Below are 72089 nucleotides of genomic sequence, written 5' to 3' on the forward strand. Positions count from 1 at the left end.
TTTTTAATTTTTTGAGGACATTGACAGAATACAAACTGTTCAGAATAGTGCATACTGTCATCAATAACAACTGGAAGCTTCAGGTCGAACAACTTTTGAATAACAATTTAGGATCAGATAACCTATGAGTTATTTGTAGTTTCTTCATAGCCTGCAATGTATAGTGAATCAACATTTTGGTGAAATTCCAAAATCAAATTTCTTGCACAACCATTGACTTGAAACCACTCTAGTCTAATCATGAATATTAATACTAATAATTAGGTGTACATAAATGCACAGGTTACCAAGTTTTGTATTGGAAAAAAATTATTCATAGTTTCATCATAGACTGCCATGTATACCGGTAGTGAATGGACATTTCAGTGAAATTCCAAAATCAAATTTCTTGCACACCCATTGACTTGAAACTACTCTAGTCTAATCATGAACATTAATACCAATAATCAAGTGTACATAAATGCACAGATTTTCCTATTTTTTATTGGAAAAAATTATTCATAGTTTCATCATAGACTGCCATGTATAGTGAATCGACATTTAAGTGATATGCAAAAATCAAATTTCTTGCACAACCATTGACTTGAAACCACTCTAGTCTATCATGAACATTAGTACCAATAATTCAGTGTACATAAATGCACAGATTTACCTATTTTTGTATTGGAAAAAAATTATTCATAGGGTTTCACCATAGACTGCCTGTATAGTGAATCAACATTTCGGTGAAATTCCAAAATCAAATTTCTTACACACACATGGACTTGTAACCACTCTAGTCTAATCAAGAACATAAATATCAATAATCAAGCATACATAAATACACAGATTTGCCAAGTTTTGTATTTAAAAAAAATTATTCATAGTTTCTTCATAGACTACAATGTATAATGGATCCACATTTATGCGAAATTCCAAAAACAAAGTTATTGTACACAGATGCACGTGTTACCACCCTCTTCTAATCAAGCACAATTATGTCAATTATTCAGGGTCATATATACACAAATAGTGCATATTTTTAATTCTGAACATTTTTTTTTACAGTTTTGTCATAGACTCCATGTATAGTGGATCAACATTTTATGCAAATTCCAAAAACAAAGTTATTGTACACAGATGCACATTTTACCACCCTCTTCTAATCAAGCACAATTATGTCAATTATTGAGGGTCCATATATGCACAAATAGTGCAAATTTTTAATTCTGAAAATTTTTTGACAGTGTTGTCATAGACTCCCATGTATAGTTTTGTCATAGACTCCCATGTATAGTGGATCAACATTTTGACAGAAATTCCAAAATCAAATATCTTGTTCACATGTGCACTTGTAAACAACCCATGCTAATCAAGTATATCTATATCAGTTATTAAACATCTGTATATGAACAGATATAGCTAGTTTTATACTGGAAAATACACGTTCGTAGTTTTCTTATAGTCGACTACATGTATAGTGAATCAACATTATCGATAAAATCTAAAAATTACATTTTTTGTACAGGCATGCACTTTTTACCTGCCACTTCAAGCAAAGTACATTTACATGAATTATCACACACATGTGATTTGATATTTCTTGGACAACGCGTTATATCGGCCACATTTTGCCTTCCTTTCGGGAGGGCGATAGACTTGGTTCAAGTCTGTGATTTGTGAATGTTTGAGTGGAGTGAACGCAATGATTTGTATTCTGCTTTCATGTGAAACGCGCGCGTGAGTGGACGCGATGAGTAGGGTGAACGCGATGAGTGGAGTGAACGCTATACAGCGAAGTTTCACCCGGAATCACAGACTTGGCTTTCTTGCACGATCTGCGTTGCTATAAATTATTCATGAGATGACGTTTTCTTTACTCATATATTATTCATAAGATGACATCACTAAATTTTACACATTGGGAGGAGTTACCAATTGACCCAAACGAGATGTGCATAAAACTCACATGGCGTTGTTGACAAAATGTCGAGTGCATTCACTCCCACAAAAGTCAGCACGACCTCTGTTGTATCACCGAAAACGCGTGAAAATATCTGTGTTGTTTGTGGGGCCCATGTTGCAAATTGCGAAAATCGTCGCCGGTTATTCAAGGATGGAAAAAGACACCTTCCTTACAGTTGTAGCCTGTTCTCTTACATGCCCAAAGCGATGGAAATCATTTTCCGTTCTTCTTATTTGCCAGAACAACGGCGGGGGCTGTCAATCACTTTGTATTTGCTACACGTCACTGTGTACACAGTCCGTCTCACCGCCTGTACTTTGCAAGAAGTCCAAGTCGGTGAATCCGGCAGAAACTAAACTCACTACTGCGCAGACTCAAACGTGACGCATTCAATCGCTGGGAAAACCTGGCGTGAGTTGCCAAATTCCGGATAGATTTGTACGAAATAGGAGAGACACAAGGGAAACTATTATAAATGATTTTATTTTTTTTAAAATTCACAGACTTGAACCAAGTCTAGGAGGGCGACTTAAAAAGTATAGCAAGTCAGAAGGGGGTCTTTAACACATTGTGGTTTTTTTTGGGGGGTATTGAGTAACAGGGAGGGTCACTTATTTTCATGCACGGATAAGGGGGAGGGTCACTAATTTTTGTGCATGAACTTTTGAAGGGTCACTATTTTTTACGCAGCGGTTTTTCGAAAAACACCGGCCCACCATCCCCCCCTGTAATTTATGTCCAGTCCCTTATAGCCGGTAAAAATGCCATCGCATTGTACTGCGTGCGGGAAAGAGTAACGTACGCGTACGTCGCCAAATCACGAGAGTAAAATGTAAATTTACACGAAACTAACGGAATATCCAAACATCGAAAATAACACCCTTGTAGTACAGTATCTCAAGATTATAGATTTAGATTTTTACATTCAAAGCGGGTGAAATAAATATTTCGAAACAAGCGATCGGCACGATAGCGGCGAAGAATTTAGCCTACAGCTGGGATCATCAGCGCCCATTGTTTTCTATGGGGCGCGAGTATGTGTGTTGCCGAACAACAGAAGGCGGTAAAAATGTAAAAATACAATAATTTAAGCCAATATTTAAAAATCGAAAACGATACGATTGTAGAACGACATCTAAAGATTACGGATTTAGATTTTTACATTCGTAGCTGATGAAATAAATATATTGAAGCAAGTGATCGGCACGATAGTGGCCATGAATTTGCAGATAGTAGATGCCATTGTTTTCCTATGGGGCGCGGGCAATGTGTTTGTTGTCGAACTACATACGGCAGTTCAAGTGTAAAATCACAAGAATTTAAGCATATATTTAAAAATCGAAAACGATACGATTGTAGTACGGCATCTCAAGGTCTCAGGTGTGAATTTTTGTATTTATGAATGAAACATTAAAAAAATTGAAGCAAGCGATCCACAAGGTACCGGCGACGGCGCAAAAACCATTGTTTACTATGGGAATTTTTCACATCATTCATTCGCACTTGCAATACCTAAAACTTGCCGTTCAATTTTTTCATTTTTCGCACGAAATGGAAGAAAAGACACAGTCGTTCGGATGTCCATCGTAACAAAAATCGTATCGTTTTCGAATTTAAAATTACGCTCTACTTTTCTGGTACGAATTGGTTTCAGGGCTTAATTAGCAGCGGTGCTGTACGCGATTCGGACATAACCGCTTGTCTGTGTCAGCATAATTTTGGCAGAATTTTCGTAATTCATTTCATGTGTAAGTAAAATACTTACATATACTTTTTATGTATATGTATACTATATATTTAGAGAATCTTTAATACAATGCTAGCGTGAAACGGCGGCAATAGCGTTATATATTTCTGTCGGGCGTCAATGTCCATGAGACAGCGTGTCGCTGCCGTACTTATGAATAATTCATTAGGACGACTACGCGTGGAACAAATGGGCTGGCAAAAAACCCGTAGTGTACTTGTTGTTAACGGCTATTTAAGAAATAGAAATGTTTCACTGATTTCATATGTTTTTTGCACTGAGATCAGTTGCCCAAATTTTTGGTTTTGATAGTTATCTTCATTTGCTTTCCTTTAAAAAATTAAAAGGCACAAAATCAGGTAAAGAAGTGGTGTTTTTTTATTTTTTCGATTAAATTTACTTGGCCCCTATACTGAGCGAGGGTAAAAAAATCTGCTCTATATTTGGATTTGACTGGAGGATCGGACCAGTTGATTTTCTTTAGGGCCGGTGATTTTCTAAAGTTGCTGGCCCGCTTGGCCAGTAGAGATTTTGTGTGAGCTTCACACACTGTGCATGTACATTACCACATTGGTGACACGGTCGCCGAGATAGTGCATCAACATTAGGGGAAGGCTCCATTAACTTTGATGGTACCTGAAACCCGAGTTGCTGCCTGCCAACTCGGGTGACAAACAGAAGACTTTTAATCCCCAAAGGTGTTAATTTTCCATTGTTGCGATTATCTTATCGAGCTGGTGCTATGATAGGAACGTCAGGGCTGTAACGACTCACTCAATACCACGGGCACACACATATGCTTGCACGTGGAACTATGTTGACAGGAAAAAGTGAACTGCCCTCTTTTCATTGCAAGTAATCTAGTTTCTTGTTTAATTTAGGCTCTAAACTATGTTTCAGAAATATGGTGAAACAAAATATCGTTCTTCATTCATTTTCATTCAAGTTTCCTATTTTCGGACGCTTCACTTCAGTAACGCGCATTGATCATGTATGCAAATATGATCAGAACAGCATGGAACGTTCTTTCCAAGTGGCGAGATTTTTCTTGCACTTGCAAACAACGTAACGAGTGAGTAAGGACTCCACTGAAGAGCTGCGCGTATCCTGTGACATTACATCTCCTATAGAGCGAATTTAAGTCAATTAATTGCTAGCCGGATCCGTCTGTAGGCCTAAACAGTATGGCCATTCGTACATATGATAAGAAAGGAGAAATAGTAGAGACAGTTGACGAGGCCGGTCGGTGGACGGCACAATTTTCAGTGATTTAATTCACGATATTAATTTCACAATAAAATGAATTCGCCAGCTTACTTTTTTACTTTTTTTACTTTTTACTTTTTACTTGATTTTTGGTGATTTTGAATATTATTGAAAAAGAGAGCTAAATTCCAGTATTGATGTTTGATAAAATTCCAAATTGACGACACCCAACGTCAACCTGTACGACACCGTATGTGTACAACACACCTGCAGTCGACTAGTCGATTGTGATACAGTAAGCTTACACACTATGCAATATCGGTCGACCCACAGTCCCTCTATCCATGCATTTCTGCAGTTGTCTTGCCTATTCTGCTCAGTTAACAGATAGGATTTCACAGAATATTACACAGAAAACATATTTAGATCATATTTGGAGGCACTGAATACTAGCATTGCAAGAGAAAGGGACGAAAAATATTTTCCGGTGTGATTCCAGCCATTGCTTGTGCTACGTCAACACACTCGCAGCGATCAACCCCAGGAATTATCGCACACTATCATCATTTACGATGGGAGAAGGATAACGAAAAACAAACACCGGTTTCAGGATATGATAATTTCTGTCTTCCTGTCGTAGATAGACGCAGAGAACACTTAATAGAGCCAAAAACAGCGAAAATTCGAGAAAAGCGTACACACAATCGGGGACTGTGGCATGCAGGACAAACCCAAGCTATGCATTATCACGTGACTGCCCCTCGTATCGCGGTTTGGCTGTGCGGTCTAGGCACCTTTTACAATAGGCGTTTCCAGACCGGTGGATGGAGGGACTGTGGTCGACCTGAAATTTGACACTGTGATCGACGTAGCGTTTCAAAAGTACGAAAAATGAGACCAAGTAATTGTTTGTTTATTTAGATTTGATCTAAAATCTCTGGCAACCAACAGACAAAGTCCTACTCTTACGCAGAAAATCAAAGTTTTCAAGCGTAGACTCCCACGTAGACTTTCCCTTCCGCTTAACCACGGCCCCTCCACAAAACGCGATGTCGATCTATGATAGACTATGGATGGATTGACGTGGCGTTTCAAAAGTATGAAAAATGAGACTCAGTAACTTTCGGTCGCTTTACATTTGATCAAAAACCTACCAAACCCATCAGACGAGGCCCTACTCCCAGCAGAAAACAAAAGCTGTGAAGCGTCGACTTTCTCTTCCACGTTTGAGACTTTCTTCTCTTTCGCGTTTGAGAGAAACAAACGTCGGCTTTATTCGGAAATGGCCGGCTATTGGTGGGCGTAACGCCAGTCCACTGGTAAGCTGCACCTGATGTGAACGTCGGAATAATTTGGGCTGTAGTCGGGAAAGCAAGGATGACCTCGAGAGCGATTCCCAGTACAGTACACGTTCGCAGATCGCGGTACTACAGGCTGATACTAGATAGCAACAAGTTCACCGCGTAAATTGCTAGACTACATATAGCCACATAGGCTATCTCCGGCTTGCAAGACAACATATATCAAAATATTATTATCAAAACCAGAATTTCGGGGCTAGAGAGCGAAACATTGCTGAAAAGTAGCCGGCCAAAATACGGAAGTAGCTGGTCAATTTGGCCGGCATCCGGCTAAAAATGAACACGCGGATTCAAACAGAGAGGCTTGTTGCGATGGACAAGTAGCCTTTGGCTTTTGACCAGAAAAATAAGTGAGTGTTCATTGATAATTCAAAGACTGGATCCGTTGACACCAAAGTTTGCTCGTTACTTTCATTGCATTGCATGCACCTTTCCGCAATGTGAGTCTGAACTGAAATTGAAAGAGTACGTTTTAGTAAAAGTCCTATTTTGTTGTGCTGATTTTCGCTACCATACCTTCTTTTATAGGGGTAAAAACATTCATACAAAAATAGCTTTTCGTATGCAAAATCATCGTACGTTAATTAACTGCTAGTATTGTTTAAACAGCATTTTATTTGAAAGGGATTCTATAGTACCATAGTTTTTGTAAACTCTTCATGCAATTTTATGAACTAAATGATGACCTCAAAGTAACAGCAAGTGCTGGACGGCACTTTTAACGCTGGTCAGAAATCATGCGTGCCGGACAAGAGCCGTCACGGCGTGGGCAGTGCTAAAAGTAGTTCCGGCAGTGCTAATGTTTTGTTTACACTAAAAGATTATCTGTTCGCATATGTTGACATAGAGATTAATCCTCTGATAACCAACTCGGGTTACTCGGGTACGTCCAAGTTAATGGAGCGTTCCCCTCATGACATTTGTGTGCTTTTTACCAGGGCGGTGCACTATGTCAAAATCATACTCTCCTAACACTTGCATCCATCCAGCTGTCCCTAAGGTTCCTTGAAGTTAGGCAACCAATGAAGGGCACTGTGGTCAGTGCATAGGATAAGCGTTGTCCATGCAAGTCTGAAATGCCCTATAAAGAGCACCATCGCAAGTAGTTCTTTACGAGTAACACAGTAGTTTCTTCCTTGTTTAGTCAAACTTCAGCAGGCATCAGTAATAACCCCATCTTTACCATCTCCGATTTGTGACAAAACAGCTGCGATCCCGTGCTGACTTGCATCTGTGTCAAGGATAATGAGGCTGCAGAAAGAGGGTAGGCCAGAATTGGGGCATTTAACAGGTTATCCTTGGGAGTTTCAAATGCAGCGTCACATTTGTCATCCTAGTTGAAGTGCCCATTTTTCTCTGTAAGCTGGGTTAATGGTTATGGAACTGTGGCAAACCCTGGAACAAAACGTTGGTAATAAGATGCCAGGCCAAGGAAGCTGCAGACCTCACGGATAGTCCTTGGTGTTCGCCAGTCCTTCACTGCTTTGGTTTTATCTGGGCTGGTTTTGACATATTCACTGGAAATTATGTGTCCAAGAAACTAAACCTGGCAATGGAGGAGTCTGCACTTTGAGGGTCTAAGTTTTAGTCCTGTGGCTTGAAGGTGGCCGAACACCAGTTCAAGCCTTATCAGCATCTGCTCAACTGAGTCGGCATATACCACTATGTCATCCAAGTACAGCAACAGTATGTCCCATTGAAGACAAGACAGGACACACTCAATCAGTCATTGAAAAGTAGTTGGTGAGTTACACAACCCGAAGGGCATAACATTCCACTGGTATAGACCATTCCAAGTAGTAAATGCTGACTTAGCTTTCGGGTCCTCATCAAGTTCAAGTGAGAGCTAGGCTGCCGAACCACTTGGTGCTGGCCAGGGAATTTATGCTGTCATTGACCCGTGGAATGGCATATGTGTCTTTGCATGTGACATCGTTAAATTTCTGATAGTCAACACAAAGTCGTCTTGTCGCATCCTTTTTTGAACAAAGACTACCAGGCTGTCCATCGGCTCGTTGACCGTTCAGTTATGTCTCCTGCCAGCATGTCTTTTACAAGATGAGCCATCTCCTTACGTGACCAGGTAGACTGCCTTCAGGTTGTTCAAAGATCGAGGATGGTCTCCAATGTTAAGCTGTGTTTTGTTACTGGTGTATGTTCTATGCCACCCTTCTGTTGGGAGCAAACATCCTCCCATTTGGTCAAGAAGGTGGCTATCTTTTTACCGCATTATTGGCCAACTTCTGCCACGCTTTCCTGCCAGATAGATTGAAGGTGATGTGGTACTGGATCAGCTGGATCATCACCATTTGTGTTGTTGCTGAAAATCTTTTCTGCCAGTATGGGCTCATTCAAGGTAATGGTACTTGCAATTGCAATGGTTGTACCCCTTTGAACTATATGCGCTAAGTCAGCTATGTTCATTACATGGATGGGGATTGGATGGGTGATGGCATGTACTAGTACATGTCATACCATTATACTATTCGACATTAATCTATGGAACTTTGTCAGTTTGACTAAACCTGTTATGCTGGTACTGATTGGTTGTGTGAGGAATCCAGGGACAATGACCTCATGACCTACTGAAATGGTGGTGTCTATAGTTACTGTTACACAGGCACTTAAGTGTCCACCTCTCTGATCCAGCAGTGGTACTTCCTCCTCATAGAATCCAAGTGTCAGTGAGTGTGTCCAAAACTCAGCTGGAGCTGACAAATATGGCCGTTGCCCAGCAAGATGTCTTCAGCAATTTCTGCAACAAGTGCTCATACTACTGTCGTGTTTGGACCAATTTTTATAGTGAAGCTTGCCTCTCCTTATATTGGTAGCAGTGTGACTCCATCTGCTTGAACAGCTGTTATCAATGGGGAATGTGTGCAGGTCGTTCAGTTTCTTGCATAGATTGATATGCTCTCAATGAAATGATTGTGATTTCTGAACCACAATCAAGAAAGGAATCACTTCTTTCCATATATTTGAGCAAGAACATAGAAGCAGGTTGGGCTCTGTTAACATACGCTAGCTTAACAGAATTATTATTTACAACAGTTTTGAAGGGCCTAATGGATGCACGTGACATTCCCTCGTCATGTTGCATTATGCTTGTTGATTGCCATGGTAATGGGGTCAGTGTTGGTTGGTTGACTGAACATCGACCCTTCCACCTAGTCTGTTGTCTATTCCAAGTTATGGTCTACATGGGCAGTTTCGGCGAATGTGCCCAGCTCTACCACAATTAAAACATTCTCGTCGTCTTCTCTACTCATTAATGCTGTTCCTTTATCTGGTCTCTATATATGGCTTGTACCAGGTTATAAATATCTGTTAAATTGGGGGTGTTTATTGTTTTTTTTAGGGAAGGAAGTGCTGCACTCATCGTCAGATTTATCAACACGTATGTGTTTCCTCCATTACCCTGAACGATCATCCTCTGTGTATAGATATACTTTAATTGCGATTACAGCACAGATAGCCTCCTCTAAACATCGCGGTTGCTCATGGTGTAAATCCATGCAAATATTCTGATAAGGTATTGCTTTCACAAAGTATTGACGAGCTAGTTTGACAATAGCTTTGCAGTTTTATTCAGGATATGCAAGCTCTGTGAGTTCCGACTGTCCCAGGTCAGTCAGGGATTCATCACGCTGGCATCTATGGCTTTTCAATTGCCACAGATATTTTTCTGATTGGCCAATGGTCCAATATTTCTGTTCTAAGTGGTCAACCAGCTCAGTAAAACTGATGTAACCCACATTGGAAATTTGTTTAGGACTTTTTGAGCTGGCCCAAGAAGGGATGTAGCTAAAATCTGTCCTTTCTGTAGGGAGGACCAATCATTTATTGCTGAGCAAGACTGAAAATGTTTCAGGTACTCTCGCCACGGTGATCTACCATCAAATCGATATGGTATGACTTGAGGTTTATGAGGGATAGGGATCCCTCTCTTTTCGAATTTGTCACGCACTATGAGGCGATGACACATCAGAGTATTGGCGTAGACTGATAAATGTTGTCTCCTGAGTCAGGGCGCCCTCTGTCAGAAAAATAAGGACTGCCCTTGTTTAAAAAATAGTCCTGGATATAGCTATTGTGCGCAGGTTCAAGTCTGTGATTCGCATCAAAGGGTGTGACAACACTAGGGTGAGATTCTTTTGTTGAATGATCAGTTGCTGCTTTTTGATTGATGATCGCACAATGTGCATCATTGCGTTGTGTAGGGCGGCGTAAGGTGATGTTTAGTTGTGCACTCTTGGGTCCTTTGCTGATGTCCAATATTTGCTGGGAAATAAGGGGTGCGGGCTTGGTGTACGTCACCTGGGGCTTGTGTGTTCAAAGCCAGTGAGTGGATACCGGAAGCCTTTTATGGACATGTACCGTTGTCCTCTCTTAAGGGCATATCTAGTGGGGATGGTCACTTTTCATCTAGTTCTGACTACGTTGATAATGCGGTACCATGGGTCTCTTTATTATTTAGCTCGGGCTTTATTTCTCCTTCAAAGAATTCTTGTTTGGCTTTTGTGTCTCTATATTCGCTGCTACTACAAGCGCTAGCGCAAGTCGCGGTGTATGATTTATGTTGATCCTGAAGCATTGGCGTGCTGACACCAGTTGGTGTTTGACAAAAACTACGTCCAATGGTGTTGCTTACTTCATTGAATACGTGTGAGAGACGACCCGGTGTTTGGCCTACTGAGCGCTCAGGTTCGGTGGAATCATAGCCGCCTTCTGCATTTGGTTCAAATTTATTTTCATTCTGGGTATGAATGGCAGGTCTATCTGCCACAGCCTGCTCTGCGCCCATTGTAGTCTCATTGCATTGCTGTTCTCTCTTACATGGAATATTACATTGTTGTTGACATCGCCGGTGGGTTCGATTAAACTGTCGCTAAAAATTGCTGTCGTCATTTAAGTTAACATTGTGCAGGACTTTACACAATGCTATCGCTGGGCTGTCGTAGTTGTAATTGAAGAGATTCTAAACAATGTAAATCATGCACATGGAACGAGAGTTCGTTTTCCGTATTCGTCAACCTGCCGCTGCTCACTAGTGTACAGCTTCCTTATTTGGATTTGCCATCTGCGTTGCGAATACGTTGGAAAACATAATTATTAATGTAATGAACAACCCACAAATTAACATGTACACAAAGCATGTCCTTTCGCTGAACAACTTGGACTCATTTAATGCTAATAAAGTTAAGTTAACAAAGAGAAAATCTTCTATTTACCTGAAAAGGGGACTGGGCTGACCTGTGTGAACCTCGGAGTCAAAGGTCTTGAGTGCACACCTAGTTCATAATTTTGCCCCTATTTATAGATTTTTGGAGGATCATGTCCAAGTTTGCCAAAAGTCAACCCTAAACGAAAACACTCTTTGTTACAATGTACCTACTAGATTTTAGAACTTTGGCAGTGAAAGACAAAATCTGCTGGCTCAGACTGATCTACCATCACACACACACAGACACACACATTCATATATATATATATATATATATATATATATATATATATATATATATATATATATATATATATATATATATATATATATATATATATATAATAATATATATGTGTGTGTATGTGTGTCGGTATCTATCTGTGTATGTTTGTGTGTGTGTGTCTTTTAGAGAAAGTACGTATTTTGACTATTATCGATTCCTACTGTCAAACGTTATTTTGGTACACTGCAAAGTTAAATATCTGCTATTTTATACAAACATTTTGCAGTTACTGTCAACTACGAAGAACAACCATGAATATAAAACTGTATAATCTAAGGTTTGCTCTTGAATCATTGAAATTGGTGGAAGTTCTCAGCAAAAGAAGGCACGGTAAGATTATTCTCCTCCTCTAGCAACTTATTCTTGCTGCAAACCGCTCGTCTCTTCTTCGGGTAGCTCTGCATATTTCTCAAGGTATCTGACGAGAAGCAGTTCCAGCAACTGAAAATATCAGAACAAAATGTTATGATTGTTAAAGTCAGAAAGATAGGTGAAAGAAGTGTTTTGTTTTTCGAAATTACCCTTTGAAGGTTTTGCATTGTTAGTTTTCTCAGGTACAATCAGTTTGTGTGTGTTTCCTCTTTCTTAACAGAGTAAAAATATGTTAACGCGATCTTTACTATTTGTTTCTCATGACGCCACAGGCTTCCTTACAAGTTATACTTTTAATATCGTGAAAAGACACCTTGGATTACAAATATGAAAAATAACGGGACTACGTGTCAAGCATTGGTAAGAAAGGGTAAGGGAACGGTACCAGATATACATCAAAATTGCTATTCAAGGGGCAGAGCCATCTATAGAGATCCCCTGAGACAGCATCACTATATTTACTACAAAAATATTCCATGCCTAGTTATCCAAGTGAGATAGGACAATATGTTCCGTATTACAAGTATCCTGTGGCATAAGCATCACAGGCAACATTTCTGAAGCAGCTTTCTTTGATTTTCTGACTTTTAATGCTAGGGAACCGTATCATAGTCAAATGATCATCATGTAGAGTTAACACTTTATATTATTGGACGAGTTTGGAATGAATCTATTGCAGAACAGGGTTAAAGGGACAAAGTTGGCCATTTTTCATGATTTTTTTTTATTCGAGATACCGTTTATATTGTTTGGCATGTCGAAAATATACTGAATGCATTGGTGACCACGCTTATATTCAACCCCGGTTTTAGACACGATAAACAAAACCATCGAGAAAATGAATTAATGGTCATGACCATTAATTCATTTTCAAGATGATTTCATTGATCGTGCCTAAAACCGGGGTCGAATATATGCATGGTCACTCATTCATTATCTTTCAACATGTCAAACGACATAAGTAGTAATTTGTATCAAACAAAATTCATGGAAAATGGCCGACTTTGTCCCTTTAAAGAAGTACTACTGGACGAGAGAACAAAACATATGTTCTTTGAATGTGGAAATTATGATTTGTTATCCCACCAATTGGAAGTTTGTGGAACATATTTTCAAAATCATGGAGAAATAATCAACATTGCTTTCTCGACATCTCTGTAAACGGTTTTACTAGTATTGCAAATTCTATTGCAGTCTTTGCTACAAATTTAAAGTAACCCTTCATTACGATAAAGATTCAGATTGTAAGACATCTCTTTTTCACTTACCTCAGTGAAGGGGAATGGACATAATATTCCTTCCTCCTAGATGAAAAAGAGGCCAACAATAAGAAAAAGGTCAATACAAGTGTGAAACAATTTTATCAGTTGAGTCGCTATTCCAATGGTAGTTATATCGATTTATTCTTTACCCGGATTCTCCGCCACATATTATTACCGGATTCTCGCAAACTGAATAAGATCGCTTACTGCTAAGAGAGTACAGTTATAACAGCCAGACATCACCTTATATACCTTGAAAAAGTAGAACTGCTTGCACCAATACACTGCATCTGACAAATATATGTTTATCCACCTGCATTAATTAGTTTTTATATCATAGGACAATCTATAAAGCCATATGGATTAACATAGATTGAGGATTTAATGCGGGAACTAGAGTCTGGAGCACGCCCATACAAATGAATATTCAAACAAAATACTACCAGCGTACAAACCTGTATGCCGGACAGTTCCTCAAATCCTTGTATCATTACTTCTGTTGCCTAAACAGAGAACGAGATTTCATGGTTATTTCACGCCAAAATCGCCTTGTACAGGCAAAATCAATCACGAAATTTGTAGTGTTTGAATGTGTTCTGTATGTGATGAAAGATGAAAGAGCTAATATCCTAGAAATTAGTATCTGTGGAGCACAATGTCTCACATAACTTAGATAGAGAGCATATTCAGTGATCAAATGGGTAGTTGCAACTTGTGTCCTTAAACTTTTTAAGGAGTATCTGTTAGTGCAGTCCCGCGCAAAACAGTGCGACTCATTGGTGAAGAAGCCAACTCATTATAATACCAACTGATAAAAAAGAACTGGAGAAAATATTAAATTTAGAGGGCAAGAAGCTTATACCAATGTTATAGGTAAGTTTAATGAACGTGCAATTTAAACTAGAACTACAATAGTTGCCAATGAACAGGCATAAGATTGTATCGTTGATCACTGGGTAGTGAGTTGCGTCCTACATGGTTGTTTCTGGTTTATGAACGACTTGGAGAGCAACTACGGTTTAACTAGGATGCGATTGATTTTATTGCAAGCCAGATATTAAGTGCAAGTTTTGGTACACAAAACGGATACACATAGTCTCGTCAATAATGATGAACAACTTATAAATAATTAAAGATATAGCACTATGTCACATCATCACGTTTTTCTTAAATTGTGCATGTACATCGGCAAAAGGTAAAACGGTCACTCTCATTTATGCAACACTGTGACCAGTGCATTTGCATTTCCTGTCTGGTCTCAACAGTATGGATTCGGTTGACAACTGTATGACCCTTATATTTGTCCAAATACAAATTGTAGGATACCTTATTTCAAAAACTTCTAATTGGGCGCAGGGTAGTAACAAAACCTATTGGTGGTAACGCACGTGTTGAATGGGTGACTGTCCTTCAGACATCTTGCCGGCCTAAGATTAGCAGTTTTATCTTACTCTGTTATGAGAAACGACGCTCTGAGCATCGGTTTAAAAGACTTTGAGAAATGTATTTTTTACTATAACCCAAACGGGATTCGAACCCCCCCCCCCCACACACACACACACACTCACACAAATTATCCGTCTTCTACATCACACTACCTTGAACCCTAATAATACAAATTATATACAAAGTAAAAAAAAAGATGTTTTTATGGGTAAAATGATACATACTTCATTTTCATTCCCTGCATTAGCCACAGTTTCAGATGTTTTAACATCCCTCAGTTCTGTCTGTTTGAACACAAAATCACATATTAGAATATATAACAATAGCCAAACAATTTATGTTACCTGATAATGTTTATCAATTACATCGTAAACTTATGTGATTAAAGGATCGTGATTTTTTAATTGAAGGTGGCAAATCACAGTGTGCATTACTTCAACAGTGCTGCCAAAGAAATCAAAAAGACCACGGACTGAGTTCTCCATGGACAAAATATAATGGCATCAAAAAGTAGCAAATCTGTACGTGAAGGTCCATGAATGGCTTACCTCGTGTGTCTCATTTTTCTTGAAGTTATCTACGCAACACTTTATCAAGACAAACAGGAAGGGAATGCAGCAGCAAAAACAGCCATACAATAGAAATACTATGAACGAGAAAATATTGGCATTTGATCCTCGGTCTCCGATGTACTCCATCCATATTCTAGACCTTTGAAATTTCCACTCCAAGTCTATCTCACCCTGTCAATAAATAGTGACATTAACTGTGATAGCGCTATACTGATGAACATTGTTCTCCCATACGTCAACCTTGCAATATTCGCAAGTTGTGCGTACACGTCAATTTTTTTCTGGCAGCTTCTCATATTGACAGGTTCATTTAATGTTTTTTGTCTTGTGTTTCCGTCAATGTGTCTATCGATGCGATGTTTATAGTTATGGTTTCACGATATTGTGACAAAAAATTTCACATTGAGATACTTATTGCTTACTGGATCGCCATACAGTATTTTAAACTGATTGGGATATGGCTGTCCATTTGGAATATCTTTTCGCTCTGTGTATATTGCAGGGAAATTACACTTAGAATCTAAATATCATTTAACGACCGTATGGTTATATAACCATTAATAATTTATATGATATTATGGAGAAGCAACTATAGGAAACACCAGCTAAAAGTAGGATAATTCGGAAGTCCAATCGCAAGATCATGCAAATCAGTGTTTAAATAGGGACATCTGGGCAGTTAGCGGGCCGTATGAACTATGTACGGACCGGTTTCCATAGTTACCGGTCCGATGAAGTCCTTAGACGTCAAGGTAGACGCTTAACGCTCGATGTAAATATCCATGTGCGCACTGCTATTTTGACTTCCATTAAAATCTGTTTGATGCCGGTCTATAAGTGTAAAATTCTTTGAAAATGGCCTGCATATAACTAATTTTCACATAGAGTTAACTGTGAAGAGGCATGTAATAAAAATATTATTGCCCAAATACATGAGTATGCCCTCGCAGCAGGAGACCATTTGTCCTTCTGGCGGGGGGCAAATTGTCACCTGCTCTCAGACACATAAAACTATGTATTCAGGTAATAATATATAATGATATGTAAGGCTATCTACTCACGTGCAGCCTCGAGTACCGGTCAGACATCATGGCGATACAAAGGTTCAACAACATAATCAATACAATTATACCAAACAGAATGTAAAGTATGTAACCAACAGCTATGAAATAAGACGTCAATGTCCTTGGTGAACTCAAGGCGGCTGTTCCGTTGGACATCGTTGACAAGGTTCGTTCCTCGATCGTCAGTGATTCCGTCGCGTCTCCTCCGAATATGGTGAAAACCAGCGACGACAGAGACGATGGAAAGCTTAAAAAAATGGGTATTAAACATTGAGTGGGGTACCATCAGAATCCGGATTACATACAGAATTTACTAATGCTTTCAACCCATCTTTGCATTATCTGCAGGATTCTTTGCATTATCTGCAGGATTCTTATTTATCCAGAGTGGGACAAGGCTTTTAAGACGGATGAAAAATATCCACCTCAAGATTCATACTTTTTTCCATAAATCATGACATCATGCGTTCCTTTCAAAATGTTGCACCATGTGCCAATGCGTTTAGTGCGCAGTGGCCATATGTTTGGCCGTGCTGCGGTTTATTTTCAACTGCCAATCATAAGTGACTTTCTTGAAAGTAGAGGTACGCCATTATGACAACGATTGTAGTGGAATGTAGGGCATAAGCGTCGGGAGTTTGACAAATCTTGCAGCCAATCTCACTGCTGGAATATATTTTGTTAGATTACAAGGATTGCACGTTCCCTTTACTTACCTAGCAAATTTAGACTGATTTTCTCCGACATCGACGTAGAAGTAGTACATAGCCAGGGCGTATGATACGAGAATATAGGCAAACACGACGAGAAAGCGGAAAATGTCTTGCCACATCTCAGTGAAGATCAACAATATTGGACCGACGAAGTATGAAAGGTAAAAGGGTTCCATGAAGCGCAACAGGGCACAGACAAAAGTCAGGGACGTGAATTTACTCAGATAGATAAAAGTGTAGGGGTCATCATATAAGTCCCCAACAATGTCGGGGTTACCGATGATCACACCAAGGAAGAAGGACACTAAAATAGTTACATCAAGAATATTCCAGTGGTTTTTGAAATAACGAGATGGACCCTGGAACATTAATTGTTCAATGTCTGCAATGCATAGAGCTGCAAAACATACTGTACACAAGAAGAGTAAATATATATAGTTCTTGTCTGCCTCAATGATAGCCCTGGACCCTTCGACTTTGTAGGTAACAAATATTTGGTACCAGAAGATAAAGAATAGAAAAAACGCGTAGTGGAAATAATGACTCAAGAATGCCGATTTTGGACTGTAGAAGAGACGATGTAGTCGTGTGGTTCTGCAGGAACAAATATGAACAGGAAGAAACTGGTGGAAAATGCCGTAAACGAAGAAAGCGAAGATGGAGTACAGCACTCGCCATAAAATGCCTTCGTTTCTTGACCACTTAGGTTGACCCCGTAACCATTCTTCTTTCAGGAAACGTTGAACTTGATCCTCAGAAATGAACTAGAAAAGAAAGGAAACGTCAATGCAACTTAGACTTCGAAAGCTGTGTCTGCTGGAAGCACGACGTTGCAAGATTTAGCAATTTTTGTAACTCAAAATCCGACTAAATTTATCTCAATATTATTGCAATAAACGCAACGGACATTCGGCTTGCGGACGAACGATCTTCAAAAAACGTCAGTGCTTTACAACTTGTATTTCTGTGCTTGCATTAGCTCGGCTGAATCAACTAGTGTTACGCTATTGATGTGTGCAATGTAGCAAATGGGCTCTGGCACGTTTGCAGACGCTTAAAGGTTTTTCAGGTAATGTAATTACAATTTTAGTTCCTTATGCTCTCCTGAACTGTTTTGAATACACCTCATTGGTGAATCTTGATTTGTACCTGAACTGATGTAACCTTGCAATATAACCACGTTCAACATGTCAGTACTTTCTTGCAACAGTAATCACAGTGGATCAAGAAGTTTAACAGACAGAGAGACACGTGCTCACTTGCGCATGTGCCGCACCATAAAAAGGATTCGGAAAAACAAAGCGGGAAAGTGTCCATGCTCTGCAGAGATTACATCTTGTAAATGTAAACAAAGATAGTTACCCTCTTTTGCTTTGTATCAATTGCCTTCTCCATGGTCATTAAGTGTTTAGGATCCCTGTCACAAATGCACGACATCAAATTCCTACATGTTTCGATATTTATGCAGTTGCAACATTTGTGGTGGCAACCACCTTCGAGGAACCATCGTACTTCGTTTGGTGTACGGCAGCCATTCAATATTTCAAGCGGAAAATCCTCCAATCGCTGTATGTAACCATTGAGCGTTTCGTACATGTCCTGTGGCGGATTCAAAATGTAACGAACCATTGAAAGGCGGTGGTCGTCGGAACGGCGCATGTGCAACTTTCTTGTTTACAAACATTGTATTTCATGCACTATATATCGATGCATCAATGCATCGTGTCAAAATAGCTCCAACATTTAAGTTTCACAATGTACATTAAGACAAACATGTTTTCACTTTCATCAATCGCCAACGTAGCTTGGATACAGTGTTTACATCGGTTGTAGGGGTCCCTAGCGACCTTTGAGCGCCGTTCCGACGACCACCGCCCTTTAAACCAGATTTATACTTGTAACCTATGGTACCAATTTACCAGCAGCACGATATTACAAGGAAAGTCACTCATCAAAAGTTTCAAAAAAATGATTATAATTTCCAAGTACAGAAGGTATATAGACGTTGCAAGGAAGGATAATCTTTGAAATTAATGATTAAAAGTAATCAATTTATCAGTTATTATATACAATTCCATGGAATTTTTCTGGTTAACGTCATCGTATACTAGTGTTTTTCGTGGAGCCGTAAAACTTCGAGCAGAAGGCGAGAAGTTGTGCGGCTCCACGAAAAAACCTCGTATACGATGACGTCAAACAGAAAACTTCCATGGGATTATATATTTATCACATGAACAGTCTTATTTTTCGTTTGATGTGAATATATCAGATAGTTGTTGAAGATTCAAAATGTATTGTCGCGATTAGGCTTTTATTTCAAGGGATTACTTTTATTTAATGAACAAGCCTGCCGATCACTCTGGAGATATATGCAAATTATGTTTATCGGGTACTTTCATTCATAAATCCGATCAAGTTGAAATTTTGATTTATGGACAGCAATCTTTACAAATCAGACTTACGTATTCAGTCACGTGAACTTTTCAATCATTGTCTCGCGCTGTCCCAACGCTAGAGCTATTAGAATATTTTCAAATATCAAGAACAAGATAGAAACAGTAGTTTTTATTCTAAGAGATGTCGTGGCTTTTAAAATACCTCCAAAATACCTCCATCTTAGCAAGCCAAGTAAGTTCCGTCCGATGGCATCGGTGCCGACTTTGACCCAGACTACTATCAGGCCACAATGGGCTGTCACCGGTCTCCGCCAATGTCAACTCGCCGATCCCGATCTCGGTTGCCAATGTTTACATATTACGGACTTTAATGCATGCAGTGACAGATATCTCGCCCGTATAGATACCTCCAAATTTTGTCCCTTGACGGAAAGTCTGTTCTTTTGACCCGCATTATTTAGGTTGCAGTGCCGGGCAGATTGAGTATGGGATCAAGAGATAGAGCCGAAAATAGATCAATCTAGAAAACTACGCAACCCACGGGCGCCAGTGTGTTATCCGTGTCAATTTTGCCGCAGAGTTCGCCACCGACGGGTACCAGTTAACTCGCACCTTTTCGAACCCGCCAGGAACCAAGTCGCTCGAAACTAAGTCACCCGATTCCAACTCGCCTGACACCAACTAGCCGATTTGTGATTTTTATGACTACCCTGTCCTGACAAATTATCGACTCCAAATAACGTCCGACCACAGTTTCCATGTGCATGTTCGGTCTGTCAGACTCGATATTCACGACGCAAGATACTTGAAAACTTAAAGGTTGAAATCGACAACGACAATCGGCCAAAATACACGTGCAGAAAATGTACAGGAGGTGGCTGATGAAATGCCGCTGCTCTGGTGATACGGTACCGCGTACGCCCTTCGGCTGTCGCTTCTGCATACAAAATGTTGAATATATGATTTATTTGAACTTATTTTGTAATTTTTACATGGAAAAACAATGTGTTCTTCATTTAAGTGGAAGAAGAGCGGAGCAGCGAAAAACGTCCCGCGTGTCAATAGCCAATTTTGACAGGTGCCTGTCAACCCCGCAAAAATTTACAATACAAAGGAGTGTGGAATCTATAACACAAAATATTACTAGCATGAGCATCTCAAACAAAGGGGGAGTTGGTTTAGGGCGAGTTAGTATCGGAGGAGTTAGAATCGGGGAAGTTGTATCGGGCAAATTGGTTCAGGGTGGGTTTGAAAAGGTGCGAGTTAAAGGTATACTGTCACCTGTTTCAATTTTGCCACAGTTACCATTGAAAGAGAAAATCTAACAAATCACAGATTTTAAGCTGGTGGCCGCTTTCAAAAACAGCGCCCTCACAAGGGCATTTTGAATACCAAGGAACTTCCCGTTGACCATATATGGGCATATTTAGATTACAGGTGACTTTATAACTTTAAGTCTCGTCCCTTTGCCGTCACAGCCTACCCTCCAGGTTTGATTCTGATCGATGGAAAATTTACGGCATGTTTTATGTGTGATGAAGGAAATATATCGTTGTTTGTCGAATGAATTGATGTTTTGCACCTGCTATGCTGCTTTCCCGAAGATTTTACTGTTCTTATTTTTTTAGCTGAACTTACGTTGAGGTGTCGCTTTCGTGTTTATCGCCAGGAGTGACGTCCTCATCGACCCGTATAACCGGAGCCGTGACGTTACCGAGCTATAAATCGAATGACGCGTCGACGGCACCCCCATTCTATTCTTAGGAATAACTACAGCTTTCGCGACCCGATATTTTGTTGGTCATGCCTTCCATGTTTGCATGTCTGAAAATATCGCGTCATGTTTTCGTAAAAGTGTCACGAGAACACGGCATCGATCGCGAAATATCGGTCTGTGCACGCAAACGTCGCGGCGTGCGTCTTGTGCAGGAAAAAAAATCAAGTTCATAGAGTAGAACAGGGGTAATTCAGATTTCTTATCCGTCCTGTTCTACGTCACACAGCTGGTGATTCGGACCAGATCTCATATATATATATATATATATATATATATATATATATATATATATATATATATATATATATATATATATATATATATATATATATATATATATATATGAAATATATATATATATATATCATAATATATATATATATATATATATATATATATATATATATATATATATATATATATATATATATATATATATATATATATATATATATATATATATATGTATTTTCCCCTACGTGGTACCCTTCATATGCATGTCGCTCCACAGATCGATTTGTCGTCATCGACGCCGTTCTCTCATGACATTTTTACAAAAAAATGACCCAATAAATCAAGACATGGAAACATAGAAGGCATGCCAAATGAATTTTCGAGTCGCTAATACTATATAGCTTTTCCCGAGAATCAAATGGAGATACTGTCGATCGTTTTAACATATGGCTCAGTAACGTCGCGGCTCCAGTCGAGTCGTAAGGCTCAATGTGAACGTTGTACTTGGCGATCCCGGTTTACGATAAACCCGAAGTACACCTCAACGTAAGTTCAACTGAGTCTTCGGGAAAGCGACATAGGAGGCACAAGCATAAAGTCATTCGACGAACAACGATAAATTTCCTTCATCACACAAAAGTTAAGTAAATTGTCGCTCGGAATCAAACCTGCAGCGTAATGCTGTAGGCAAAGACATAGCTGTCGAGCTGTAGTCCTAACTCTGCAGTGCAGGGCTGTAGAATTCGATGTAACTCACACACAACAGAACAGTTTCCGTCAAGTAACAAAATTAAGATGTATCTACGGCCAAGATATGTGTCACTGCAATCATCAAAGTCCGTAAGACGAAAACATTGACGACCGAGATCGGGATTGACGAGTTGATACCGGCGGAGACCGGTGACGGCTGCGTTTTGGACACAAACATGTCATGAAGTACTATATGCCTCATCGAATGGAATCTTTTGCGATCGGCAGGGTCGTAAACTTATGTGATATGTACAACTACGACATCTCTAAAAATGAAAACTACTGTTTCGATCGTGTCGTTGCATTTACTTCATAAATTTATTTGTAAATATTCTAGCTCTGAATATTATGGCTATCCGGATCCGTCGCCAGTACGGTAAAAGCTATGTCCGCCGATGGCCGACTTGCCTTGGCATCAACACAGCGCGAGACAATGATTGACACGTTCACATGACCGATTCCGTATGTCTGATTGGTGGAGATACCATTCGATGCATCAATATTGCAACTTGATGGGATTTATGAATGAAAGTATCTCCTTGGTAACGGGCCGCTTTACTCAATAAATGAAAGCAATCGCCGTAAATAAAACAAAAAACGCGACGAAATTCATGCAATTTGTTACAATAATTTTGATCCATCTACGTCAAAAGAAAAATACGAAGGCTGTTCATGTGATAAATATATAACCCCATAGAAATTTTCTCTACTTGACGTCATCGTATACTTGTGTTTTTCGCGGAGCCGCACGACTCCTCGCCTTATTAATTAGTTACCCTTTGCAAGATGCAAGATAACGTTACCTTCAATACGGTCAACTTTTCTTGACGAACGAATTCTTTCATGCTCTTTACCAATTCAAAAGCTTCCTGAACACAATCCTTCACATCCCCAGATCTACAGCATCTAGGCCTACTTGACAAATCTTCATTCTCCCTATGTTGTAGGTAGTGCATGATAAGATACGCCGGGCTTGATATTGCGCCGTATGCATATATCTTCTCTTTTATGCTCGAATCTGTAAGAGAAGACAATCAGGGATGCTATGACGCTGAACTTTCATGTGAAGACGAAGGAACGTGTATGCATACTAAATTTTCACCATGATAAATAAGAGGACGGTCTGATGATTTTTCCGACAAATAAAAAGCAAGCAGACGGTATATAAAATAAGAAAAGAGCAAAAACAGTTTACGGGTTTATTGGTGTGCGCTTTGCATTCAGTGTGTCGGGACTGAATGATCACTTATAACGTGCACCCGTGGACGATTGGCTTTCCAAAGGTAATGTAAAGAGCCGCTCAATATGACAAAAGGTTTCTGTTTAACCTCAAAGAGGCGCCGTCATCGACTATTGCGTCGTACCACTAACACCCTCAGCAACTCATCACAACAGAAGGCGACTCATATGGTAAGCAGAAGCAATACGTTTTATCGTAATTATTAGTTCTTGTATTCTCAGTCTCTGCTTTTGGGCACAAGAAACAAAGAAACAACTTACCTAGAACTCTTCCTACAGCTAGTTCTTTTGCACCCTTTAGAAAGAGTAGTTTAACCATGTAAAAATCATTTCGCTCGGCGGCAATCTGCAGTGCTGTCGTCTGCATATCTCGTCTTCTCCCTTCGTAATTGACATCGACTGACTGAAACAGGAGAGCACCTTTACACCACATATTTTGGCAGCTTCATCTTGTTCAAAAGTAATTTTCTGGTGTAATATTACTATTTTGGGCATCCAATTGAAAGCCCTTATATCAGCAGGAGAGGGAAAAACATTACAGCGCAAAAGTTCAGTTTGCACGTGCGCATTCCGAACATAACAAGGCATTCTCTTCAAAGGTGATATTATCATTGAACTATCTATACCTTTGATTCTAACAATCTTTTGACTTCTGTATAGTTGCCGCGTTCCACGGCAGTGAGAAAATTCTCCGCCACTGTGTTTACACCAAGCCCGGCTCTATTTTGCTCTCCCAAGTAGTGTCGGACACTCTCGCTCAGCTTTACCAAAGATGAGACCCTAGAATCAAAATACCGGACAACTTAATGTACACGCAAAGCCTACTTACCTTTCACTTTCGCTAATTTTGTATAGAAAGGTGAGATACTCATGCAAAATATGTAATTTAAATTGTATACCTCAATAATTGTCATCGTGAACAAAATCATGTTTAATCAAATAACTCTAAGATATTTTCGCTACTAAACATTAAACACTTCGACATAGCTTGCCTTTAATATGAGTTGAGGTATACATTGAAATAGACTTACATTAATGACATGTTCTTTTTCCGGATCAAACAAAATCTCAACAATCAGACTCCGCTACTGAAAAAAAGAACATAAACAATCAAGTGTTGAGTCCTCTAGAGACTTATATCGTATATCACTTCAAAGAAACTTCAGAGAGCAGTAAATAAAGGCGATGCGTTCGGCAGAATTCGTGTATAATCCCAGTGTCTTGTAAAGTGACAAACAAGGCCGTACGCATCAACGTTTGTGAGGAATCCGTGGCAAAACGAGGCAAACACTTATTCATTTTTGAAACAAAGAAATGAAAACAAAAAAGCTGCTATCGTATACTGTTTTTCGGCTTTTTTGAAGAAGTGAAAAGTGCACGGAGTTCCTTGTTCATGTTTTTGCCTTTCTCTCCTGTATACCTATTAACGAAACAGGGAGCCCTACTTTCTACAGAGTGGACTAAGTGCGTCCATTCATTTAATGAATTTTACAACAAAACGTAAAATTGACGGTTGCAGAGATATTTTAGCTTCTTTATATTTCCGTTCTACTCTTTTGGCTACCTTCGCGGTCAAATGCTAATACCAACAGTTGTAACACTCGACAGCGCAAACAATGAAATGTAGCTACTTTAAGTACCAAACAGTAAAATGGTTTATGTTTTTGTTCATACCTTTCCGTTTATTATGACTTCGATACTCTCCTTAATCCGATTTAAACTAAGTTATATGTTCACGACAAAACAAAGTTATACGTTGTCAAAGAACTCGCGCCAAGTTTTCCGCCAAAAGCGATGGAGACAATCATAGGTAATAGTGAAAAACGTACAACAGTATATGATAGCAGTTTTTTTGATTTTCATTTCTATGTATCAAAATGGAATAACTGTTGGACGCGTTTTGCCACGGATTCTGAGGCTATGATAATATTACATATGTATATATATATATATATATATATATATATATATATATATATATATATATATATATACACGAAGTATGCGGTTCGTCTAGTCCGATACAAAGTGCTCAGTATAGACATTTGATAATTGGAATAGGGTTGTTACAACTGGTATATGGACAAAAAATTTTACTTAAGAATTTCACCAGAAATGTTCATCCACTGTACATAAGGGTCTATGATAAAATTGCATATATTTTTTTGCAATGAAAAATTAAACTTGCTATACTTGTGCATATACAGACGTTGAATAATGAACATAATTGTACTTGATTAGAATATGATGATAAAGGTTCATATTATGTGTACAAGAATCTGACTTTGGAAATTCACTGAAAATGTTCATCCACTATACATGGAAGTCTATGAGGAAACAATGATACAAAAATAGCGTCAAAGACACTGAAGCTCCTCAAGTATGAGGCCAGTTGAAGTAGTTGGTTGTTGGTAAGCAGTAATTGACTTGGAGGCATGGGGTTGGGATACGGGATACACAAGATTTGTGTTAGATACATTTAATTGTATATACGGCATGATTTGGCGCATTAATATAAAATTAAGTTGCATACATTAACACCAATCTATCCTGATGGAGTATGTGGCGGTTTATTATTAGGCGACTAGTAAAGTGAGTAAGCGCCATCTACTGCATTGGAATGCAGGAGAGCCTACGTAATTTCTCTGTCAGCACTGTAGTGAAAATTACTTCATTGTGTTTTTCAACATTTAAATTTGTAGTATACAACTGAATTGCATTTTCACATTGATCTGCTTGACCAGAAAATTCATCAGCCTTTTGCTGAAGTAGGTTTATATCTTCTTGTGTATATTTGCCAACTCTGAGACGATTAAGTAATTCTGCAAGATGTTTACCATCTTTCTGTCCACACAGGCGCAATAGAGAAATAAATATGCAAAAAAGATGAAAGGCTACAGTAGTATTTGTGAAATCGAGCTCAAAGGTCATTGAAGTCATGTGACATTTTGTCAAAAAAAATTGTATCCCATAGTTATCCCTATATACCAAAAATCAGACCTCTAGCTCTATTGGCTTGCACAGAATTAGAAATGTGCATAATTAATAAGGTACAGGATATGGCACCATACAGTCTCCCATCATACCAAATATGAAGGGTGTAGCACTTGTGGTTATTGAGCTATGGCCATATATGTATATTTGGGTTCAAAGGTCAGCCAGGTCACATAATATTTTGTCAAAAAAATTGTATCTCATAGTTATTCCTATATACCGAAAATCAGACTTCCAGCTCTATTGACTGGCCCAAAATTAGATACATGCATAATTAATGAGGTACAGGATGCGTCATCATTAGGTTTCTCATCATACCAAATATGAAGAGTGTAGCCCTTGTGATTACTGAGTTATGAAGAAATATCTATTATTGATTTCAAAGGTAATTGAGGTAACGTGACATTTTGTCAAAAAAATTGTATCCCATAGTTATCCCTATATACCAAAAATCAGACCTCCAGCTCTATTGGCTTGCCCAAAATTAGATATGTAAATCATTAATGAGGTACAGGTTGTGGCGTCATAAGGATTCCCATCATACAAAATATGAAGGGTGTAGCCCTTGTGGTTACTGAGTTATGGACATATATGTATATTTGGGGTCAAAGGTCATCAAGGTCACGTGATATTTTGTCAAAAAATAGTATCCCATAGTTATCCCTACATACCAAAAATCAGAACTATAGCTCTATTATTAAGCCCAGAATTAGGTATGTGCATAATTAACACAGGAAGTGGCTGGTCATGTGACATTTTGTCGAAAAACTTTGCTCCCGTAGTTTCCTCTATGTACCATAAACACATTGAAGTTGATAGCCAGTTAGAGTGAAATCCGATCAAGCTGCAAAACTTAATTAGCCAAGGTATTGTGTATCAGCGATTTTTACGACATTAACAGCTGGGCTTGATGTGGTCTTGTTTATATCTTTAATCAGCTACACCTCTCAGGTACACATCACACCAGGGCCACTCCACTGTACCCAGACAGAAAAACATAAACAAATCACTACACTTTGCAATGTCATGTATCTTTATTTTTTATTCGTGATGAACAAATGAGCTTGAAAGTTCAGGAAGGTTTTGAAATTTTCACTTGTCCAGTCTCAGTGAATCTACATATTAAACAATTTTGGGAATTCCTGACAATTGGACACAATGATAAATTATCTGTTGCTTACAACGGTCTAATCATTGCAATCCTAGTTCTTACAGATGAATCGAATCATGAAATACTGTAAGGGAACATTCTCATCACAGTATACCCCAAAAACAGAACGAAAGAGAAAGTACTAGAGCTGTTACAACTTTAAAAATACCTTAAAGCTAAAAATAGAAATAATAGTGAAAAATTTGTCTAAATGGTATAAATGAAATGAGCTACAAGTAATAGAACACATCATAATCATGTTTGCAAGCGTTTCAGTGAAAAGGATGCCTTGTAACAAACTGTCTTTTTTTACGTTTTATTAGAATCGTTATGTTGAAAAGGTTCTTGCAGTGCACCATTGAGTCCAACCAGGAACTCCAAGAATACATTTACAAATGTATTTCGAACATTTAAGTTTATATGATGCTGGTCTAGCCGGTCAATTCCCAAAGCTACCTGAACTTTCACGCTCACTTGTTCATCACAAATAAAAATGAAAGATACATGACATTGCAAAGTGTGGTGATTTGTTTATGTTTCTCTGTCTGACATTCATGGGGTGGCCCTGGTGTGTTGTGTAACTGAGAGCATGTAGCTGGTTAAAGATGTAAACAAGACCACATCAAGCCCTGCTGTGTTAATGTTGTAAAAATCGCAGATACACATCTACGGAAGCTAGTTGGCCAAGTCTTGACAGAAGGAAGTCTTGACAGAAGGAAGTAAAACTTGACGCCGCCATTTCTAGTTTTCAATTCTAATAGCTCCTCAGTATATAAAACTGAGGAGCTAAAAATAGGTAAACCTGTGTATTATATTCTCTCGATTATTAATATTAAAGTACTTGGATAGACTTCTTGGGTGGAAACACATGGATGTGATCAGCAGAAATTCGATTTTGGAATTTCACCGAAATGTAGATTCGATGTATACATGGGAGTCTATGAGGAAACTGTGAATATTTTTTCCAATACAGAAATAGGTAAATCTGTGTATTTATGTACTCTCAATTATTAATATAAATGCACGTGATCGGACTAGGGTGATTGCAAATGGATATGTGTGCAAGAAATTTGATTTTAGAATTTGACCAAAATGTTGATATGATAGTGAGCATGTTGTTGATGTTGAAATGTTGTTGATAGTGAGCATGCGTGCGTGAGTGCTTCACGAACTCTACAACGTTTGGAGCGGTCTCAGTCAGAAAAATGTAACAACTTAGCCGGCTCTTGAACCACTCTTTTTTGGGAGTGGAGATTTAGCCGAGCGGTTCTCTCTGTGGCCTCTCCGCTAGGAGACTGATGCCGTATGTTAAGGGTTCGAACCTAATTGAAAACTAGCTGTGTTAACTATATATGGTAGTTTATAAGAAAACTATGAATAATATTTTTCTAAATCTATGTATTTATGAAAGTTTGATAATCCTTTTAAAGTACTTAATTAGACTGGGATGTTTGTGTATGCAAGAAATTGGATTTTGGAATTTGACCGAAATGTTGATTCACTATACGGTGGAGTGTATGAGAAAACTGTGAACGATTGTTTTTTGTGATGCTAAACTAAATTAATTTGTGTTTTTATGGGTATCTGTTTACTGAAACAAATATGCTTGATTCAAATAGGGTATTTGGAAGTTCAGGTGCTGACAACAAATATGATATTGGAATTTCACCTAAAAGTATAATTTCACTTTTCATTGTTCTAGTATAGTAGTCTATAGGTAATTGTTAATTTTTTTTTTTCTGACAAAACTTGCTATATCTCTAATATGTTAGTAATAGGAATTGTTCATTGCCCTCAGTGAGCACGATTTACAATAAGACAAGCCTCAGATTTGCCAAGTCAAAATGTTTATGTGATAGATAATTATATTATTAATACTTTTGCTCATATTTACAGTTAAGTGACTTCAGAGTTTGAAATCATGCAGCGAATCATTTTTATCTCCTAGAATATTTTTGAACACTGAAACTGCCTTTTGACGGGACGGATACTTATGAAAATTAAGTTACTCACTCCTCTGAGCTGTTTGAAAAATACATGACCCCCCCCCCTTTTGCAGTTTTCAAATTTAAGGTGACCCCCTGGATTTTGCGGCCCACCCCGGCCGTAATAGCTGAACGCTCCCTTATGGTTTGCAAGCTGTCATATCCGAGTGATTGACTATGTTATTTGATCTCCTCGGTGACTGCCATTCTTGGTGATGTGAATCAAATTTCCCTATTCTGACAAATAGGTTCGTTTCATTAACCAGGGGTGCCTCTTTGTTTTTATGTAGTTTTCAGCAAGAGCCGATCAACTCACATAAATGAAAGTATCACTGTCAAGATCAAGTGAGATGGTTTCAAAGTCCCCACACGCATAAAACGTCATTGAACGCAAACGCTGCAAGTCAGCCCAAAATGAGTAGCCTCAACCCTTAACTGGGCCTCGCTGTGTTGAAGTGTTTTCTTTTCATCGGTGAAGAGATAGCTGTTGAGGGCCACGACTGAAAAAGCAACACCTCGGAGTAAAATCCGTTGGTCAGAACCACTGATCATGAATTTGCTTAACTTTGTTTCATGTTTAAAAGTTAATACATCGATCACATCATTTAGGTCCACATTGACCATTTGCACGACCCTCTCAACGTGCTGTATTTTTCCCATGCAAATTTGAGGGGGCCTTCTTTGATTTATGGAGGTCACGTCAAAGCTACCATGTCAACCGAAAGCGTAGCGGTAGGCCAAGCTCCGACTTCTCTATCTACAGCCAAAAAACAATTCTCAGGAAATTGTACAGCTGTTCAGATCCAGTTTACATTCATGATTAATTCGTCTCAAAAGTCATGTAAACTACGGAATCACCCAAAAGGTTAGTTTGCTAATAGGCCGGGTGTGTACGGGAGATTTTGCCGCGGGGCCATTTGGTTGCGTGGCTGGAGTGACACCAACCGTGGATGTAAAACAAGATTTTTTTTCACGTATATGCTCTGAGGGAGCGTTCAGTTATTATGGCCGATGGTGGGCCGGCAAATTCTTCCTGCGCATCAAGCAAAATAAGTGAACCCCACCCCCTACCCATTGCACCAAAAAATTGCTGAACCCCCGTTAAGATGACAAAACTTTCATGCTCCCCCCCCCCCACATTGCTTGAGTAAAGATGCACACACATACATCTCGGGGGGATAGAATCCAAAAAAAAAGATTCTCAGATATTTCCAAATGACCCTCCTTACAAACTCACAAAGTGTTAATGTTCAAATATCCCCTTCTGACTTGCTATAATGTTTAAATTACCCCTCAATGGGATTGGACAGAAATTACACGTGGATCTCAATATTTTTGCGGAAGCATGTGTGTACAAAATTTTGATATTTGATATTTGGATTTAATTGATGATCAGCTGTTGATAATGTTGATTCACCATATATGACAGTGTATGAGAAAACTATGTAATACTTTTTCAATATAAAACTATATCTATGCATTTATAGATGTTTGATAATTGACATATATGTACTTACAACTGGTATGTGGACAAAAAATTTGACTTTAGAATTTCATCAAAAATGTTCATCCACTATACATAGGAATCTATGATAAAATTGTGAATATTTTTTTCCAATGAAAAACTTGCTATACTTGTGCATATACAGACGTTGAATAATTAACATAATTGTACTTGTTTAGAATATGGTGGTTAAAGGTGCATATTATGTGTACAAGAAATCTGATTTTGGAATTTCACCGAATGTTCATCCACTATACATGGGAGTCTATGAGGAAACTATAAATATTTTTTTCCAATACAAAAATAGGTAAATCTGTGTATTTGTGTATTCCCGATTATTAATATGAATGTACTTGATTAGACTAGGGTGGTAACAAATGGATGTGTTTGCCAAAAATTTGATTTTGGAATTTCACCGAAATGTAGATTCACTGTACAGGGGAGTCTATGAGGAAACTATGAATATTTTTTTCGAAGATAAAAAAGGTAAAATCTGTGTATTTATGTACTCTTGATTATTAATAGTAATGTACTTGATTAGACTTGGGTGGTAACAAATGGATTTGTGTGCAGAAAATTGGATTTTAGAATTTCACCTAAAAGAATTATTTAACTTTTCATGGTACTAGTACTTTACAGGTAACTGTATAAAGCTTGCCATATCTCTAATATGTAAGTAATAGGAATTGTTCATTGCCCTCAGAGAGCTCCATTTACAAAAGACAAGTCTCAGAGTTGCCAAGTCAAGATGTTCATGCGACAGATAATTATACTTTTGTTCAGATTTACAATTAAATGACTTAAGAGAATGAAATCATGCAGTGAATCATTTTTATCTCCCAGAATATTTCTGGACACTGAAACTGCTTTTTGACGGGACGGATGCTTATGAAAATTAAGTGCCCCCCTGAGCTTTTTGAAAAATACATGACCCCCCTTTGCAGTTTTCAAATTTGAGGTGACCCCCCCCCCCCTGGATTTTGCCGGCCTACCCCCGGCCGTAATAACTGAACGCTCCCTAAAGATAGCAGTTTAGCAGAATTGCTGTTCGGCTACATGGTACTTCATAGACATGTCATCATGTCAACGTCTGTATATAATATGAAAATAGGCAGCTCCGAAGCCACTGTTGTGCGTGTTTAGTAATGTACACATGTGTGCATGGTTTGCAGTTGTGTCAAAAACGTAAACACTAGCGTTTTTAGTCCAGAGAATGCCTTAAAAAGTCAAAACAAATCATTATCAGGGCCTGACTTACATAATTTTTATCCATATTAGCCTTTATTTTACTACTTGCCCGTGGCAGAAACTCACTTGCCCTGAAAAATTTCAAAAAAACAACAAAAAAAAAACAATTCTGCTCTTACCTGGATTGTGGAACCTCTCTTACAATGGTTTGTGACAAATTGGTGGTATTTACAGTTTTTAATTGTAAAAAGTACATCACCATAATAAAATTAATTTAATAAGCTTTCGTCGTTTATGGGAATTCTTGCCAGTTACTGTCTTGGATGTGTTTAACAGAAATAAATAAGATGTTTCGTTACACTTATAACTTCGAAACTAGAAGTGATTGTAGACAATAGTCTAATGCACACATTTAACATGTTTTTTTTTCGCTACTGCTGTAAAGTTCACTTCATTTTTATAATTGCCCAAATGATTGATACTTTTTCATTTCAATTGGGAAAAGGGGTTGAAAACACTAAATATATGAGGAACTTCTTTCTCTTCAAAATAGCAATAGCAACTTGCCATACCACTGTTTTGACTACAATTAAGATAGGGATCTTGACCATGGTGAACTTCTCAAGCTTGCTGTGTACGATCGAACACAGTTGCGTGAGACTCCTTCTGGAGAATTTTCTGACGGCAAACTACTACTTTTAAAGACACGGATAAAGTGTTTCGATAAAATTTTGGAGGTACTGATATTTTTAGGTAAAGTCATGAGCTTCAAGCACACCAAATACAAGTGCGGCAATTCAGTTTGTTTGATGCTCCGTGCATGCAGTGTGGCTCGAAATTTCATTTTCCGTACATACTGTACTACTATAGTTAGCAGGTTAGTGGGTGCTAGAGTAACCATGGTTGTCAATAAAGTTTACTGTACTGTTTCACTGTCCATATTGTTTGGTGAAAAGTTAGTTGTTCTTTAAAAATGATCGAGGCTTCCGCTTCAAACATCATTGTCTGGTTACTATCTCGTTACATTTTACATGTAAAATGAGTGGAGAAGTACATGGCCCGGCATTTGCCCCGGGGTCCAGTGTCTAGTGGACGCACATCGCCCATCGACTTGTTCATACCGTGAATCGCAAACTGTAACAGCATAACTAATTTTCTTTCAGTGTGTCGGTTGAGACAAAAAATAGGCCCTGATTTCAGTGACCCATGTCTAGTACTTTTGGGGGACATCGTTTCTTAGTTTGCGTCAAAAGACGCAAGAACGCACACTGTACAAAACACTGAGTTGGCTCTGACCTTTCTGCCCCAGAGCAAGTGAAAGCTAGTTTTGTGCCAGTCCTTATAAAAAACCAGTCTGTCCCGGGCATCGGGCAAGCGGATTTTTCAGGCCCTGATCGTTGAATATGGAATTTGGTAGTTTTGCTGAAGAGATTTACTTACAATAGTCATAGCGAGCCGAACTGTACTTTGTAGGGAGGAAACGCGAATATGATGATGGGTGTGTTTGGAAGCGTGCACGTGGTGAAGAAGTTGAAGTCAGACTGCTAAAATACAGTAGTACTAAAATGAATAAAAATCGCCCGATCTGTTCGTATAACTGACGGTAATCATGAACGGGTGAAGAAGTTGGTTCCATTATTCATAATTAGGTCGATGATGGACGTAAAGACGATAAGCTTAGACCGCTTAGACAACTCTTTTTATGCTTTATCCATGCATACATCGTTAAAAGACTTGAAGTTTTGATAGAACGAGCTTAATTGGTTACATTGACTCGAATTACTGCATGATTATGATTACTAGTACATAACCATTGGATGTGTCATGAGATTACTCACCGTTACCACCGTCGACGTCAAACGAAGATGCTGTCGGTCAAGGGCGCAGCCATATTGTTTACAGTAAGCATTGAAGATTCAGGTCATGAGATGGCATGATATAATCCATTCCATTCAGTTGACGCACGTAGAGTGAGTGTGGTATGAGAGGAATTTACATGTTACCCAGTTGCTCAAAAGATATAGGACACGGTAGAATGGAGTAATGTAAGCGTGCACAGCATAAATTAAAATGATGATAAAACTATTGTATACTTGGGTATATTGATTCACGTACTTTGTTATCTTGAAAATAACAATTACAATTGTTATGTTGCTGTTCTCACAAGATACTGACCGTTTGATCTTGTAAAGGTGAGTTGCTTTTACATGCTGCCATGCTGGTGCGTTGACAGAGAGTTCACACTATGCCATGCACTTGATCAGCAGCATACATGATGACGTCTTCATTCCAAGTTTACTGTTTATTTCAAGATGTGAGTCAAGTGGAAATTTCACCAATTTTCACTTCTGTATCTAGGGACTGTGTAATCAGTTTGATCTTAAACATTGATATAAAAAATATTTCGTCAATTGTATGCGAAAATCGTCGCTGACTTTTGCTGTCTTTTGGCTATGGTTCTATGTCAATTTTTCTGACCTTTACAAATATTTATTTGGATAGTTCGGTGGAGTTAAAAACCATGGTAAGGTGGAAAGATTTTAACGATAGCGTCTCGGGCCGCTACACTGTTTTGGGCTGCGAAGAACCTTAACAGTGCAAACAATATAAATAGTTTTCTGTCTCAAACAAAACGGCCGACTTTGTTCCTCGTGATTGTGATACCAAATTTGATATAAATATACAGGCACTTCTCTTATGTGTATTTACATTGAAAAAAAAGGCGACCGTAAGATTTAATGAATTATATACAAGGCCATTCATCAAAATTCAAGCTACTAAATTTCATCAGTGTTTCAATATATGCTGCTCATACATTGCTGAAGATGTGCTGAAAATTTGCTCATTCGCATGGCATGAACGTTTGTAATTGGGCCACACATCAATAGTCAATATGCAAAATTGAACCAGACTTTTCAGATACATTGATTATATACAGGTTTAGTTACTCTGAAAGTTTCATACCGGTACATTGAAATTCTAAGTATTAGTACATTTTCATACTTAAAAAAATTATGTAGTTAGGCTGTATATCTATGTGAATGCACAGATTTTACCAGACCTATAAATTAGTACACATATTTAGATCTACTGCATTTGAAAGTTTGATGAGAGTGTGTGATATCCTAATCAATACCTAAGTTCTATATTTAATGCCATTGTGTAATTTTTTACAGATAAAGTATGAATGAGGTGAATGTGATCTGTTTGTACTGTGCAATGTTTATATGTACAGTAGATTAAGTCGTACTTCAACAGGGAAAGACACTCATTTTTTATCCACTTGCCCTCAGTGTGTCTCCTTTTTTGACCGCACAGATCAACACATTGTGTGACACAGTAGCCTAACAGTTAGGGCAATGAATTTTGGTGAGCGAACGCTCCACCAGCTAAGCAGCTTTTCCCGTGCAAAACCAGCGTATGGCAATTAACCATTTGTATTGTATAAACTGATTTTTGTCGAAAGCAATCATATGATTCTTTTCATCAACTATTCATGCTATTTTATGAAAAATCTTATGCAAATGTTTACAATGACATAATATGATTATTATTGTTGTTGTTTAATTCCATGTTCGCTCACCAGAAAATCGCTGTCGTGATTTGATTGTGGCATCTTATTAATCATCTCACTTCTATGTTTATTGATTCTGTATAAGTAGGTCATGTATCAAGGCTGGAATACTGAAATACCTAAAACATTATGAGCATAATTTTAAGCATTTGCATTGCATAACACAAGGAAACTTTGATGAACAGCTTCTTTGTATTTACTACTTTTCTTCAATACCATTTGTCTTTTTATTGGCACATTGCATGCACATATGTCTTACTTTGATTAACACTCAGAATGCACTGTACTATTTATATCATTTTGCCTTGTTTCTTCTCTTCACAGATTTCTACGGGAGGATTACCATTACGTGAAGATAAATTGAAATCATTAAACACATTCACAAACACAAATAAAAGTAAACTCTAATTATCACTCATCAAAACTCATAGCAGTGCAGAATATTCTTTACCTTTTGTGTGTCTCATATTTGCAATAAAAAAAATTACAAAAATAAGTGTAGCAATCCAAAGCACAGTTAACAGTATTGTGTTATCACTATTATCTTTAAATTTAATTCATCAGTCCGTAGTCGACATTTATAGTTGTTCAACTTTTATTCAACTGTCAGGGCTCGAAATTAGCGGTAATCTCGCGTCCACAGACTACCAACTTATCCCTGGGGCTACCAAAATCCATGAAATGGTAACCCACACGAACTACCAAAGCCTGGGACATAAAATTCAGTCAGAACTGAAACCTGGCATGTGATATCCGTCACTGTTTGATGAGCTGAATACAGTCAAAGTCAACCCAGCTTGCTAGCTGGACACAGAAAGGCCAGACTATGACTTTGTTATGCAAATTGCAAAGACGACAGATCCAAAGAGAGGAATTTTACAGCAAAGTTTCAATATCTGAACTGATGTACTTGATTGACAGGCACTGGAAATGATGGCCGATGAAAAATATAATTTCTCGTGGTTCGATAGTATTGAGAGAAATTGATGTCTTCGCGTTACGTGAATTTGACATGTGACATTGATAAATAATGTGTGGGCGGGGCTACGGAGCTATTAGACTGGTTCCCTGACCCATTTCCCCGGTAGAGGGCGTGGGGAAATATAGGGTCAGGTACCGGCTAATGTAAACATGGACGCTATGGTTAAAATAAAACAAGCTGTGATTGGATGAAAGTAACACTTGTCACTTTTTCTCATGTTTCTGGGTTTCGCACTTTCAGGCTCACTTGACACCAACTTCTTGTTTGTACCACAAAGCCGTGGAGGTAGAAAGAAAGACTTTCTACCTCCATGATTTAGCCACTGTGATTTAGCACACCTCTTGATACTTTTAGAACGTCGACATGATGCCTTGCATTTTTCACGAAATTCGGACACCATTCTATCCATCAAAATCAATCGTCGTTCACAGTTCCAACAAAGTTTGCTTTCAATTAGCTGTGATATCGCAGCGGTACTTGTGGCGTGTATCGAACGTGCTAGGGTCATTGGGGTCACGCCACAGTCGGCGATGACCTCAATGACCCTAGTGCGTTCGATACACGCCACAAGTACTGCTGCGCACAGCCTGCCTTCAATCACCTCTATTTCCCCGTACTTCTGGATAAATCCTTTCAGTTTATGTTTACCGTCTCGTGTGCCAATGTTTTTGGTTCGGATACCAGTGTTCGAAAATAATTCTGATCTAGTCGAATTTTGACCGGCGTTTTCATGGTAGTAGCCATATTTGTTGTAGCATGTTCTGTCAGGTGACTAACCTCCGCCATCTTGAACAAAATTCTGTTCAAGATGGCTACCCGGTACCTGACCCTATATTTCCCCACGCCCTCTACCGGGGAAATGGGTCAGGGAACCAGACTACGGAGCTATGAATGGAAAGTTAGGAATTATATATTCAGTCTAGCCAGACAATTCAGCAGCCTACAGACGGGTTCGTCCAAGTTATCATCAAAAACAAAATCATTTTTCGTGCTCATAATTATCCTCCGAGGACAACTCGCAATACCAAGAATATTAATACAACAGGTGGCAATACATCGACGCCATCGACATCGCAATCAAGCACGGCGAAAAGAACAATCACAGCTCTTCCCGAAGAAGAAGTACACAAAAGAATTGCCGACTCGATGTAAAGAGTGTCGAGCCAACTGCTGCAAGATTTTGACAAGCTGGTAACATCGAGGGTTTCCGTGATGGCAAATCAACTCCAGGAAGCACAAGCTGCCAACTCTTCAAATCAGATAGAAGCAATGAGGGCTATGAAGTGGGTTGAAACTCTATCATTTAACAAGAAAGGCAATGAACTGCAGTACAAACATAACGAGCGAGTAATGGACCACACGAAAAACGCAGCTAAAACTATAGACGACTCGAAATACATACAGGCCAAAGATAAAATTGTGGAAGCTATTTCGATGATAAAACGCAGACAAAAGCTGATCAAGCGAGCGGATATGTCTAATACTATAAGAACGGGTGGAAAACTGTAGGAGAATGCGTCGCCCACGAGTTAGCTTCGGATGAAGAAGACGACAAGAAAATATAAAAAGGCAGAATACAAGGCTGGGCAATAGGACGTGTCAAAGCGAAGGCCGAGTGTAAGGATCATCGTCCAGTCTGCTGAGGCGCGCGGGCGATGAAGGACGACACATTTCTACGAAATCTGGTGTTTGCTATGGATTCGGAGAAGTCGGTCATTGGAGATACGAATGTCGAAGCAAACTTGCGGCTGGAGCAGGATCGATGCAAAAGATACAGGGCTTGGCTGTCTTCCTTCCAATTTCGATGTCTGGTATGCACACACTGTGTGCACAGAACGCAAGGGGTATTTATCTTACATAAACAACAGGATGCCGCACAAGAGATGCCGCTGTAATTAAGAAATTAGGCTTTTAGCAGCAGACACATTCATTTTACAGCTGGCATGGCAAGAGAATAAACAAACAAGTGACCACCAGTACATATTGCAGTTATCTATTTTTACTAACAGAACACTGAACGCGAAATTCAATAAGTACAAATGTAAATAAAACTTATAATAGATTTTGCCACAGCTTAGAGAAAGACTACTTTAACAAATGAATTTTCATATGGTGAGAGATATCCCACTGATTGAAAGAAAGCTAAACACTGTTTCGGTGTAATTTCAATGACTGCTCGAAGTATGGCATATTCCAAGTTTTCGCTTGCAAGTTGTCGATAGAATGGCTGTGTAAACACAGTCTTTAAACGTCCAAACGCAATTCATCGGGTATTAAAATCCCTAAGATATCCAGAAACTCCGACAAAACTGCTCCTCCTCTGTTATGGTGTTTGGGGCAATTCTCAACTACAGGGACGTCACCTGGGCAATTAGCGCAATTAAAACTGAAAGCTGAAAATGCATTGAAAATTGCCAAGACAGAATTCGAAGTAAAGGGTAATGCAGCAGATTCGATATGCAACACCTTTGAAAGCCGTATCCACTCTTTTCTCGTTATTAAATATTTCATCAACGGTCGTGTGAGACAAGTCCAAGCAAATTCCGACATCGCTCTCTTGCGTGGTTATTATGGCGTTCGTGTTCCTGATGACGTTGAAGAAGTTAGTCAGGTATGACCTGGGATCATTGAGTCACTCACGCGCAAAAGGGAAGAAAAACGATCATCTCTTACGCCGAACCGAGTACAAAAAATGTTGGAAACTCGGGGAATTTCATTTTCGAGCAAACCGACAAAGAAACAAACTGTCGCCACTTGTGTCTCACAAGAAGAAATTATTGCCAGATCTGCCTTTACATTCAGTGCACCCTGTATACCTGTGAGCAACAACGAACGCTTGGATAGATACCCGGCACATTAGCCAATGCAAATATCGCCGTATATTTTTTCACCACAATCATACTATTACGAACAACGACCATATGAACATCATTCCGCAGTGTATTCTCAGATGTATCCATTTCCTTCCCTTCTGTCTTTCGCATACAAATATTGGTCAGACTTTCATATCGTCTGCCCCGCCTACTGTCGCCATTAATACTTCTCCGCCTTTGCCTTCCGACTCCCGATCTCTACCACCACCACCACCACCACCACACTCGCCATGAGTTTGCGAGTCCATGTAAATTCATGGACTGTCTTTCTCCAAACAAATTCTTCGAATACATAGATAAGTAATATTTTTTCAACTTAGCTTCAAGGGTTGACATTTTACCGCAGTCGAACACTGAAACCACTGTTTCATTACAATGTTTGTTTTTTTTACTCGAGCGATCTAGCTGATAACTTTGTGCTTTTTAAATGTTTGTTTGTTATTTAGATAAATCTTCATTTTGTTATGTTATGTGATCAATAAACAAGGATCATTAAGTCAATATATTTCTTGTTTGGTGTATTCACTAGTCTTTCAAAGTCACTACCAATAGCATCAATGGAAACGAACACATCCTCTGACAGTAATTAGTCTAGTGTAATTTGAGCAGAGATATCACTTTTAAGAGACCTTGTTGTTTATATAAGATAAAAACACCATGCGTTCTGTGCACACAATGTGTGCATACCAGACATCGAAATTGGAAGGAAGGCTGCAAATCCCTGTCAGTACCGGTTATCATAGTTTTAATGAGAATGTATGTCAAAACTCGAATGGTGATATTACTAGGAATATCACTTTATCTGGTATAATTGAGCGGGAAAGCAGTCTATGCATGGAATGCAGGGAAGTGAGGATTTGGGAAGATGACGGTGTAGCATTAGAAGGCAAGTCTATGGGCACCCACATTGAAGGCCCGGATGCATATGCAGTTAACACAGCAGACACGGGGTATGAAAAGAATGACCCATTGACAGTGAGTAGTATGCGATGTGACAATGTTTGTTTTGATGAGATATGTTCAGGATGGGAAGAGATCGAATGTTGTTGACGATCTGATTCTCCGGGTGACCACACACCGGGAAATGTGTTTTGCAGACAGATAGTCCGGCAGAAAGGAACGGCACAGAGCTAATTAGTAAAAGAAGGTGACTAGGGCAGCTCGGCATTTGTTGGTTGCAGCAGGTGCGAGTAGTTTTGTTGTTGAGATAATCGATCTCGGCTATAAATTGCCGCTGAATTGAGAAACAATGCATCAGCTATTAAACATAAAGATTTTGTATCAGCCGAATGAAGTATAGTGGTGAATATCAAGTGGGTCAGTCCAACCACAGTCCTTTTTTGAAGTTTGCAGCGGGTACTTGTAGATAATGGATACATGAGGTGTGAAAAATAGTTGACAAGACCCATCTGCTGCCTTGCTGCTTTAAAACTGACAACAAACCTGAGATTTCGACCTTACTCGCTACATACCGGATTCGGATAGGTATCGCTTGTTTCTCTGTGCCGTTGCTTGAGCAGTAACAGTTGAGTTGCTCCGTTCACTTTATGTATGGCTCTGTGATGGGAACGCTTTACGCCCACGTTTAAGTGAAACTAAAATTATACGTGGAATCTAATGAAGTACTCTACAATGCCACAATAAGCCCCGATCCGAATACAATGCAGTAACGATTTGCATATGAATACCATGGTCATACGAGTCCGGGTTATGTCCATATAAAGGATAGTTGGAAAGACCAATCGGGGAACCTCACTCGCCCAAGTCATGAATAATTAAGCGTGTAAACCTGGGCTTATAGATTGCAATGAGTTTGGAACTTTTAGGCTATATTTCATCCTTTATTTTTAGCACTCGGTAGTTTTTAACTCACGTGTTCACACACGTGAAATAATGTCGCAGCGATGTCTTTCTGTGTGTGTGTCTGTCTGTCTTTCTGTCTGTCTGTCTGGCTGTGTGCTCGATATCTCAAAAACGGCTCATAAGATGAGAATCAAATCTGGTATATGGATTTAGTTTGCAAATGACAAGAACTGACTAGTTTTTGGTGGGTGTGGCTTGCTAAATTTTTGCTCATTTGCATAATGAATGATTTTAGAAAAACGGATATACATTGGGAACGACTGCAACAATTTGATGAGATTTACTACAAATGATGATAACATCAAGGCATATCAGCTGTAAAAGTCATTAAGGGGTGACATGAAAGGTTATTGCTAATTTGCATATTTAAGGAACTTTCCTAATTAGGGATATATATCTGAATTGACTCGATCAAAATTGACTAAACTTGGTATGTAAATTTAAAAATACTATGATATAACATTATTGAAAGGCATTAAGCAATTTTATTTCGGCCAATTCGTTATTTGCATATTTAATGAACTCTCCTAATAAGAGATATATATCTGAATTGACTTGACCAAAGTTAATGAGACTTGCTATGTGCATTGAAGATACTATGATATAAGATTATTGAAAGTCATTAAGCATTTTTACTTCAGCCAATTCCTAATTTGCATATTTAATGAACTTTCTTAAGTTGGGATATATATCTGAATTGATTCGACCAAAGTTTATGAATCTTGCTACATAAATTGAAAATACTATTATACATCATTCTTGAAAGTCACTAAGCCATTTTTCCTTTAGTCAATTCCTAATTTGCATACTTAATGAACTATCCTAATTAGGGATATTTATCTGAATTGACTAGACCAAAATTGACGAAACTCGGTATGTACATTTAAGATACTATGGCATAACTTTATTGAAAGTCATTAAGCATTTTTACTTTAGCCAATTTCTTATTTGCTTATTTAATGAATTTTCATAGTCAGGAATATTTGTCTGAATTGACTAGACCAAAATTGACGAAACTTGCTATATACATTTAAGATACTACGATACGATGTTATAGAAAGCTATTTAACATTTTAACTTCAGGCAATTCCTAATTTGCACATTTAATGAGAACATTTCAGTCAATTCCTAATTTGAATATTTAATAAACTTTCCTTATAAGGGAAATATACTTGGATTTACTTGATCAAAGTTAGCAAAATATGCTATATACATTGATGATAATATAGGGTTTGCATTTTCATGTCAGCTAATTTATACTTTGCTTATCTAATGAGCTTTCACAGTTTGGTATATATAGCTAAAAGGACTTGTCAAACGGCAAATACACTAGCTATATAAAGTGGTGATACAATGACAGTCAGCAGTCAAAGAAATTTATTACTTTTATTTCAGTTAACTGCATATTTGAATACTTAATGACCTTTTGAGTTAATCTGTGGTGAATATTGTTCATTACGTTGATAATAACGCTTTCAATGAAGTTGCAAACATGTGGCAAAGGTTCAAATTTACACATAACTGCAATATATAATGAAGCACGTGAGCATTTCCAGTTCATATCTGGTTAGATTTAGACGTTAGGCACATTGTTCAGTACGGTCAAGATGGTGACTGACACAAGTGGTGTGACAACCTGGCCAGGTTCGTTCCTAAAAATCAGGATTTGACCCTTGTAAATCTACAGTTAGTTATTTGTCGCTAAATATGGCCTAATTTTGGTCAAATTTTAATTTAACCTTGTCATGTGTAGTATGGAGAATGTTTCAAGCTTTGCAACGATGGGCCAACTGTTCTTGTCGGTCATGGGAGCACGATGGAGCACGATTTTTCTTCGATTACCATACATTTCCCGGTACGATTGACCCTTCGCTCAAAAAACACGTGCGCCGGATCAATCGCCAAAAAAATGTCAAATAACTTTTTGCCGAACATGGTCAAGGGGAAAGAAACTCTGAAAACTATTCCTGAAGAAATCCTCACAATTTTTAAAACGGGAGAACGTCGCAAATTGACTCGCGCTGAGACACTTCCGAGTAGCCAACAGTTTCCGATCGCGATCTCAGCATAACATTTAGAAGCGAACCCAGGTAATCTTTCATCCTCATTACATATACCATATGAGATTGGTTCTTGCCTTAACGTTTATTTCATATACGTACCGGGAAATGTATGGTAATCGAAGAAAAATCGTGCTACATCGTGCTCCCATGACCGACAAGAACAGTTGGCCCAACGTTGCAAAGCTTGAAACATTCTCGATACTACACATGACAAGGTTAAATTAAAATTTGACCAAAATTAGGCCATATATAGCGCCTTTGGCTCTTTCCAACTATTCTCTATATGGACATAACCCGGACTGCCTACCTATAAGTAATTGGTTTTAAAAGGTTCAATCGACTGCGGAAGGTCACGGGTGAGATCTCCGCCTCCGCAAGCGAAACTTCAAACTCAATACAATCCATTGAATGTGGAAATAATGTGATATCACTCATTACGGTTGACCCCAGTCATCCGGGTTAATGGTCACGGAAACCCAGGTTCGTAAATCTACCACAGCAAATTTTAATATAAAATTAAGGGGAAAGGTCAGTCTTGATCATCCCATTCAGTTAGATAGCATGTAGTGTCTTGAAGCATATACCAGCTCAGAGGTACATGTAGCCGCATTAGAAGTGAACACGTTTGGTTGTGTGAAGATCTTTTGTAGTAAGGCCCATTATTAGTGCACTGAAAGTTTAGCTCAGACATAACCGACCGATACCTAATCGTTTCATGAGGTTTGAGAGACACCATCCCAAAAGCAAAGTCACATTGGGTTGTCTTGAAGTGTGCAATCACCGGTATCGGATATACAGGTAAACGCCGAGTCGTAACAGGTAACAGGTTCCACCGTTCACGTTTTCAAATTCAGGATTTCATTTAGTTAAATTTATTTTTAGTGGGTCAAATACACAATTTTTAAACTTGAAAATCGCCTTTCCTTCACTGAAAAATTAAATCGTCGATTTTCACTGAAACCAGCGTAAACTTCCGAGTGATTACATGCAAATGGTTAACCCGCAGAGCATTGTTGTGGATTTTTACACGTCAAAATCTGTCTCTGAAAGTGTGTCTTTGTGACACATTTTGCTAGCAGTTTGTTGACAAAATCGCTGTAATTGACATTCTGCACAAATGGTGCCGCAAAATAAGTTTATCACCATTACAGCGAGTAAAAGCGATTGCATAATCGTTCCGGAATAAATCCGTGTGACTACAACCAGTGGTGGTCGCAGATAACGGTCAGTGTAGCAGTCACGGTGCCATGGCACATTCCAGCAATGTTACATGACCACAGTTCTTTTTCAGAAATATGTTATGTGTCGCGTCTCGTCGTCACATGTTTACTACTTGCCAGTGTCCCTATTTTTCGATCACTGTCTAGACATACAATGCCACCATTATGTAATGGCACAACAATACCACAGGTCATGTGTCTGTCATCGGTATTACAACACTACGCACGTCAACTGTCTTTGTTCAAGAGGGGCATTCTGTGTAATATAGCATCCATTTTATGCAAATTTCATCCCCGGGAGGGCAATATCTAGATAATGCTCCTGACGGGGGCATTATCTAGATATTGCCCTGCACCAGAGTAAACACTAAAAAGCACGCGTAAACAAATATTTTGTAACAGGTGCATGACATGCGACTTTATTACATGTAATTTATTCGTTAAACACGATCATTTTTTAGTCATTTTGAAAGAAAAGCTTCCATTTTCTTGGATAACAGCTTCCACGTGTACGTAATTTTGTAGACTTCGTGTTTCGTGTCGATGGTTTCATTTTCTCCACTCTCGCTTTCAACCGCTTCATTCTTCATAGTTTACTTGTTGTGTTTGAAGTCACAGGTCTTCGGTATTTTCGAGTTTCCTTGAAGCACCTTGCTAACTTCAAACTGCTGCTCAATGTTGGTACGCTGTAATGGTATAAAGAATATAGACATTTAATGGAATATACTAATATTACAGTACTTAGCCTTTCGATTCTATTGAGTGATACTGAATACATTGAATTATAATAGTTTGGCATACAATTTGAATTAGCAGTAGTTATAGGTTGTCTTGTACTCTAATTTTGCAGTCGTATGTTACTGGTTCTTGCGCAGTATCAGCCTTACGGGCTTATCAACTCCATGTTGGTTTGACATTTCGTATTCAATTTTGTCTAGCTACCAGCTTACCTTATAGGACCTGGTGGCAGCGCTCCGGTGACCAGTTTTTTCAGCAATAAGCTGCTCGTCTATTTCATCGCTGTAAAGACGTGTGGCGGCAGCTGCCCTCAAACTGTGGTTGCTGTAAAAACCTGATATCTCAGCGTTCTCGCACAATCTCCCCACTGTTTTTGCAAGTGTATTTTTTCCCATTGGCGTAGTGGAATACCAACAATTTGTCTGTATCTTCCTGGCTGGCTTCAAGTAGTATACGTCTTGTGGACGATCTGGAGGACTACACAAAACAGTTATTTACTACATGGCGAAAACAGCAATAGTTGCGCATGTATATGTTTTGACTACTTGGGCATCCAATAAAGTTTGGGGTGTACTGTCCCCGATCAACTTCTGCTCCCAGAGGTTTTCCTCGTCAGCCAGTGTCAAGACTTTGGCTTGACGTTTTTGTATACCAATGCCCATGCTACTTCTAGTTTTCATAACAGAGTCTAAACTATCCTGGAGCTGTTTAAAGGCCGAATCATTTAAAAGGCGGTAGGATTTACCTTCAACCTTCTTTCTCATTTCACAAACAAAACGCGACAACGCGTAATTTAGCTCATCTTTGGTCATTTCTTCTAACTGTGGTTGGATTACACTTATATTTAAAGACTGGTCCTGTGCCAGCTTATTTCTTTCACTTTGCCAAAATCGAAAGGTATTCACAGCCCATTTGTTTTTATACAGGGTATTTTTGGGAATTCTTTCGAGTGCCATTCGCGGCTTGTATTTCAGCATCACTTTTTATATTTAAAGGAGAGGTATCAGAAACACTATTGGGTACATTAGACAGTGTCGGCTCGGTATGAGCGAGCGGGGCGGACTTTGGCAAACCTGGTGGAATTGCAGTTTCTGCCAATGCAGACTCTTGCAAGCTCTTCCCGTCAAGAAGTTCATCGAAGTCCTGGAAAAGCCAGTCATCCTCGCTTGCATCTTCCCGCTTGTCAGGTTCTATTTTGAATGTGTTTTGCGTTATAAATAACTCGACGTCGTCGCTATCTGACATGATGTTGAAACCTCGAAGGCCGTGAAGTGAATGACATGGCGTATAGAAATCTCCAAGGTGTCTCTTCATGGCTAGCACGTGACAACTCTCAACCAATAAAAATAGCCGAATACATGTGTGCATGTTAAGGTCATTAATTAGTTTACTCACAAGCGCTACGTAGTTCCCGATTGGTTAATATTTGCACCAGGTGTTGTTGACGTGTTGTAAGCCGGATAATACACTCGTGTCGTGCAATCGTTAAGATATTGAACGGCACTCGCGCCGTTCAATATCTGAACGATTGCACTCCACTCGTGCATTATCCTATACTTATAGGCTTTTAAGGTAAGGCAATATCAGAATTGTCGATAAATATCTATGTTACAATGTGTGCTTTCATTGCACGCTTCCCATAAACTTATGTTCCTATGAGAACCCGGGTAAGCTAAGCTTTCCAGTCTGCGGAGAGGGAGCAGGCCCAGGCATTGTGTAGGGAGATGTGGTTCTAGTTATTGGAGCATTGTCCGACTATTAGGCAAAGTGCGGAATGTAACACATGCGTACTGATGTGGTTGCAGGGTTGCGCCCGGGCCAGGTTGCATAGGCAAGGTGGGCGGACCATTGGTTGATCCTCGTAATTCTCTACAGAGTGCATGAGTGCGCAAATCTCCTCTATTTACTGAAATCAGCGCAACGGCATGCCGTGCCTCCCTCCTACAATCACATCTTGCAACATTTATATATAAGCTTACTGGATTATGATAGCGGATGCAGCTTCCCCTAGTTGATTTAACCCATTATAGATGTGCTAGGGCTAAGAAACTAGCATCTTGTTCTGTCGCCACATTACAAACTGTGTTTGAAGTTGAACCCAATGTGCATGAAGTGTCAATGACCTAATATGCTCTAACATGATTAAACATGCCTAGATCATACATGGATAAGTGCAACAGATATATGATACTCTCTTGGATTCACTCTTTTGCCTAATTGATACTACCATGAAACTTTATAATGCATTAAAGTCAGTGTGCGTAATTTAAGATGATCCCCTGCAATCCCTCCTGCCAATAGATCAGCGGATGGAGCAGATCTTGTTCTGTTTGCGGCCCAGTTCATGTAAATGTGATCCTTGCTGACATTCTGATTATTTGTGTTCAAATGAGTAAAATATAACGGCTAGCACACACAGTGACAGTATACCATAAGATTTTGACTAGTTCACAACATGTAAGGAGGAAGTTGAAATGGCTGCAACGTAGAAATGAGCAGGGGAATGTTAGCAGTGGTGGCTGATGGGCGATGATCATATTTGGCATCAGATTGGTGTCATGCAAGTATGCATGGCATGCTTATGATATTGTGATAACGAGTATGGGGCAGATCTGGCTTTCATCAGTGCAGTGTTGATGTATTACTGAACAGGTGCAGCAAACGGAGCTATTCGTTTTGAAAAAGCTATTCCGGGAGCATTTTTGAGGGCAGGGGATATTTTAATTTTGCTTTGGGAGGGGACATAATTTTAGCTTGCGGGGAGCAGGTTTTTAGTTTTTGTTTTGTTTGTCGGGCAGGGCAGATATCGGTTGATTGGCCTGGGGCCAAGGATTAGGGGAAAATGACTAACTGAAGTAGAGTGGCGATGTGAGACCATTGTGAATTAGCATGCACAGATTAGTAGACGTGGTCAAGGTCTCCGTGCCCTTACTCAGCGTTAACCATTACTATAGCAGAGCCATAATCATCCAATAAATAGCAATTGACAGGGCTGACAAATTATCTCCTTGTCTTACACCAACATACATTACAAGTAAATAACTCTGAAAAGGCGCCACCATTTTCATACAAGATTTGGATCGTACATATTGTAAATTAAGTTCATAACCCTGCCATTTATGCCATAGCTTGTAAGCTTTTCCAAAAAACCTCCATCAATAAGGTCAGGGGCTTGTTTTATAATCAACTTAAAGACGCAAAAACCCATTTGCGACGAAAAAAATACAAATTTAAATGTTTTGAAGCGCAGATCTGATCAATTGCATTATTACCTTCCCTAAAACTAGTCTGTTCTTCGCTCAGCATACCAGTGCTCTCAGCATACCAACTTCGGCAGGCATTAAGGACAGACGTAAAAACTTTTCCAATGCAATGAGCTAAAGAGTATTATACCTCGGTAATTGTCTGGATCATCAACTTACCCTTTGCTTTTGTACAGAGGTTTAAACGCTGATGCACCAGTCATTAGGAACTAAACCGGTATCCAATAAACCAACTATGATCTCGAGGAAGATGTCTGGGCTGTTTTTGATAAATATATTAATAATAATTTTTTTCACCAAAATTAGTTATTCTTTAGTTTGGCTGCCAATTTTCGTAATTCTTCAGTAAAAGGAGCATTAGTAAATCTGAAAAGTTTGAAATCAGAGGTCATTGACATTTTGCCTGTACTTTCCAATAGAATTATATTTTGATTAGATAATTGTCAATGATACCAAACTGGATGTTTGTTCGAAGTCCGCAGATCTGCCCTTAGGGCTGTATGTAACCATAGGCATGATCGTGCTGGATTGCAATTTGATATTTTTAAAGGGGTCAAGGCATCTTAGCAGTCCTTGTCAGCATGTCACGCTGTCGTGACGCATGCGCAATCAGAGCACACTCAAACAATAACGTTCTGCGCGCTCATACAGAACGTTCAATAGCTATTGTTCTGGGCTATACATGTATATCTTAAGAAACGTTGACTATACGTTCTAAACCGCACCGTTTAGTAAGTTTCTAATATCAAAAAGCTGGTTATATAGACATTGTCTAGCCTGAAAGAGTGTGCGCGCTTAGGCCGCACATATAATAAACTTGGAACGATACAGAGAAGATTAGCACGGCCCCTGCAGCAAGGATGACACGCAAATTCGTGAAGCGTTCCATATTTTTTTATTTACTACTATTATTGACTAACTCACTTGTTCCTGTCTATTCCTTCTCATCAAAGCGATTCTAGTTCCCTTTTTTATACCAGCTGCAAAAGTGCTGACATACTTTTCATAACTCTTAAGGCTAGAACACACATGGCTCTTGGCAATCCAAGCACAGTGGGACGATTATGGGATTAAATGTAATTACAACAATTCGTGATTTGCCCACACTATGTATAACAAAAATGTTTGCAAAAATGGCTATCGGACTTCTGTATCTTTTCTTATGTAGGTAGAAATCAAAGTACTATATATCATGTCATTGCTCTTTATAATGTCGGTATCAGACAGCCAAGATACTGTATAACATGACAGACATACAAGGCAAAGGGGAGACAGGTCCAACTCAGGCACACAGACTCACTCAGCCACACACTCACAGGTAGACTCACAGACTGATGTATCAGTGGCTGGGCCGTGAGGCCTAGTCATTGTTCCCACCACATATTAAAGACATGTACAACCATCACTTAACAGTAGATGTGACGTCCATTTAGAATGGCTGTCTTGAAAATACCTCGATATAGCACCTTTTATTATTTTCCAAACGAAGAAAATGAATAAACTTATGCTCAACGCTCTATAACAGTTAAACTTGAGATGCCTGCTAAGAACTCAATACATTAAACAGAAATGTATTCAATACAGCTACAAATAAAAATCTAGGTATTTCCCTGGACAAATAATAATAATAATAATAATAATAATAATAATAATAATAATAATAAAATAAATTGAGAGTTACATAATTATCGTAACCCGATTAATAATTGGTCCAATTTAAAAAAAATATCAGCATATGGGTATTGTTTGGCAGAAAGAACAAAATTGATGTCCGTTTTGATGCCTCATGTTTCCATGGCAACCATTTTGGAGTCTAAAATATCGATTTTTGTCAAATGCCATTGACATTGGCTCAGAATTCAACCCTCTTAGCACGTTTTACTAGAAAGCCCCAAAGCTTAAAAGCAAATTTGAATTAGAAGGTATACAATAACTTATCAATCTAGACTTATCGAAGTATTTACGTATCTGTCCAATCTTATGGAATGGAAAGATGCCTGTCTGACCACAAAAAGACATTTAATTTACGTATTTTGTAATCCTAATCTCCGAAACGTGCAAAAAAGGGAAGGTACAATTGAAAGTGCCCCTGTGGATGGGCGCTTCAACTATTCAACAAAAAGCTCACCCATTCTTTGTGATATCAAGTTATCTTATACGAGAGCATACGCCTCTCGAATTCCACAAATGAAATACGATCGGCTTCTAACACAATGCATTTTAAAGGAAAGCGGTCATAGGATATACGCTCAAAGGTTGCTAGGGATCCGTGCGACCGATATAAAGAGTGTATCAAAAATACGTTGGCGATTGATGAAAGGTAAAACATGTTTGTCTTAATGTACATCGTAAAAATTTATATGTTGCAGTAACATTGACATGGTGTATCCATAAACAGTGCATGAAATACATTGTTTGTAGACAAGAAAGTCGCACATGCGCAGCTCCGACGACCGCTTCTCATTTTAAGGCTCAACAGTCCGTAAAATACAGTGCCAGTGAGAAAAGTTGTCAAACCATGTTAAAGCATTGACTCACACTTTGTGCCACTAAGTTATCATGGTAAATTTTAAAGAAGATTATACTTGCTTATTCGATATAAGTATGAAATGCTGTAATAAATTAAAGCATAGTCGCCAAACTTACATTTGAAAAGTTAAGAGGAGGTGAATTCCCTTCGTCCTGGAAAGAAATACACTGAGACAACAAAGATATCATTACTATTATTGTAATTCTTAGTCAAACTGCTACACAATAGCGATGAATAAAAATCTCCGTCTATCTATCTATCTCTCTATCTCTCTCTCTCTCTCTCTCTCTCTCTCTCTCTCTCTCTCTCTCTCTCTCTCTCTCTCTCTCTCTCTCTCTCTATATATATATGTATATATATATACCTAAGTTTGGGAGCTTACAAAAGAATTGTGTACATGAATGGCATAGGCCAATATATATTACTCATTTACTCTTTTCAAATATCACTGTACTATGTACTTCGCTCAACCAGAGAGGGATGATTGAAAGTGCATGTGTGCAGGAAAAACTATCAATTTTCCCTGATACAAAGCAAGCTTAATCAGTATGTAATGTAATTGACTAGATTAGGGTGGTTAGATATGCATACTTTTACAAATATGATTTTGGAACTTCATCCAAAAATGTCTGTTCATTATACGTGGGCGTCTATAATGAAAACTATTGACTATTGATATTGAAATATTACAAAGACAATTGGTTCGCTACAAATGGGAATGCAAGGGCATACAATACACTCTAATTTAAACACGAATCATGTACTCCATGTGGGTTAATTATAAAGAGAAGTATATCTTTCATAGGAGTAAGACCTACTGTGTTTAAATATGAAAAACAAGCTCACATTCCAAGGAATAAGTATATAATAGAGGCATAAACGAGGGGTGTGAAAATAGTGTAAAGATGGAGGTTAAGCTTCGAACTTTGGTACGGGGCGATGGTCATGTTCAGCTACATAACCCCCATGAATTCCATCGGCCCACTTCTGTAATTACTGGTGGCTCCCTTACTAAGTTTCCTAATGGTCTCGACATTACCAATGAATCTATGCTGGGACGTTATTGTCTAGTTACGGGTTAGTTGTGTCATACTTATGACGGACCCTGTTTGCAAAGTCATTCCATTAACCATTACAGTTTTGAAAGAAGATTAATGTATACATCGGTTGTTACATTACAGGACAATAATGTGCTCACCGAATTCACATTTCTTTCAATGTGGTTTTTCAAATCTTAAATGGTAATAGAAATAAATGTCCTAAACATTTTACAAGAGTATCTCTGACACGCTCTTCAACATTGAAGTTTACGCATAGACCACTCTGAATAAAATCAGATGTAGAGATGACGACATTTTCTCCTTTGCTTGTGGTTTACCGTTCTCGTTAGCTGCTAGTCTCCTCGCTACATGACGCACTGCCATGTAAGATCGCGCTCTAGCCAATAACATTGTTTCAAATAAGATTGGAGTTGCACGCGAGAATGGTTTGAGGTGCGTTACGAGTTTCCCTTGGTTTTGTTTTGACTTTAAACAGGCAGCCTATCTTATTTAATCTAACGTTGCTGATTTTCATGGTAGCTTGCAGTTACTATGAGTGTAAGCAAATTCGATCAGAAGCTCCATAGTCGAAAAGTGTTAATGGCAAGTGGCGTTGAAAATGTCCTTCCTGTATGTCGGCCGTTCTGGCCGATACACGAGATTTGAACGCGATCTTCTAAAGAAGTGCGTTAGATGTGGTGAGGCAACTATTGGCAAAAGAGAACAGCCTTAAACAAGCAAAGATATCGATGTAAACATCGCCATCCCCACATCTGATCTTAATCAGATTGAGTGTAGACGTGCAAGACACAGTACCTCTTCGCTGATTTGTTCTCTTGGGTTCGTTATCACTTCCATCATTGTACACTACATCAAACAAATTAAAAATACAGGATAGCGTCAAAATAACGCTAACATTGAAAGCACTAATGTCTTATTTCTGTTTATAGTTCTGATGTACTGTTTATGACAACTAATTAAGGCTCAGAACACACAAGAAATGAAAAGTTTCATTATCGGGACGAGAGCGTATTAGCGCCCTCTATGATCATTTCATAATGCTTTCATTCCACATGACAAAAATATTGCCGCTCCGAAAAACCATGATAATGTGATATGGTAGCAGCATTATGAGTTGTTAGCCCGTGTTTAGAAGATTCTATTTCTGACGGGAGAAATTATAATACAAAGAGCAATTATCTTAAGACCGAAATTCGCCGAACATTTTTTTTTTGTATTATCGATTGTTTTGCGAAAAGAAAGTATTCACGATTTTAAATTTCAGAAACAAATTTCGAAATGTGCAATAGTCGTGTCCCCGTTGTGTCCGCCACCACGATCTAATAATTGAAGCTTTACCTCAGCAGAGGGTCGTTCCTTTTTATGCTGTTCATCGGGAAAGCAGAGACAGTACAAATAAAGGATTGGAGGCGTGACACAGATCAGCAGAAAATAAAACACGAACGTCAGTGCATTCGAATTCGAATTCGATCCTTGGTCAACAATGTACTCCAGCCATATTCTCGATCTTTTAAATTTCCACTCCAGGTCGATGTCAGCCTTTTATATTCGAAGGCGTAAAATTGATATCCGTGTTTAGAGCGCTTCCATGTGAATATCTATCATTTGCACCGCTCAAACTAGACCTTTCCAGGCAAAAAATAGGGAATTACCCTCTAATCGTTCTAAGTCTCGACAATCTACATCTATGTCATCAATTTTGTTGCGTCGGAACTTTATTTCGCGTCAAGGTGTTCTTTTGTACAGACGCGGTGATAGTGGTTGGTATTTCTCCAGCAATAAAAAAATTGTGTCAGGCGTGAATATTTCACGAAAATCATTTAAACTAATTAGAATATAATTAAAATAAACCCGATCCGCAAAGTTTTAGTGCTTGTGCTTTAGTTTTGTCGCCAGCAGTGGTGACATGTTGAGAATTCAACAAGGGCTTCTAATTCGTTAATGGCGGTTGACGTTTAGAATTCTAAACTTACTGACCTGCAGCCGTGTGTATCGGACAGACATCATAGCTATGCACAGGTACAATAAGCACGATGATTCCAAACAATATGTAGAGAATGTACCCCATACCGTTGAAATATCTTGACACTGTCCATATACGCTGTTGAAGATCTGTCGCATTCGATGGCAATGGCTTATCAAAAGATAACGAGTCCGTTACGTCTCCGCCGAAAATAGTTAGTGCAAGTGACTTTAACGATGATGAAAACCTGAAATAAAAAGAAGTGGACGCAAAACAAAGAATTTACTTACTTTGGCCTTACCATACATACGGGCCCTCGCACGCTCGGACCCTTCCGCCGTACGACCTCGGGCCGCAAAAGCCGTATCAGGGCCGTAAAGATTATTTATGCGTTAAGGTTGATGCAGCGAGAGTGGTGATGCTTCGGAGAAAGCATTATGGTAGAGTGAATGACTCACTTATTCAAATACGCCGGCTTCCAATAAAGCCCAGGCTTATTGTGAACAATTATCCTGCAGGTATATTTTGAGCCTTGAAATGGCATGACATTACAGTATAATATATAAAATTATATATGACTTGGTAGAAAAGGTCAGGGTCAACAGGCATAATCTCAAAATGAATTCAGTTGTGTAAATGTGGTATTGACCAAGATCTTTCAGCATGTTTAACGATCGCGCCTTTAGAGTTTGTGGTCCAAAGTTATCATGATGGAAACTACTCCCCGATGAAATAAAGTGTGAAATGTATGGTAAGGCCAAAGTAAGTAAATTCTTTGTTTTGCGTCCACTCAAAATCCTAAAAGGTACGCGGGTAAGTGGTTAAAACACACACACAGAAAATTTAACACAAAATCTGTTTGCCTTTATTAGACAATTTTTCTCAAACAACATGAATACTCCTGTCACAGTGTGACACACTAAATGATCATTGTCAGACTCTCCACAGTCGCTGTGCCTTGTTTTGTGCGCGCCAACGTTGGGCCTGCATTCGAAGGCTACGCTGTGCAGCTGTGAGCACGCGCTGCCAGGCACAGCGACTGTCGGTTCTTGCGAGTATATGAATATTCATAAGGGTAGTGACGTCAAAAGAAACAGCTATCTAACGGGGCGGAGAGAATATATACTTGTAGCTGGTAGACCAATATACGCGGTATGTTTTTATTTTTCATTTTTAATTTTATTTGGCTATGGTACTTGTCATTTTTTGTTTTGATTAACGGATGTGTGGAGTTCTATTAAGTACCCGGATCAGGCAGAAATCCGACCGGTCGCTTGCAAGAACGTCCAGTCTCCATAGACTCCCATGTATAAGGCAGTCCATAGACTCCCATGTATCAGTGCGGACGCAGATATGCGATTTTTCCGTTGTTGCTAAGCATGCTTATGCCAAATTCCATCGTTGCCAAGGGGTCCTGGCGTGCGCTTCAGAGCAACATCAGACTGACTGGGTGACGGCTTAGGTAGGTAGAGCTCTCCAAATTTTCGTTTAATTTCGCCAAGTAAGTTTTAGATCGAATATTTTACGTGATCTTATGTTAAGAATAATGGTCTCAAATCAAAATTGACCGTTCATGCAGTAATCCTCCTCTAAATAATGTAAATATGCCCAAAGAAAATTGACATTGCTAACGATAGTGGATTGCATGGTTAGCAGAAAGTTGTCGGTATTATGTCCTGCTTCTGATGTTAACATTTTCCTCTTACGGCCTTATCTTGAACAATTTTAGTAATTTCCGTAACAGTTTATGTATAGGAATAGATTTTGTGAATATCTCTTCTGGAGGAGGTAATTTGACAGTACGATAGCGTTTGAAATGCAGACACCTGAAAACCGGAAGTACATTAACTTTCCAAGCGATATCTTTGATAACAACTTCGTTCACAATATTCTCATTTAGTATCACTGTCGTTTAATCCAATTATTTGTTAGGGAAGCATTAAGTTGACAATCTTCTGTCGCTTACTTAATGTATTATCATGCAGAATAGTTATAACCGTCGCGGTATTTCAAAAACAATACCATGCAAGTTTATCCTCGGGCCACAGTCACTTGCGGTTCGATATACGGCGATGGCCGCTTTGGTATGCATTATAAATATAGGAAGTCGCGAAACGGAATAGCCGCTATACGCACGTACAGCCGAGTTCGGAGACGGATTTTCCAGACAAAAAGCTAAAAGCGTCGATGGCTTCCAATACGTCTCTGAATCCATACCTGTTATAGTCTATCGTCAATAAAGATCTTCTTGCATTTTTTGGGTACGATTTCCGATTCTTCTCTTGATTTTTCTCTGAGTGTCTACAGTGTGACGCAGTAACATGAAAAAAAAACAAAGTCTTCTTTCTATGACCCGCGTCTTTAGCCATAGCAGTGACTATTCACTTTAGCCTTTAGAGAAAATGATAGTCAAGAGGGCGCTGCTGTATACTAAGTAGGCTGAAGTTCATATCAAGTATAGGGAGTCTATTGGGAGTTCAGATGTTCATTAGTTTGTGAGATGAGATCCTATCAGAAAAAATGAGAGCATGCTGACATTAAGTCGGACGATTCCACAGAACAGCTGATATGGAAGGATGTTTTGAGATAGAGAAAAATCCATTGTTTTATATAACAATATCTGCTACTGATATCTATTAATATATCATGCATGTATATCCATTGAAGTGATAATTTTCAAATAGTGTCATTCTTTATAAAATTCACGCACTAAATTGTCCTAACAATTGACTGAGGCATTAATCATTATTACAATCTAGATTTGCTGCAATTTTATGAATTTTGATTGAAAATGAACTCAAAGTTCCATTATTAGATGGTGACAATGATATTGAAAATGTAGAAAGCGAAAAGCTGCTTGGTGTAGAAGATTCAGAGTCATTTATCATAAACATCACATGTTGAAAAATAAAGAGTAATCTGTATCTTCTTGCCAGAATTTAAGCATTTTTACCAGTTTCAGCAAGGCGTCAGTTTACAACAGTTTCATTTTACCATATTTTGATTAAGGTCTCGGTGTTTGGGGTTGTTGTAGTCAAAAGGATATGGATCACTTGAACTGTCTCTTAAAGCGGGCAATGCGACTGATTTTGAATTGTGACATTGGTAAATGATCCATTGAAATGTTTACGCTTCTACAATGGTATCTGCTATCCCATCGCTATAAGTACAACCTAGTAGTGTCTGTTTACAAGGGTATGCTGTGGCCAGTCTCCTCCATACATCCGGGATATGATAACAAAGTACAGAGATCCACAAAGATATTTAAGATCTGTAACAAGTTCCATTTGCTAGTACCGAATTGTTTAAGCAGTCTTTTCGAGTAATTATACCTACAACAATTTGCCTACAGCAATAGAAGTTGTAAAAGTGTTAGAACAGGCTTGTTACAAATTTTATCGACGAAGCTTTATCGACACTTTTACACGAAACCTGTCTGTGTTGTAATGTTGTTGTTATCCTGTACTTTGTCTTCTGTATAAGTTTTCCTTGTGCTCGACCCTTAGAAAAAGAGGCGTATACCTATCACGGCTATTGAGTTAAAATAAAGTTTATATTGTTGTTGTTTCGTTATAAGATACTTATTGCATCAAATTGTAAAAGATTTATAAAAAATACGTATTTTAGAGTAGGTAAATCGCATAACCTCATTAATAAACCTGTACTTTTAGAACAATAATTGTTAAAATAACTGAACTCAGGTATAGCTTTGAAGCTGTGATTCTTGTAATTTTTCCCCTTCTTGCTCAATATGCACTGCGAGTGTGCATTTCAGAAAAATCAGTGACAATCAATAATAGTTCATTTATGTTTTTTTATAATAAATTTATATTGACCACTTCAGAGATACAAGGCTTCAGTGAATCGCTGTATAGGGGAGATACTTTGTCCAGTGCAAAAGTTCAGGATGAGATTCTTTGAGAAACGCTACAATGAGTATCGTCCCTAGAGGGGCAACCTTCACGCATGCGTTTTAGCTGTTGTTTTAGTAGTCTGGTTCCCTGACCCATTTCCCGGTAGAGGGCGTGGGGAAATATAGGGTCAGGTACCGGGTAGCCATCTTGAACAGAATTTTGTTCAAGATGGCGGAGGTTAGTCACCTGACAGAACATGCTACAACAAATATGGTTGCTACCATGAAAACGCCGGTCAAAATTCGACTGGATCAGAATTATGTTCGAACACTGGTATCCGAACCAAAACATTGGCACACGAGACGGTATACAATGCAGGATTCGGGGCACAATTTTTTTTTCGCCGAGGTCTCCGCTACGTATCGATCGGTATCGGGGGTAGCGGAAACCAAATAATCTTGAAATAAATAGATAACAAGCCGTAATGATGTATTAGTACGCTGGTACAAGTTTTAACGATTGTATTACATAATAGAAAAGCCGGACTTTTTTCTCTATCTTACACTTGACATTATTGACAGCCGGAACTTTTTTATAAATGAGCACCTACTTTCAAAGTGTCTATAAAACCTGTAAAATGAAATTTGCAGCGTTTGTAATCAAATAAATAAATCAATTGGTGTCGGTTACGACGCATAAATTATAGGGATGCACTTGGTTGACCGGAGATTCAAATTACTACAAGTAGAAATCTTAAATCGTTTTTTTTTTCCTAAACGATCGCAACTTTGCCCAAATTTTTAAAATAATATAAATACATTTACAGATTTATTGAGCATTATGAGGTAGCGGGACATTTTTCCCATTCCAGAATATGCTCAAAATCGGTAGCCCATAGGAGACAAGGTAGCGGAGGGTAGCCGACGGGTAGCCGACAAGTTTCAGACATTATTTTCACAAAAAGATAGTTTGGAGGAGTCAAAATCGGTAGTCCATAGGATGCAAGGTAGCGGAGGGTAGCCGACATTTTTTTCTCATTCAGAATATGCTCAAAATCGGTAGCCCATAGAAAGCCAGGTAGCAGAGGGTAGCGACGGGTAGCAAAAAGTTTCAGACTTCATGATTGTCACAAAAGATTGTTTGGAGGAGTCAAACGGTAGCCCATAGGAGACAAGGTAGCGGAGGGTAGCAGACATTTTTCGCTATCCAGAATATGCTAAAAAACGGTAGCCCATAGACAGCCAGGTAGCGGAGGGTAGCGGACATTTTTCCCCATCCAGAATATGCTCAAAATCGGTAGCCCATAGAACACAAGGTAGCGGAGGGTAGCGACGGGTAGCGGACAAGTTTTAGACCTTATTTTCACTAAAAGATTGTTTGGAGGAGTCAAAATCGGTAGCCCATAGAACACAAGGTAGCGGAGGGTAGCGGACATTTTTTCCCATCCAGAATATGCTCAAAATCGGTAGCCCATAGAACACAAGGTAGCGGAGGGTAGCGACGGGTAGCGGACATGTTTCAGACTTTATTGTCACTAAACGATTGTTTGGAGGAGTCAAAATCGGTAGCCCATAGGAGACAAGGTAGCGGAGGGTAGCGGACATTTTTTCCCATTCAGAATATGCTCAAAATCGGTAGCCCATAGAACACAAGGTAGCGGAGGGTAGCGGACATTTTTCCTCATCCAGAATATGCTCAAAATCGGTAGCCCATAGAACACAAGGTAGCGGAGGGTAGCGACGGGTAGCGGACAAGTTTCAGACTTTATTGTCACTAAACGATTATTTGGAGGAGTCAAAATCGGTAGCCCATAGGAGACAAGGTAGCGGAGGGTAGCGGACATTTTTCCCCATCCAGAATATGCTCAAAATCGGTAGCCCATAGAACACAAGGTAGCGGAGGGTAGCGACGGGTAGCGGACATGTTTCAGACTTTATTGTCACTAAACGATTGTTTGGAGGAGTCAAAATCGGTAGCCCATAGGAGAGAAGGTAGCGGAGGGTAGCGGACATTTTTTCCCATCCAGAATATGCTCAAAATCGGTAGCCCATAGAACACAAGGTAGCGGAGGGTAGCGGACATTTTTCCCCATCCAGAATATGCTCAAATCGGTAGCCCATAGAACACAAAGTAGCGGAGGGTAGCGACGGGTAGCGGACAAGTTTCAGACTTTATTGTCTCTAAAAGATTGTTTGGAGGAGTCAAAATCGGTAGCCCATAGGAGACAAGGTAGCGGAGGGTAGCGGACATTTTTCCCCATCCAGAATATGCTCAAAATCGGTAGCCCATAGAACACAAGGTAGCGGAGGGTAGCGACGGGTAGCGGACAAGTTTCAGACTTTATTGTCTCTAAAAGATTGTTTGGAGGAGTCAAAATCGGTAGCCCATAGGAGACAAGGTAGCGGAGGGTAGCGGACATTTTTCCCCATCCAGAATATGCTCAAAATCGGTAGCCCATAGAACACAAGGTAGCGGAGGGTAGCGACGGGTAGCGGACAAGTTTCAGACTTTATTGTCTCTAAAAGATTGTTTGGAGGAGTCAAAATCGGTAGCCCATAGGAGACAAGGTAGCGGAGGGTAGCGGACATTTTTCCCCATCCAGAATATGCTCAAAATCGGTAGCCCATAGAACACAAGGTAGCGGAGGGTAGCGACGGGTAGCGGACAAGTTTCAGACTTTATTGTCACTAAACGATTGTTTGGAGGAGTCAAAATCGGTAGCCCATAGGAGACAAGGTAGCGGAGGGTAGCGGACATTTTTTCTCATTCAGAATATGCTCAAAATCGGTAGCCCATAGAACACAAGGTAGCGGAGGGTAGCGGACATTTTTCCCCATCCAGAATATGCTCAAAATCGGTAGCCCATAGAACACAAGGTAGCGGAGGGTAGCGACGGGTAGCGGACAAGTTTCAGACTTTATTGTCACTAAAAGATTGTTTGGAGGAGTCAAAATCGGTAGCCCATAGGAGACAAGGTAGCGGAGGGTAGCGGACATTTTTTCCCATCCAGAATATGCTCAAAATCGGTAGCCTATAGGAGACAAGGTAGCGGAGGGTAGCGGACATTTTTCCCCATCCAGAATATGCTCAAAATCGGTAGCCCATAGAAAGCCAGGTAGCGGAGGGTAGCGACGGGTAGCGGACAAGTTTCAGACTTTATTGTCACTAAAAGATTGTTTGGAGGAGTCAAAATCGGTAGCCCATAGGAGACAAGGTAGCGGAGGGTAGCGGACATTTTTTCCCATTCAGAATATGCTCAAAATCGGTAGCCCATAGGAGACAAGGTAGCGGAGGGTAGCGGACATTTTTTCCCATTCAGAATATGCTCATAATCGATAGCCCACAAGACACAAGGCAGTTGGAGGGTAGCCGACGTGTAGCCGACATTTTGTCCGTGCAAATTTTATGTGAAACAGACGGTAGCCCTAAGGATCCAAGGTAGTCTAGGATAGAGTAAGGGTAGAGCACAATTGGCCAACATATTTTCCATCATGAATGTGACCATAAGTGGTATCCTTTACAACACATGGTGCGGGCGGGAGCCGACATTAGTTCCTACATAGCTTAAGACTTAACACAAATGGTAACCCATAATAGACACAACACTTTACATTCCGTTCATTGCCACGGCATGCCGACTCCTATAGAATTTATTACGCATGTATTACATTTCAGACCCACCTTCCTTGAGTGATTTTGGTCATTTTTTGTTTTATGGTAAATTTTGAATCTGTCTAATATGGCCTTTGAGTGGACGATAAGTTTGAAACCATAACATACTCGGAAATGAGTTAGATTTTAACAAAATGAGCATTGTAGCCAGTTCGCGTGCCGTGTTTTTCTTGTGTCTTAACGGTTTCCAGATTTAATAGTCAAGGCTATCTCAAGAGCATAAGTAGATTACGCTAATTACGTCCGGAGGAGTGCGCTTGCATCAGTCTTCTTCCCAGCTGCCGGCAGGAAGTATGTCGTGGCTACTGAACATGCTGAAGCTTAGTAGCCGTCGATTGCAAAAGCATGGTCCACAAAAGCGAAATATCAAGCATATGGCTGGGAATGAGAGAACAGTTAAAATTGTCAGAGTTACAGTCAGGCTTAAAACTCCAGTTTCTGATGCGTTGAAAAGGTGTCAACTGGAAATGGTCGCAAGCGAGGACCGTAACGCAGAACGCTTACTCATTCAACACTAAACCACGGTCCGGACCGTGACTAAACTGAGCTTCGAACAAAAACTGGTGATACATCTTGCGCACAACAGAGAGGCTGCTCATTGTAGTTTACGTAATTTTTACTTCGTTTTCCTATAACACGTATTTAATAAAACTGTTCCCGTACAAAACAAATAACGGCCGAAAATCCAAATAGTAGGTCATTGTCTTTACGTGTTTGCTAAATAAAGTCCAGCATTCAAAATTAATCGCCGCCGAAAACATAAACGTACATTTGTGTCCGCTAACAAATGACGTGGACTCAATGAAAATATAGTCTGACATTCAAAACTGACCCCGCCCCAATCAAACCAGGCTACTCCAAAAATCCAAAAATTACGACTTTTTCTGATAACAGTTTACATGTTTGTCTGCACCTTACTGAAGGCCGACATTCAAAATTAATCCCGCTCCGAACTAATTGCGACTGATGATAAAAATGTCAGACGATTTTTAACGTCTGCAAATGCCCAGTGAAGTCCGGCAACCAAAATTGTTACCGCTACGTTACGGTTTACACGTAAAGCATGCAATGAAGATTACGTTCCTGTACGTCACCACAAGTTTTCTATCTTTTTTGTGAAAATGGTTGCGACGTCTTTTTGTTTCGACAGTTGGCGAGCAACATTCCTCTCAGTAGAAATTAGAAATATGCCAACAGTTCGAAATTTTATATTAACGAGAAAATCGCGCCTGTGTCTGCTCTGCCCGGTTTGGAAACGTGAGCTTATTGTTTTGTAAATTCTATGCGGACACAGAGGGAACGTGATGCGGGTAATGCACGTAGAGTTTAGAATGCCGTGATTTACAATGTAAACGCAATGTTGACCTAGCATTTCTGTACCGGAGCTAATCATAGAGCATATAATTTGTCTCGATCAACTGAACTTTTATTGGCGGACTGCTCATGAAGTGAGTCGAAGTCCAGGGTCGAAATCAATCTCGATTGAAAAGTATGCGATATTTCACAGCACAAATTCATGTCGGTATAGCTTTAAAATCATTGCGATTGAATTGTTATTAGGTAATTATAAACTTATGCAATAAATTTAAAGAAGCCAAAATTGAAAATGAGAGAATACTTTCCATGAATTTGAGAAAAAAATAAACAACCGTGAACGTGCTTTTTTTTTGAATCAGCAACTACTTTTTCCTGTGGATAAACTCAATCACGCTGAAAAACAGCGTGCTGCTGGCCTGTCTATCGTCGCTATTATAGTCAACGGACAGTCGCCACCGGAGAACGACGAATGCTCGTTTCCACACATCAGCCAACGCGATATTCAACTGTTTGATTGAAGTTCACGCATTTCATTACTTGTACAAAATTCGACCGTCGCGGTTTTAGAATGACGCATTCAGTTTAATATCAGCGTGGTCAGAGATTCACATCTGTTTTAGGTACTCGCCTCCATGGCACTCGCGAAGCCAAAACAAGTTGCTTTTAGAATTGTTCAAGTTTCGTGTCAGATTCAATTTATTTCAGTTTTTCGCCAACTTTTTATCTTTCTATCAGGAAATCGGTTTAGATACCAGATATTGCCAGGTGTTATATTTAGTTTAGCCTAACGATGGGTTCTAACATGGCACAACACAAAGTTAGCCCGGCACTGGTGCTTCTGAGGTCGGAAACCGCGTTCATGTAGCTGTCCGTTTTTAGCTCCATGCCATGTTCAAGGCGGACTGTGGTCGTACTTCAACATGCAGTACGGAACGTAAAAGCTAACGTACGCAACACGGCGTCTGAATGAATTCGTCTTTGTCGGTATGTACCACATTGTAAATTCATGGTCACGTGTCTCTCTCCAGGCAGGAAGCTGAAAACGCCGTGACGGTTGCGCAACCAAAAGAGAGGAAAACACGATGTCATCGGACTTGGCATGCAAACTCACATAAGTTTACGAAGTATATATGCAGCCAGCCATTTCTTCGCTTGATAATCAAATTTTAACTGGTACACTACAGTGCACAGTTAATACGCTAGTTTGTATTTAGCTAGAAGATTATCCCCAGATTTAGCTCGGAATGACAGTTGTGTAAATAAAGCCTAACGCTTACGCCGCAAACTGGCCGTTTCAGTGTTCATTTTCTTCCAATTTTCACGTCATGTATAATTTCATTCATACCACAAATTCAGACAATTGTGTAAAAGTCCTGTACTTCATTATGGGCTGGGAATTTCCACCGAAAATGTGAGCGAACCGGAATTTTAGCTGACTTTGTGCGACTCCAAGGGTCGCATACACATTTCTGCGATTTACTCCGTTCCGTTTTTGGCAATGTATCGCAACTTCTGGAGAGTGTAACTTGGCGCCGCGTTGACGGATTAGCCTTATCTTTGCACAGGTTGTAGTTAGTGACTGTTTCTACAAAACCATGTCTCAGAATTGTGATAATGTTCCGAAAACAAAAGATATCGTGACAAACGTGGACAAAAGCCGTTAATTTATTCAGAACACCACTTCTCACTTTCAAGGCTAATTGTGCAAAAACAAAGCGGAGTATCAAAATCCAAGACACGGTTTTTTACACACCTTACCCTGCTATCGATTGCAGTAAACGGCTTACCAATGGCCATCACCCTCTCGTACTTACACTTTTTTAAGTGAAAAACTCAAAAACACACATTTTTGAGCAAAACAAACACACGCAAACAGGTTTTGAAATATTCTCAGAATTTTTATAATCTTCAACTGTCGACCTACCCAAACATATACTACATGTTGGGTTAAAGATTCATTTTAATGGTGAAAAATCAGGTTAAAGAAATGTACCCCTCCCAGCTTATAATGGACGAAAGCAAAATTTGCACAACAAGGCGGAGCCGAGTACATGATGGAGCGCAAAGTTTGCTTGATGAGTCAACTGTGGGAGGACGGGGATATATTAATGCTGTTATTTTATAGTTTTTGAGATGTCACTGACTTTGAAGATGTACAAAACATCTTTGATAGCAATGATGGATGATTGGATACATTATCAGTACGTATCTGAGGGTATGAGGTCACAAAATTCACTGGTATTGACAAAGCTATAATAATATTACACCTCAACTACAGTACTGATCTCGTGATTGGATGCAACTCCGCAACGTGACATTCCAAAAACTGTGATATAACGTGGTTTGAATTGCTATTGCCCTCTTGCCGGCAAGCCGTCCGAACGCCATTGGTAGCGCACATACGCACAGTACAAATACTGTATTTTGTGATGATTTCAAATTGTCGGTGCAATAAAGTTAACAACACATGCCCTCAGGCTGGTGCTCTTGACCAAAATATTGATTATACTCTTGGTAGAAACAACAGTGATCCGGAGCGATCCACGCAAGAGATCTACGCCTATTCCCGGTCATCCCATAGAGCATTTCCTTGGTCGTGTCAAACTCTGTAGGTATATGTACAGTAAACAACCAATTATGAGATTTTATGTTGTACAACGTATTGGCGTACAAGACTGGTATATATCAATGAAACTCAAAATGAATGTTGTATTTCATAATTCGGCCACGAAAATATTTGTCAGGGTGAAACCTTTAATTGAGTTTATTAGAATTATGAACGTTCACGTGCGCAATGCACCCGGAACCTTATAAGAACTTTCAGGCCGATCTGGGACCAGTATACCTAAGGGAGCCGTCATTATTTACGGCCTGGGGATCGTAAGCCTGTGAGGGAGTAACTCAAAAATTGAAAACTTCAAGGGGGTTGCTCAAAATGTGGAGAGGAAGAAGGGGGTTACTCAATTTTTTAAGCAAAATAAATTGAAACACCTCTCAAATTGCACCATGGTTGCACCCATCAATTTCTCAAAATTTTCGATGCGAGAGGGGGACACCCCTCCCGTGCTCTTCCCTTAGGGCGTTCTAACAGTTTTACTAGTTAAAAACAAATTAAAAAACACCTTTGAGGCTTTCAGATTGCACCAGGCTGCACCATTGAACAATCCAATTTCTCCAAGTTTTCCACGCAAGATCGTGAATATCCCCTCTGACACTTCCCCTCAGCCTCGCACATGTTATTCCCCTTTTACTTTCAAACTCTGCCCAGTCATATATCCTAGTGAAAACCTAGTCATGATACCCATCCAAATTAAACAGTACTATGTGGTTAGATACTGGTTATAGCGTGAGCTTTAATATCTATATTTCGTTGTCACTTTGAATTTCATTTAGTTTGTTTCACCTTTTTCAACCGTCATTAGATAACCGATAATAATAAAGCAGGGTACATCAGGATTTGAAAGGTCTTTACTATCGCTGTATTTTTGTAAATTTTACAAGTACGTGTATTGGTATTTAGCTCTTCTAAGAGGGGGGGGGTCAGTCAAAATTTCTGAGTTAGAGAGGGGGTTACTCAAATTCATCATGGTTTGCAAGGGGTACTCGAAATTTCGGAGTTTCCGATGAAATTACTCCAACCCATCCCCCCCCCACCCCCGCCAGACCGTAAATAATGACGGCTACCTAACAGTCGCATGGTCGAGTTACACGAGGCACCTCGGTAGGCAACGCGACGAGCAACGCGGTAGGCAATTCGAGTTGCCCGGTTGCCTCGTTTGTATGATATCGTCGCGTCGTCCGATGAGGTCAGGCGACGCCGCGTGGAAAACCGACACGTTGGTTTTTCAGGCGACAAGTCAATCATCATCATCATCATCATCATCATCATCATCATCATCGTCATCATCGTCATCATCGTCATCATTATTTTATTGCCATATTTAATATTCAAGAAATATAATACAATTCAAATTCCGCAGAATACATTGACAATAAGAAGCTACGAATATAGTCTTGTGCTAGTCGAGCCTAGCCTGTTAACTCATATGTACATTATAATGATACATGTATTGATGTACGTGTAATTTTGTGAAGAGAAGATGGTAACTGTGACAGTAAAAAATCCCACAAAGTTAGATGATTACAGCTAGAATTATCTTCGTACTTAAGAACATTAACATAGAGCAAGACGTTCTCATAAAAGATGGCTTTTGTGAACTTACTCCTAGAAGTTTGATTTTTTGACAAAATTCAACAATGTGTTCTATAGTTTTGCACCTGTGTAAGATATTGAAGATTGACCTGCAGATGTATACATTCATGTCCACCTTTGGTGGTGGGGGTATCGTAGGGGACGGGGGGGGTATCGTAGCAATGGTCTGTGGTGTTCGCGGTAACTTTTTCCTCCTTGCGTTCGGCATACGCATTTAATAGTCTGCTAAAATTGCGTAATGGCTGTATGCATGCGTAATTTCACTTCCGCACTCGATGGATGGAAAAAAAACTAACTACAAAATACGATGAGCCGTTCAATAAATCTACACTACCAATTCGGATTGTACGATGTACATGTAACATTATTTTAATGTAAACAAGTTCAACGAACAACTTGAACAACTGGGCTGTGTTTCAAACATGCTGAAACGTAACAGCGAAGGGTATACATGCGGCCGTCAAAACACATCGGGCAACCCAAAGGTTAGAGCAGCTAATCCAGGCGCTAGCAGTGTTCGAAATTTATACATTTATATTTATACATCAAAACGTAACTATGGATATTCAGTCTTGCACTGCTCTTGGTAGCCTGGGTGTGGTTGTGGATGGAATTTTTTTGGTAACCGGTGCATTATCATCACGGCTCACGGCTTCACTTTGGCGCTCATCCCCTGTTGTTGTATCGGCGACAACAGGACAATACGTCGTGGATTCCGACATGGGTTCAATTTCACTGCGCTTCTCCGTGTTCTCCATGTTGGGTTGCCCAGAAGTGTCTTTCGATTGATCCTCTGAATCATTTTTTCACGGACTCTTTGATCAAATATGGGCACAACGAGATGCGATCATCATGAACGGTTGGCATTTAATTTGTTGCAACATTTCTGTCAGTCACTCACTTTGCGTCATAAGTTTCAGAAACTATCGCTCGCCTGAAAATTATCAACGTATACGTAGTTCATAGACACAGTTGATATGATAACGTGCCTTTTAACTACGATGCCGATGTTTCAGACAACGCCCAGAGAATCCGAAACTTTCCACACAAATGAGTGATTGACAGAAACGTTGCAACAAATTTAATGACAAGCGGGCACTAATATCCTCTGGTTCTCACAAGAGCTCAGTCACGGGGAGTGCTTTCGGAAACATTTTACTGTTTTCCTTTGCGAATAGAAAACGCATAACAATGAAAGAAATGCGTAGAGAGAGAGTCAATTCCAATGCGTGAATACGCATTTTTTGTGCATGTAAACGCGAACACTCTTGATAATATGAAAATAATATGATAAGTAGTAAGGAACATTTTTATGGAGCAAATCAAACATAAAAGTACAGATTTAGCAACTTCCAGAGCTTATGAACATCCTGAATACGTAGATTTTAGAACAAAGGTGAAGATGGCTCTCTAAATTCAGAGAATATTATACTGCGCATACACATTTTCTGAGCGATATAAATTGGATTTAGATACGATGAAAATGTATTCCTCCATACTTCTAAGCCATATGTTACACGGGTTGAATAATGATATATATAGTGCAAAATGAGAATACTTTGTGGTACAGCGTGTCTTAACGGCCTTCTTTCTTATTATCGCGTTTACCTTTGTAATGTTTTGTTTCCATGTAAGGTGCTTATTAATAATTACCCCCGAAAAATGATGCTTTTTATATCTGAACTAGAGGTTGATTTTTCACACAGTGTAGGACCAAGTATTGATCCCTGTCTCCACATGCCACAGGTAATTGAACTGAATTAATACAATCTACAGACACATGTTGATATCTCTGATAGAAAAGGATTTCCTCTCACACCAATATATAGGAGCTTTGCTAAGAGGATTTCGTTGCCAATGGTATCAAAAGCCTTCGAAAAATCTGGGAAGATTCTTATTGTACTATTTTCCTGGTCAATTTGTGATGTCAGGTGCCTCAGTAAATTTATAAGAGACAACTCTGCACTATGGTTCTTACGAAAACCATACTGATGCTTATAAAAAGTCATGATTGTTAAAATAATTTACTAGCCGATTATTGACAGTCTTGTCCAGAATTTTGCTAATAAGAGGTAACGCTGACTAGGGCAATATTTTGCAGGAATCTCTTTTGGATCTTTTCAAAGATGGGTACTACTCTAGCAACTTTAAGAGCATCTGAAAATTTACATTTGCAAAAGAAAGATTGAAAATATGACAAAGTGGAGCTGCAATATGTTCGGCAGCATTGACTAAAAGCTTCGCAGAAATGTTGTCATACCAAGCATGGTGTGTGATCGCCTTTTGGTATAACCAATATAGTCAATGGGCCATCACAGTCTATTGTCTCCCAAATACCATCTTCCCCTAGGCACTTCCCGTCACTATGTTTTCCAGTTAGCTAGGATATTCGGTTATCATAATGTGCTTGTTTGTCATTAATCTGGCGGTGGGTATGAGTGGTGGGTATGAGTGTTGGTCCTGTTCCCATGACACTGCAATAGCAAAAATCTGACATTTCCGAAAATGCCATGACACTAAAGGTATATGTATTTGTTGGTATTTGAAGCTGGCAAGTTAATTGCTATCGCAATATAGGTCATCGAAGGTCATGGTCATACCTACTTAGGTCGTTGCAAAGCAGCGCCCTGTCGAAAAAACTTTTTCAGGGAAAGGAGGAAAAGCTTTATGGCTTATATCATATACCTTTGGAATAAAAATGCACAAAACACAATCTAAGTATCTACAAAATTAGGCCATCTATGCAATGCTTGAGCAATACAGCGCTGTAATTTTTCAAAGTCAAAGTGCAATTTAAACTGCAGAAATTGATATTTAAAGTCACTTTCCACAGGTAGAGCAGCACTCTTTACATAGCATGGTTAAACCTGTATTACGCTATATTGAACTTTGCCGGAATACCACTCCCCGATATACGAACACACAATATTGTCAGAAAGCTGAGTATCTGACCTATTTCTCAGTGCAGTTGCAAGCTGAAACTCCTGAATGAGGTTTTGATCTCCGATAACTTTATGACATGATCATGTTTCTTTTCAAAGATGAATCTAGGCTCTTTCCATGTAAGTCCTTAGTTTTATTTTCGGAGATATTTCACTACCAAAGTGTGATTTATCATTCTTCTGTGGCAGCAGAGAGGTTACCAAACAAAATTACATGGCCGTAGCCTCCAAGGGGTTGGGACGAAGGGGACAGCTGCCCCGCCCCTCTTGAATTTCGGGAAACAGGCAAATTTTTCGAATACACAGAGATGCTTATAAAACACTTATATTTTCCGGGGCGATTCCCAGCACGTGTGCTTTGGATTGATGAATTTATACTAACCTCCAGTGTCGCTGTACCTACACTGACTCGTCGCTGTAATTTCTATTGTTTCTAAGGTTTATTGTACGCTTTGTTAACTGAATCAAGTGTTTCACCTAAATAAAGTACGTCGTCATTCACACGTTAGTCACTTCGGGTCACATGTTCATAACAACTTTGGCAAACCCAAAATGTCCAAGTTACTTTGTAATTATTTAAAAAATCACTCTGTGCATGTTACTATGTCATTATTTGGTGATTTACTGACTGATAGGCATAGGCCAGGACGGAATTTAATCGATATAACTGTCGGACATTTCTGTCAAAACTATAAAGATATATAATGCAACCCCTCCCGGACCATAATTTAATCGGCTGCATATCAGACATTATTTTGTGCAGTTTCTTTTCCTTCACTATGGCCCGGGACGGGGAGCAGTATTGAATTAATAATAATTGTCAGAAATCATAATTAACACTTTATTTGTATATGTACCGGCATTAAAATAGAGACGGTAGTGGTCATTAATTTAGGGCAAGGCCACTATTTTTCATGCAAAAGATTGGGGAAGGTCTCACTATTTTCCACGCAACCAGAGTTGTGCCTCGTGTAACACGGTGCAAAAGTTATACATCAAATATCTGTCCCCATTCTTATTCTATTCGAATAAACCTCGAGTATAATCAAAACCCTTTGTAATATTCCAAGGTGGATCTGTAAGCCGCGAATGAGATCTGCCGAGTGGTCAAGCCAAATACACTGACGTCTTCGAAGTCACCATGACCGAGAGGACAGACTGACAAAAATGAGATTGCGACTGTGACTGACGAAATCACTGCTACAGTGATATAACGGATCACGTTATTACACAACATAAAAAATCACCACAGATGACGCCCCGACGAAACAAATTGTAGTCCACTATTAAGGATGAGAAACACAAAGCGTTGAATTACTTTAAGACGCAGTTCTAAACTTAAAGATCATGCCACGATAAAAAAGCGAGCTGTAACACATGACAAGAAGAGGCAAGTACATGAGCAATGAGGTATTTCAGTGTTTCAGGATCCCTGAGAGGAAACGGCCCCTTTCACACTAAGAATCTCTGATAAATAATTACCTAGAAACGCATATGAACCATTTAATATTCGAAAGCTTAGATATTTACCAAGCCAACTGCGCTT

General features: G+C 39.2%; 1 protein-coding gene and 1 non-coding gene across 5 annotated transcripts; one reads left to right on the forward strand and one right to left on the reverse strand.

Moving 5' to 3' along the window:
- Positions 1–11843: 11843 nt before the first annotated feature.
- LOC139117324 (transient-receptor-potential-like protein) lies at positions 11844–41440 on the reverse strand. Of its 4 annotated transcripts, none has more exons than XM_070680341.1 (13): positions 41317–41440; positions 24626–24679; positions 24221–24374; positions 23856–23997; positions 23159–23373; positions 18561–18797; positions 17202–17962; positions 16483–16732; positions 15398–15592; positions 15074–15133; positions 13859–13906; positions 13410–13445; positions 11844–12210 (listed from the first exon to the last, which is right to left on the reverse strand). In XM_070680341.1, the coding sequence occupies exons 2-13, from the start codon at positions 24634–24636 to the stop codon at positions 12127–12129; spliced, it is 2193 nt and encodes a 730-aa protein (XP_070536442.1). In that variant the 5' UTR covers positions 24637–24679; positions 41317–41440; the 3' UTR covers positions 11844–12126. The 4 variants fall into 4 exon arrangements, with proteins under 4 accessions (XP_070536442.1, XP_070536439.1, XP_070536441.1 ...); XM_070680338.1 differs by having other exon boundaries at positions 24626–24682; positions 41317–41423; XM_070680340.1 differs by lacking the exon at positions 41317–41440 and adding an exon at positions 34254–34394.
- An 8338-nt stretch (positions 41441–49778) lies between these two features.
- Positions 49779–49886, forward strand: LOC139118016 (U6 spliceosomal RNA). The gene has a single exon (XR_011548619.1). It is a non-coding gene; the product is annotated as a U6 spliceosomal RNA (small nuclear RNA).
- The last annotated feature ends 22203 nt before the right edge of the window (positions 49887–72089 follow it).

Source organism: Ptychodera flava, chromosome 18 (genome assembly GCF_041260155.1).
Source record: "Ptychodera flava strain L36383 chromosome 18, AS_Pfla_20210202, whole genome shotgun sequence".
Classification (NCBI taxonomy): Eukaryota; Metazoa; Hemichordata; class Enteropneusta; family Ptychoderidae; genus Ptychodera; species Ptychodera flava.

Bases quoted from the DNA above. Each gene is read 5' to 3' on its own strand.
- LOC139117324 (XM_070680341.1), bottom strand. The intron at 15,593-16,482 runs GTGAGTAGATAG...ATTTATTGACAG, and splicing joins ACCGGTACTCGAGGCTGCAC to GGTGAGATAGACTTGGAGTG. The intron at 12,211-13,409 runs GTAAGTGAAAAA...TGATATTTTCAG, and splicing joins GTCCATTCCCCTTCACTGAG to TTGCTGGAACTGCTTCTCGT.